Here is a 72,089-nt window from a genome sequence, read left to right on the forward strand (position 1 = left end):
AAACTCAATAGGGAGTCCATCAATCCCAGGAGCCTTCCCGCTCTCCATGCCCTTCAGAGCATTCAGGAGCTCTACTTCAGAAAGAGGCCTCTCCAGCTCTGCCTTTGAGTCTTCCAAAACATTTGGCAGACCTTCATAGAAGTCAGCAGATAGCTCCTCCTGCTTTCTATATTCACTACTGTACAATTTGTTATAGAATTGTACAGCTCGTTTTCTGATTTCAGATGTCTCTGTTAATTCTTGCCCATTTTCAGAATGCAAAGAATGGATATAACGACTCTGACCGTTCTTTTTTTCAAGACCAAAGATAAACTTAGATGGGGCATCCATCTGTGTTAAGTTTTGAAAACGAGATCGGACCAGCGCCCCCTGCGCTTTAATGCCAAGCAAATCTGCAAGACGGGATCTCTTAGCTTTAAGTGTCTCGATATGTCTTCCCTCCCCAGTAACCTCTGCTAACTCTTTTACCTCCATTATTTCGGATTCCAGTTTTTCCATTGATCTAGTGATGTCCCGAGAGACACTGAAAGTATACTGTTGACAAAGCATTTTCACTTCAACCTTTCCATAATCCCACCACTGGCGTAAATTCTCAAAACAAAAATGAAATTATTCCAGAAACTACCAAAAACATCTTTAAAATTCACATCACTCAACAAGGAAGTGTTAAAGTGCCAATATGCACTCCTTATCTTTATATTTGCTATACCTTTGTTACATGTGACTAGACAATGATCAGAAAAGCCAGTTGGAGTAATAAAACAACTTTTCACAATATTAAAATGATGTCTAAAACAATAAAACCTATCCAATCTGGCTAAGGAAATAACATTTTCTCTGTTATGTGCCCACGTATATTGTCTTATATTATTATTCATCTCCCTCCATATATCACATAAGCTAGATGTCTCAATGAGCTCATTTAGTGCACGACTTGAAGGTACATGAGGTTCCATATGATTTCTGTCTAGACTATAATTCTGTGTACAGTTAAAATCCCCACCCAAAAACAGAAAATCATCAGAACTACAATTCTGCAGAATTGTATTTACATTTTTGAGAAAGCACCCTCTTTCATTACCTTGTGTAGGAGCATACACACTAATAAATAAACACAGCCGTGAATTTTTTTTAATTGAGCTTTTATGAATATTAGTCTGCCAGAAATCACGTTTAACCTCACATGAAACAGGTAAAAAATTCTTAGCAAAGAGGACAGCCACCCCTCCTCTAGTGGAGCCCATATGCTCAAGCAACACTTCACCCTCCCATTCTTTTCTCCAATCAATTTCATTAATACAGTCACTGTGTGTTTCTTGAACAAGCATTACATCAATATTCTTTTGTTTGATAAGCTCAAACAGTAAAGCTCTTTTATGCATATCTCGGGCCCCATTCAAGTTAAGAGAGCTCACCCTCATCACACTCATTAGATTAAATGATATGAAAGGACACAAACACACCAATAACATGAAAAAGCATAAATTATGTGGTTTCAAAACCATCTTCAGTTTGTATTTCTAATTTCAGTTTGGAAACCAGTTTTTTCAGCCTATATATCTCCTGTAATGTAAACTGTTCCCCTCCTTCACCTCTCATTATCATTGTTACTGAATCAATAAACATTCTGCGGTTAGCAAAAAGTCCTCAAACTGAACATTTTTAACATTCTTAGTTCTTTGCAGAAAAGATTTTATTTTCTCAAAATTGTAATCACTGCGTCGACTTCTTCCTGTTTTACTGTCCACTACTTCACTGTCAGAATCATCAATCATATTGCCTTCAGCATCAAGTTTTTCAACTTCTATTTTTGTTAATCGGCTCATTTTGGACTTTTCTTGTCACGACCCGGCCCAGAACTCGGGTCTGTGGTGTAAGAGCTAGACAGTAATACCACTGAGCCACCAGAAAGCAGGGGTAGGATCCAATCGAAACACAGGATACGGTCTGCTTGGGGGGGGGGAGGAGAAGACAAAACAGGTTTTAACAAAGACACATGAAAGGTAGGGTTAATTCTAAGGGAACGAGGAAGGTACAAACGGTAAGACACAGGGTTTACTTTCCTGGCAATACGGAAAGGGCTGATGAACTTCTGGGCAAGTTTCTTAGACTCAACTCGAAGAGGTAAGTTCTTGGTAGCCAGCCAGACCCGTTGGCGGCCTGGAAGCTAGGAGCCCTTTGTCGATGACGGTTAGCCTGATGCTGGTACCTCCTGGAGGTCTGGAGAAGCGCACGTCTAGCCTTCTTCCAGGTCGACTCGCAGCATCGGATGAAGTGTTGAGCAGATGGGACACCGACCTGTGCCTCATCCTCAGGAAACAGTGGAGGGAGATTCGAAGGGGGACAGTCCCGTGGCAGATGATCGGAGGGTGTTGTGAGCATATTCTGCCCACACGATGAAGGTGGACCATGAGGTGGGGTTGTTGGCCACCATGCAGCGCAGGGTGGTCTCAAGGTCCTGGTTGACCCGTTCTGTCTGGCCATTAGACTCAGGATGGAACCCAGATGACAAGCTGGCAGACGACACGACCAATTTACAAAAGGCCCCCCAGAATCGAGATGAAAACTGGGGACCTCGATCGGAGACGACATCCTGAGGAATTCCAAAGATTCTGAAGACGTGATTCATCAGGAGCGCGGCAGTCTCCTTGGCCGAAGGCAGTTTGGGTAAGGGGATGAATCGGGCGGCCTTCGAGAACCGGTCCACAATAACCAGAATGACAGAGTTGCCCTGGGATGGAGGAAGGCCTGTGATGAAATCCAGAGATATGTGCGACCACGGTCTATGGGGAACAGGCAAAGGGTGCAAGAGTCCTAAAGACCGCTGGTGCCTCGACTTCCCTTGGCAGCACACTGGACAGGCCTCCACAAAGCTCCTTACATCATCCTTGATGGAAGGCCACCAGAACCGCCGCTGGAGGAATTCCAGGGTACGTGCAATACCGGGGTGGCAGGTCAGGGGAGAGTCATGACCCCACTGTAGAACCCGGGCTCGGACGGATCGAGGAACGTAAAGGCGACTAGGGGGACCACCTCCTGGGTTAGGTTCTTGGGCTTGGGCCTCACGTATCTCCCTTTCCAGTTCCCAGCGCAGCGGCACGACGATCCTAGCCTTAGGGACGACAAGTTCTAGAGGCCTCATGTGACTCAGGAGAATAAGCTCGGGACAAGGCATCTGGCTTGACGTTCTTGGTGCCGGGCTTGAAGGACAGAAGGAACTGAAAACGATTAAAAAATAAAGACCATCGAGCTTGGCGAGGATTGAATCGCTTGGCCTGCTGCAGGTACTCAAAGTTTTTGTGGTCTGTGAGAACCTGAAAAGGGTGTTGAGCCCCCTCAAGCCAGTGGCGCCACTCCTCCAAGGCGAGCTTCACTGCAAGAAGCTCCCGATCCCCGACGTGGTAATTGCGTTCCGCTACTGACAGGCGACGGGACATGAAGGCGCAAGGGTGCATCCTACCGTCCTCCCCTCTCTGAGAAAGGATGGCTCCAACTCCCGCGTCCGATGCATCCACCTCTACCACAAAAGGTCTTTCAGGATCGGGAACTGAGAGTATAGGTGCCGATGTGAAGCGACGCTTGAGGTCACGGAAGGCTCCCTCTGCCTCTGTGGACCAGCAGATCTTGGTGACACCTCCCTTAGTCAGTGCAGTTAAGGGTGCAGCCACTGAGCTGAAGTTCTTGATAAACCTCCTATAGAAGTTAGCAAAGCCGATGAAGCGCTGAACCTCCTTGACTGTCATAGGGGTAGGCCATTTCAGGACTGCCTCGACCTTCTTGGGATCCATCTCAACATGACCTGGGGTGATGATAAAACCGAGAAACTGAGCATGGGTGACGTGGAACTCACATTTCTCAGGTTTCACATAGAGATGGTTATTCAGGAGGCATTGGAGAACAGCACTGACATGCCCTTCATGCTCCTCGACAGATCTCGAAAAGATTAAAATGTTGTCTAAGTAGACAAAAACAAACTTGTTTAGCATGTCCTGGAGTACGTCATTTATTAGGGCCTGGAAGACCGCTGGAGCGTTGGTGAGCCCGAACGGCATCACCAGGTACTCATAGTGACCCGTGGGAGTGTTGAAGGCTGTCTTCCATTCATCCCCTTGCTGAATCCACACAAGATGGTAGGCGTTACGTAGATCCAGTTTGGAGAAAATGGAAGACCCTTGAAGCAGCTCAAAGGAGGAGGCCATCAGAGGAAGGGGATAGCGATTACGAACCGTGATTTTATTAAGTGCCCGGTAATCGATACATGGCCTGAGTCCTCCATCCTTCTTTCCCACAAAGAAGAAGCCCGCTCCTGCTGGGGAAGTGGAAGCACGGATGATGCCAGCCGCTAGGGACTCCTTGATGTACGTGTCCATAGCGATGCGCTCGGGAGGAGACAGGGAAAAGATCCGGCCTCTAGTGGGACAGGTGCCAGGGAGAAGGTCGTTGGTGCAATCATAGGAGCGGCGTGGTGGTAAGGAAGTGGCTCGGACTTACTAAAAACAGCCTGGAAGCAGTGGTAGACACTAGGGACTCGAGACAGGTTGATAGGTTCTTGAGACTCGGCACTCTGGGCTGGGGGACTCGAGAGGGGACAGGTAACCTGGCATGCAGTGCCCCAACTCAGGATGGTTCCAGCTAGCCAGTCGATGCAAGGGTGGTGTTGGTGCAGCCAGGGGTAACCCAAGATCACAGGGAACTCAGGGGAGTCAATTAAATAAAACTCCTCCATATTTTGATGTTGGAGAACAGTGAGACAAAGAGGGTAAGTGATGTCCGTAATGCAGCCTGGCTCCAAGGGTCTGCCATCAAGGGCAGTAATGGTTTGGAGTCGAGGAAGTAATTGGGTAGGTACTCCAAGCCTCCTGACCAGAGACCGGTCCAGGAAGTTGCCAGCAGCCCCGGAGTCGATCATGGCTCGGACCTGATGTTGATGGCCTTCCCAAGAAAGGGTAACAGGAACAGAAAGCACTGCATTGGGAGGAGGAGAACTAATCTTCCCCATCACAGCCCTCCTGTAACTGGGCGGGGACGATCGTTTCCCCGATCGGGACAGAGGAGACGGAAATGCCCAGAGGCGCCGCAGTATAGGCGGCGCTTCTCCCTCATGCGGCGCTCCCTCTCGGCAGGTGAGAGTCTGGAACGCCACAACTGCATGTCCTCCGCGGGCTCGAGTTTCTCAGAATTGGGTGAGAAGCGTGCAGGATAGGGTTGTCTGTTTCCAGAGTGACTTGGTCTTTCTGTCACGACCCGGCCCAGAACTCAGGTCTCTGGTGTAAGACCTAGACAGTAATACCACTGAGCCACCAGAAAGCAGGGGGTAGGATCCAATCGAAACACAGGATACGAGGTCACAGGTAAGATAGTTTAATAAACAAAAGATGATTACAAAAAACTTAAACAAGGAATTTGAGGTATGACAAAAACACAAAAAAAAAACTCCACGAGGGGAGAAAAGTAGGCAGAAGCAAGAGAACTTCATGAAATAACTTAAACAACAACCCTAACTTTTTACAGGGTCTCAAAAAATCCTAAGAACTCAAGTAACCAGGCAGACATCTCATACAAAGACCAAGTAACCAGGGAGAACAAAGACACAGCTTAAATACACAGGGGGAAACAAGGTGCAGGTGGAGATGATTACATGAACAAGAGGCCACAGGTAAGTGGAATGACATCTAGTGGCAGAACTAAGGAAACAGCAGTCCCAAATGCTGACATTTCTGTACTCTTCTTAGGTCTTTTTCTCTTAGTAATGGGTATTTTGAAAAATGTTTCATCGCTAACAATGTCCGTTACAATCTCCTCTTCCTCCACAATGGCCTCAGCCACATTAGTAACATCAGCAGACACTGCATCAGTTTGTTTTTCCTAATTTTCTGTGATCCCTTCCACCTCATTAATATCATCATCTCCGACATCAGATTCATTAGTAACCATTGCGCTACTACTATCACGCTCTGTTTCTCCGGTCGGCACTGGCTCAGAATCTGACTCATTTGCTCTCTCAGGACATGCACGCCCCTAATGTGTCCCCCTTGTCCACAGCCAAAACATTTCATGGTGTCAGAAGTTGCATATACAACATAATCAAAGCCATCAAATCTGAATTTAAAAGACACATTCAAATCATCCAAATCATTCTTTAAGATCATGTGTATTTGCCGTCTAAAACACACAACATGCTTAAGCAATGCTGATTTACACCCCAGTGGAATCCTTTTCATTTGTGAAACAATTTTACCGTGCCTAGACAATTCATTCATTAAAAGCTCATCTTTAATGAAAGGTGGTACATTTGACAATGTAATCCTTCTTGCCGGCTGAACCAGCGGCTTTACCGGAGTAAAAGTGTCCTGAATTATTACTCCACTTTGAACGACACTGTTTACCTTCTTGATGGTATCAAGGAAGATAACAACAGCACTGTTCATTCGTGAAGCTGATAATATACTATCATAACCAGCAGCTTTGCCCACAGCCAAGCTGCAATCCTCCACGGAGCAGTTCATCACAGGCACGAGTTTTATCCCATGTCTGCGTGAAAGCTGCTCAAACTTTGTATGGCTTGGACCCGCCATTGCCGACCAGCAAAAAGCTGGTTGACAGCGTACCCAAAACTCAAACCCCCCTCTCCTAAGACTTTCTTTGTTTTCAAACAAGCTTTAAACCAAAACCCTAAATCAGATACAACATACAAAAAGAAAAGAAAGAAAGAGTAAACTCACTCGTACCGCAGCACTCTCACTCACACACGCCGACTCCGCCCACTCACTCACAGAATCCGCTCAGAGAGAGAGAGAGAGAGAGAGAGAGAGAGAGAATTTAATTTTAAAAAGCCTTTTATTCCTATAAATCACTCTTAATTAAACACTTGTTCTAAACAAATTACAAAGTTACCTTTTATCAAATAAGTACGAACAGAAAATACAAACATATAAATAAAAGTAAAATTACACCAAAAAAGAAAAAAATAAGTCATCCTCAACAACAGAGCACAGCGCTCCATTACAACACCACTTCATTTCAAATGTTAGAAGATCCTTTGTAGACTTGTAAAAACAAAAATCTATCAATACTCGTGATCTGATTAGATTTGAAAACAGTATAACTACATCTTCACCCGACATCCTATCCACCATATTTTTCCTGCTCATGTAAATGGCCAGTTTTGCCTGCCCTAAAACAAAATTCAAGAGCTGACAAGTAAAACTTTTACTTCGAACATATTTAAAACCAAAAATTAAAATCCTCATGGAAAACAATTCGCTAAAAGAAATAAACACATTTTCCAATATTGAAAATAAAGGTTTCAGTCTGTCACATTCCATAAAAGCATGAAAGATAGTTTCTCTTTTTGAACAGAAAGGACAATCAGCAATAACATTAGGATTAAGAACTGAAATAAAAGCATTAACAGCAATGGCACAGTGAAGAAGCCTCCATTGTATATCCCCTGCCCTTTTAGATAACGGTGGCTTATACAGTGACCTCCACTCAGGCTTTACATTCTCTTCAACACCCAATACTCTGCACCACTGCGTGTCAACTTTATCACTTAATACCTTTTTATTAAAAACTTTAACAGATATTTGATAAAAAGCTTTGCCAGGTGCTGTACACAAGTCCAAACACAAAGGTCTTTCAGCATCTAAAAAAGGTCCACTACATCCATTCAATTTAGGCAACATGATAAAACCAGGAAAAGTGTCTTCTGTACTGGAGGTGTTTCACAATCTCATCAACTTGATAAGAGACTGGACTAAAACTCTTAGTAAATAAAATACCCACACCACCACTAAGTGTGGTATTGTGACTGAGAACAGAAATTCCCTCCCACTCCTGCATCCAATCAGTAGCATTTTTAACATCACTGTGTGTCTCTTGAATAAAAATAACATCTATTTTTTTCTGTTTAATAACAATTCAGCTCTTTTTTTGCTATTTCTTGCACCATTCACATTCAATGATGCAATACACACTTCAATCATGCTTAAAAATAAGAATAAAATCAAACTATGATTCATAATCATAGACTTAAACTTTTTGGCTGCCATCATTTAATTGCAAAGTGAGTTTTTGCAAAATATTCTTTAAACGGTACACCTCTTTGTTTGTAAAACAGCTTTCAGTCATAAAATTCTTTGTTTTATCTACAAACTGTGCTACATCTGGAAAATACTCACTGACTAACACCCCCCTCTTATTCTTCGTAGATTTAAGGAACAGTTTAATGTCATCTACATCATAATTGCGGCTGGAAAACTCACTTTGTGACAAAGTAACACTCGAGTCAGATAACTCACTGTCACTCTCTGAATCAGCCTGATCAGCAACATCTTCAAGATCTAATTTCTTTTGTTGTCTATGAGCTGTATCTGACTTCTTCCTTTTTAATGGCACTTTAAATACTGTTTGTTCTGAAACAAAATCATTAGGCCTACCGTTACCCTCACGAACATCCCGCATAACAAAGTCTGATTCTGTTTTATCGCTTGACTCACCTCTGTCTTCCTCGTTTACAACATCTTGTTCAATTTCGATTTCCTCCTCCACTGAAACCACATCATCCTTCGAAGTCCCAGCGCGTTGAGCTCCATCAGGATCACTCACCCGCGCTACCGCTGAATCCGCCTCGGCTGAGGCTTCACCGGCCTCTCCGGTCTCACCAGCCACCAGTGTCAGCTGAACGATTGTCGTCTTCTTGTTTGCTAGGACTAGTTCGAACCAAATGGCCGACTTTACCACAGCCGAAGCATTTGATTTTGTCAGTGGTGATGAAAACCACATAATCAAAATCATCCACTCGAAAATTCAACGCAAGCTCTAGATCAGCGTCGTTGTTTACAATCATGTAAACTGAGCGTCTGAAAGACACAACATGTTTCAGTAAAGGAGAAACGCGGCCAATTGGAATTTTTTTAATCGAGGAAACCAATTTTCCGTAGCGAGATAAAGCTTGTGTTAAAACAACATCACTAATAAACGGCGGGACATTCGAAAGGGTGACTCTTTTAGACGGTAAAGATAGTGGCAAGACGGGGGTGAGAACACCGTCGAGAATAATTCCCCTCTGAACTACTTCATTTGCCTTTTCTATTTTATTTGAAAAAATAACAATAGCGCTGTTCATTCTTGAGGCAGACATTATGTTTTCATGTCCCACAATTTCCCCCACAGCCAAACAACAACTTTCCACACTCACGGTAGACGCCACTTTTACCCCGTGAGTGAACCCAACCCCTGTGCACCTGGAACCGCCATTTTCCTCACACCCCCCTACAAAACTAAATCCCCCCGAAAGTGCCTACACCTACCCCCCAAAAAGGAAAAACAAAAAAGTTTAGAAAAAAAGATAGAAGAAAAGAGAAACAAGCACGAGTCACCACTCACGCTCACACTCACAATCGCTCCACTCCCAACATGCACTTCGACAGAAAGAGAGAGAGTGAGAGAGAGAGAGAGATTACTTTCCATACAAAAAACTGTGAGAATATCTAAATACTATGTCATATATTATCCAAAGAAGGTGGCACCTACCTGGGCTTTAAGTGAAGGCAGACTGTAGGCAGACAAAAGGCCTTCTTGTTCAGAGCGGGTATGGAACAAATTACCAGACCTGAAGATCTCGAAGATAGTCAAAGGCTCGTATGCCTAATGAGCTTCTGGATAAAAAATAAATAAATAAATAACAAGGTATGCATGATGGATGAAGCAACCTACTCTGGCTTTTGGTGTTCGTCAACACTAATGCTCTCTTTTCTCTCCCAAACTGTAAAAGTGAATGTGAATTATTCATTCATTCATGCTCTCTGTGAGCAATGGAAACTTGTGAATCTGTGCAAATTGTCTTATCAGTGTTAATTTCAGGCTTGCCACCAACGATTACTTTTTTTATGTCATCAGAGGTTAAGTGCCTCAACATGCCATCCGATGGGCTGCACTGTGAAGTCACATCCTTACATGAATGAAAAACAGTCTTTTGTTTCCTTCACTTAATGCACTGATCTTTTCGCCAGAGGGAAATGTAGATTGATATTGTGATGCAAAGGAAAATACATAATCTCTTTTACTGAGCACTATTCGTGTTGGCATTTGAAAAAAAAAAAAAAAAAGGTGGCACTGGCAAAAACTGCTTGAAACAACCTTGTTGGTCTTTTGGCATCATCGCAAGTTTCTGCTTGAGAGTCTGATGTAATATAACCTTTGAACATGGATCAAAATATTGAAAATAACTGGGCTAATTTTGTCCATCATCTGTGAAACTGTTAAACAGCTTCAGTAAGATATGCATACCTGTATCTGGGTGTTCAATTTGGGATTCAAAATCAGATTTGAACCTAGAAATAAACTGAAAGTTGTAGGATTTTGAGACATTAAAAACAAAAACATGTTACGATGTAAAATGAAACAAATATGGAGATATTTATATACTATAACAAATCAATTTGAAGCAAATTTGCAACATTGACAATGTGAACTACTTTACTCAAAAGCACATAAGATGCTCTCTGGCACATTCTCAAATCATACTGGATAACATGATCATCAGTTTTTGTTCATGCCAGCTTGAGTGCATGCTGTCATATAAGCAAATTAACCAAATACGATATAAGATATTCTGAAATCCATGATAAACTTTCAGTTTAACTTTTCACTCAAATTGTTTTGCTGGTTTATTAAATGCAAAGTAGAAACATTTTCACTAGATGTCTCAAGGCTTTTGGAGCCCACTGTATGCAGTGCTGGGTAGTATGGATTACATTTGTATTGTTCAAATGGCAGAGTGAACTATAGTGAGCATAGCTTTTTCCTGTTCCAGTTGCTGGCACATTGCACAAGTCTGTTTGTTTGTAGCTTGTTAGCCTTCTTAGCATTGCTTATTCCTCTATGTTCATCGTTTTATCCATTGCCATTTTACAGCATACTCCCCCCCCCCATTTCTACTGTTTCAACTGTGTGTATATTACAGCACGAACTGTTTACTTTAAATTTTTCCACTTGTCTACATCTCACATTTCGACTGCACGCATTTGTTTTCATCTCTGGGTTTTATACAGATTATTTGATCAGTCTCAAACATCTACTGATCAGGAACCAACACATCAACAGCAAACAACTGTGTTAGGGATTCACATCGATCTCAATCCCTCACTGCTCAAGAACAACCATAACAGCAACAACAAACATTTGCTGTAAGTCATGGCACCCCCTCATATTATTGCTTCCTGCATTGCATGATATGTTTACTAAAGCTTCTTCCATCAGCAGTGAGGGATTTACATGTGATAATTGTAAGGAATTAGTCAGGCTGACGGAGAAGTTTAAGGAGTTAGAGGCACGTATCCGAATATTAGTGGAGGTCAGTGAGAAAGAGAAACTGGTAGATAATGTTTAGGATGTGGGTAGAACAGCAAGCAACACACACACGTTGGTTCCGGCTGTAAAACCCCTGCAGCAGGGTGTTTGGGGGACGTCTCGGCAGCATACTCGCTCTGCAACACGACACCACTCTCCCGTTCCTGTTAGGGTTTCCAATCGATTCTCCCCACTCAGTGATGCACCCAGTGAGAATCATGTTGAAAACACCCTTATTACAGGAGATTCTATTGCAAAGAACATGGAAATAGAGACTCCAGCCACTATTGTTAAATGCATTTTGGGGGCTTGGGTGTCTGAATTTAGATAATATTGACAAGTGGTGTCTAATGCTAAGTGTATATTTAGATTCCTCCGTAGGAGGGAATCTATTGTAATTGATGGTTTTATTAGATTCCTCCGTAGGAGGGAATCTATTGTAATTGATGGTTTTATTATTATTATTAGATTCCTCCGTAGGAGGGAATCTATTGTAATTGATGGTTTTATTATTATTATTATTATTATTATTATTATTATTATTATTAGATTCCTCCGTAGGAGGGAATCTATTGTAATTGATGGTTTTATTATTATTATTATTATTATTATTATTATTATTATTATTATTATTAGATTCCTCCGTAGGAGGGAATCTATTGTAATTGATGGTTTTATTATTATTATTATTATTATTATTATTATTATTAGATTCCTCCGTAAGGAGGGAATCTATTGTATTTGATGGTTTTATTATTAGATTCCTCCGTAGGAGGGAATCTATTGTAATTGATGGTTTTATTATTATTATTATTATTATTATTATTATTATTATTATTATTATTATTATTCTTCTTCTCCTTGAGCCCCAATAGCTCAAAAAGTCACTGGTCAAAAATTTTCTAAATTGGCACATTGATACTCCATGCTAACGGGTACCCCCAAACCAAGAATGGCCCACATTCGCCCATAGGTGGCGCTACAGGCCACGCCCAAAAAACAAAATTCAAAGTGATACAATTTCCACGCCATTTGTCCAAATCTTCTGAAATTTGGTGTACATGCCTCATTCCTCATGGGGAACAAAAAGCCTCAAGAACCCATAACTTCCGCCATGATGGATTTTCCCGTACGTTGAAAATTTGCGAAAACCTACAAAACTCTTCTTCTCCTGAACCGTAGCTCCAATTGACTTGAAATTTGGTACACATGTGTAGAATGGACATCCTTGAAAACGTTACTTAGGAAAAATGAATCACGATACAAAATGGCTGAAAGGGCGTGTTTATGTAAATGTCCAAATTTTAACAATATATACGTGTCAATAAATCAAATTTAATTTTGACTGATGGTTTTTCAAACCTAACATGCTTAAAGATGACATCACTCTGAAGTACTGTGCAAAGAATGGCCATGCCAAAATTCCCATTTTCTGGTCAAAAATGTTCTAATTCGGTACAAGAATAGTACAGGCCAACAGGAATCCACAAACCAAGAATGACCGACATTCAGCCACTAGGGGCACTACAGGACAAGCCAAAATCCACATTTTCTGGTCAAAAATTTTCTAATTTGGTACTTTGATACTACAGGCCAACAGGAACCCACATACCAAGTGTGGCCCACATTCAGCCCTTAGGGGCGCTACAGGCTACTCCAAAATTTCGTTTTCTGGTCAAAAACGTTCTAATTTGGTACATTGATACTGCAGGTCAACAGGAACCCTCAAACCAAGAATGGCCAACATTCAGCCCTAGGGAGCACTACAGGCCATGCCGAAATTCCCATTTTCTGGTCAAAAATGTTCTAATTTGGTACATTAATAGTACAGGCCAAAAGGAATCCACAAACCAAGAATGACCGACATTCACCACTAGGTGGCTTAGAGGCCAAGCCGAAATTCCCATTTTCTGGTCAAAAAGTTATAATTTGGTACATTGATACTACAGGCCAACAGGAACCCACAAACCAAGTATGGCCCACATTCAGCCATTAGGGGGCTTACAGGCCACTCCCAAAATTTCGTTTTCTGGTCAAAAATTTTCTAATATGGTACATTGATACTACTGGCCAACAGGAACCCACAAACAAAGAATGGCCAACATTCAGCCCCTAGGGGGCACTAGAGGCCATGCCGAAATTCCCATTTTATGGTCAAAAATGTTCTAATTTGGTACATTGATACTACAGGTCAACAGGAACCCTCAAACCAAGAATGGCCAACATTCACCCCTAGGGGCTTACAGGTAATTCCCAAAAGTCCCATTTTCTGGTCAAATATTTTCTAATTATGTACATTGATACTACAGGCCAACAGGAACCCACAAACCAAGAATGACCCACATTTGCCCATAGGAGGCTTACAGGCCACGCCCCAAAAAATATTTTCAAAGTGATACCATTTCCACGCCATTTAACCAATTCTTTTGAATCTTGGTGTACATGCCTCATTTCTCATTGGGAACAAAAACGCCTCAAGGATCCATAAGGTCTGTATGATGGATTTTCCTGTAGACTGAAAATGTTTCGTTTAGGATTCAGACAGAAATACATGGTTTTTGGATTCATCCATTGAGAGGGTTTAACCCCAACCCTCTACTGATCAATTTGAAATGATTTGCCATTTTGAGGAGGAATCCGCATTGCTGCTTGCAGCTATATTTATTATTATTATTATTATTCTTCTCCTTGAGCCCAAATAGCTCAAAAAGTCACTGGTCAAAAGTTTTCTAAATTGGCACATTGATAGTCCATGCCAACGGGTACCCCCAAACCAAGAATGGTCAACATTCGCCCATAGGTGGCGCTACAGGCCACGCCCAAAAAAATATTTTCAAAGTGATACCATTTCCACGCCATTTGTCCAAATCTCCTGAAACTTGGTGTACATGCCTCATTTCTCATGGGGAACAAAAAGCCTCAAGAACCCATAACTTCCGCCATGATGGATTTTTCCGATGCGTTGAAAATTTGCGAAAACCTACAAAACTCTTCTTCTCCTGAACCGTAGCTCCAATTGACTTGAAATTTGGTACACATGTGTAGAATTGAAGTCTTTGAAAACGTTACTTAGGAAAAATGAATACGATACAAAATGGCTGAAAGGGGCGTGTTTATGTAAATGTCCAAATTTTAACAATATATACGTGTCAATAAATCAAATGTAATTTTGACTGATGGTTTTTCAAACCTAACATGCTTCAAGATGACATCACTCTGAAGTACTGCATAAAGAATGGCCAACATTCAGCCCCTAGGGAGCTTACAGGCCATGCCGAAATTCCCATTTTCTGGTCTAAAATGTTCTAATTTGGTACAATGGTACTACAGGCCAACAGGAACCCACAAACCAAGAATGGCCGACATTCAGCCACTAGGAGGCTAAAGGCCACACCAAAATTCCCGTTTTCTGGTCAAAAATGTTCTAATTTGGTACATTGATACTACAGGCCAACAGGAACCCACAAACCAAGAATGGCCAACATTCACCCCTAGGGAGCTACAGGCCATGCCGAAATTCCCATTTTCTGGTCTAAAATGTTCTAATTTGGTACAATGGTACTACAGGCCAACAGGAACCCACAAACCAAGAATGGCCAACATTAGCCATTAGGGAGCTACAGGTAATTCCCAAAAGTCCCATTTTCTGGTCAAACATTTTCTAATTTGGTACATTGATTCTACAGGCCAAAAGGAACCCACAAACCAAGAATGGCCCACATTCAGCCCCTAGGGAGCTTACAGGCCACTCAAAATTCCCATTTTCTGGTCAAATATTTTCTAATTTTGTACATTGATACTACAGGCCAACAGGAACCCACAAACCAAGAATGGCCCACATTCGACCATAGGTGGTGCTACAGGCCACGCCCCAAAAAATATTTTCAAAGTGATACCATTTCCATGCCATTTGTCCAATTCTTCTGAAACTTGGTGTACATGCCTCATTTCTCATTGGGAACAAAAAAGCCTCAAGGATCCATAAGGTCCGGTATGGATTTTCCTGTACATTGAAAATGTTTAGTTTAGGATTCAGACAAAGACATGTTTTTTTGAATTCCTTAATTGGGAGGGTTTATCCCCAACCATCTACTGATCAATTTTAAATGATTTGCTATTTTGAGGAGGAATCCGCATTGCTGCTTGCAGCTATATTTATTATTATTATTATTATTATTATTCTTCTCCTTGAGCCCCAATAGCTCAAAAAGTCACTGGTCAAAAATTTTCTAAATTGGCACATTGATACTCCATGCCAACGGGTACCCCCAAACCAAGAATGGCCCACATTCGCCCATAGGTGGCGCTACAGGCCACGCCCAAAAAACAAAATTCAAAGTGATACAATTTCCACGCCATTTGTCCAAATCTTCTGAAATTTGGTGTACATGCCTCATTCCTCATGGGGAACAAAAAGCCTCAAGAACCCATAACTTCCGCCATGATGGATTTTCCCGTACGTTGAAAATTTGCGAAAACCTACAAAACTCTTCTTCTCCTGAACCGTAGCTCCAATTGACTTGAAATTTGGTACACATGTGTAGAATGGACATCCTTGAAAACGTTACTTAGGAAAAATGAATACGATACAAAATGGCTGAAAGGGGCGTGTTTATGTAAATGTCCAAATTTTAACAATATATACGTGTCAATAAATCAAATGTAATTTTGACTGATGGTTTTTCAAACCTAACATGCTTAAAGATGACATCACTCTGAAGTACTGTGCAAAGAATGGCCATGCCAAAATTCCCATTTTCTGGTCAAAAATGTTCTAATTTGGTAAATTAATAGTACAGGCCAACAGGAATCCACAAACCAAGAATGACCGACATACGCCACTAGGGGCACTACAGGACAAGCCAAAATTCCCATTTTCTGGTCAAAAATGTTCTAATTCGGTACAAGAATAGTACAGGCCAACAGGAATCCACAAACCAAGAATGACCGACATTCAGCCACTAGGGGCACTACAGGACAAGCCAAAATTCCCATTTTCTGGTCAAAAATTTTCTAATTTGGTACTTTGATACTACAGGCCAACAGGAACCCACATACCAAGTGTGGCCCACATTCAGCCCTTAGAGGGCTACAGGCTACTCCAAAATTTCGTTTTCTGGTCAAAAACGTTCTAATTTGGTACATTGATACTGCAGGTCAACAGGAACCCTCAAATCAAGAATGGCCAACATTCAGCCCCTAGGGAGCACTACAGGCCATGCCGAAATTCCCATTTTCTGGTCAAAAATGTTCTAATTTGGTACATTAATAGTACAGGCCAAAAGGAATCCACAAACCAAGAATGACCGACATTCACCACTAGGTGGCGCTAGAGGCCAAGCCGAAATTCCCATTTTCTGGTCAAAAAGTTATAATTTGGTACATTGATACTACAGGCCAACAGGAACCCACAAACCAAGTATGGCCCACATTCAGCCATTAGAGGGCTTACAGGCCACTCCCAAAATTTCGTTTTCTGGTCAAAAATTTTCTAATATGGTACATTGATACTACTGGCCAACAGGAACCCACAAACAAAGAATGGCCAACATTACGCCCCTAGGGGCACTAGAGGCCACGCCGAAATTCCCATTTTATGGTCAAAAATGTTCTAATTTGGTACATTGATACTACAGGTCAACAGGAACCCTCAAACCAAGAATGGCCAACATTCACCCCTAGGGGGCGCTACAGGTAATTCCCAAAAGTCCCATTTTCTGGTCAAATATTTTCTAATTATGTACATTGATACTACAGGCCAACAGGAACCCACAAACCAAGAATGACCCACATTTGCCCATAGGAGGCGCTACAGGCCACGCCCCAAAAAATATTTTCAAAGTGATACCATTTCCACGCCATTTAACCAATTCTTTTGAATCTTGGTGTACATGCCTCATTTCTCATTGGGAACAAAAACGCCTCAAGGATCCATAAGGTCTGTATTGATGGATTTTTCTGTACACTGAAAATGTTTCGTTTAGGATTCAGACAGAAATACGTGGTTTTTGGATTCATCCATTGAGAGGGTTTAACCCCAACCCTCTACTGATCAATTTTAAATGATTTGCCATTTTGAGGAGGAATCCGCATTGCTGCTTGCAGCTATATTTATTATTATTATTATTATTATTCTCCTTGAGCCCAAATAGCTCAAAAAGTCACTGGTCAAAAGTTTTCTAAATTGGCACATTGATAGTCCATGCCAACGGTACCCCCAAACCAAGAATGGTCAACATTCGCCCATAGGTGGCGCTACAGGCCACGCCCAAAAAAATATTTTCAAAGTGATACCATTTCCACGCCATTTGTCCAAATCTCCTGAAACTTGGTGTACATGCCTCATTTCTCATGTGGAACAAAAAAGCCTCAAGAACCCATAACTTCTTGAAAAATCCATGATGGATTTTTCCGTACGTTGAAAATTTGCGAAAACCTACAAAACTCTTCTTCTCCTGAACCGTAGCTCCAATTGACTTGAAATTTGGTACACATGTGTAGAATGGACATCCTTGAAAACGTTACTTAGGAAAAATGAATACGATACAAAATGGCTGAAAGGGGCATGTTTATGTAAATGTCCAAATTTTAACAATATATACGTGTCAATAAATCAAATTTAATTTTGACTGATGGTTTTTCAAACCTAACATGCTTAAAGATGACATCACTCTGAAGTACTGTGCAAAGAATGGCCATGCCAAAATTCCCATTTTCTGGTCAAAAATGTTCTAATTTGGTAAATTAATAGTACAGGCCAACAGGAAGCCACAAACCAAGAATGACCGACATACGCCACTAGGGGGCACTACAGGACAAGCCAAAATTCCCATTTTCTGGTCAAAAATGTTCTAATTCGGTACAAGAATAGTACAGGCCAACAGGAATCCACAAACCAAGAATGACCGACATTCAGCCACTAAGGGGCACTACAGGACAAGCCAAAATTCCCATTTTCTGGTCAAAAATTTTCTAATTTGGTACTTTGATACTACAGGCCAACAGGAACCCACATACCAAGTGTGGTCCACATTCAGCCCTTAGGGGCGCTACAGGCTACTCCAAAATTTCGTTTTCTGGTCAAAAGCGTTCTAATTTGGTACATTGATACTGCAGGTCAACAGGAACCGTCAAACCAAGAATGGCCAACATTCAGCCCCTAGGGAGCACTACAGGCCATGCCGAAATTCCCATTTTCTGGTCAAAAATGTTCTAATTTGGTACATTAATAGTACAGGCCAAAAGGAATCCACAAACCAAGAATGACCGACATTCACCACTAGGTGGCGCTAGAGGCCAAGCCGAAATTCCCATTTTCTGGTCAAAAAGTTATAATTTGGTACATTGATACTACAGGCCAACAGGAACCCACAAACCAAGTATGGCCCACATTCAGCCATTAGGGAGCCTACAGGCCACTCCCAAAATTTCGTTTTCTGGTCAAAAATTTTCTAATATGGTACATTGATACTACTGGCCAACAGGAACCCACAAACAAAGAATGGCCAACATTCAGCCCCTAGGGGCACTAGAGGCCACTTGAAATTCCCATTTTATGGTCAAAAATGTTCTAATTTGGTACATTGATACTACAGGTCAACAGGAACCCTCAAACCAAGAATGGCCAACATAAACCCCTAGGGGGCACTACAGGTAATTCCCAAAAGTCCCATTTTCTGGTCAAATATTTTCTAATTATGTACATTGATACTACAGGCCAACAGGAACCCACAAACCAAGAATGACCCACATTTGCCCATAGGAGGCGCTACAGGCCACGCCCCAAAAAATATTTTCAAAGTGATACCATTTCCACGCCATTTAACCAATTCTTTTGAATCTTGGTGTACATGCCTCATTTCTCATTGGGAACAAAAACGCCTCAAGGATCCATAAGGTATGATGGATTTTCCTGTAGACTGAAAATGTTTCGTTTAGGATTCAGACAGAAATACATGTTTTTTGGATTCATCCATTGAGAGGGTTTAACCCCAACCCTCTACTGATCAATTTGAAATGATTTGCCATTTTGAGGAGGAATCCGCATTGCTGCTTGCAGCTATATATATTATTATTATTATTCTTCTCCTTGAGCCCCAATAGCTCAAAAAGTCACTGGTCAAAAGTTTTCTAAATTGGCACATTGATAGTCCATGCCAACGGGTACCCCCAAACCAAGAATGGTCAACATTCGCCCATAGGTGGCGCTACAGGCCACGCCCAAAAAAACAAAATTCAAAGTGATACCATTTCCACGCCATTTGTCCAAATCTTCTGAAACTTGGTGTACATGCCTCATTTCTCATGGGGAACAAAAACGCCTCAAGAACCCATAACTTCCGCCATGATGGATTTTTCCGTACGTTGAAAATTTGCGAAAACCTACAAAACTCTTCTTCTCCTGAACCGTAGCTCCAATTGACTTGAAATTTGGTACACATGTGTAGAATTGAAGTCTTTGAAAACGTTACTTAGGAAAAATGAATACGATACAAAATGGCTGAAAGGGGCGTGTTTATGTAAATGTCCAAATTTTAACAATATATACGTGTCAATAAATCAAATGTAATTTTGACTGATGGTTTTTCAAACCTAACATGCTTCAAGATGACATCACTCTGAAGTACTGCGCAAAGAATGGCCAACATTCAGCCCCTAGGGGGCTTACAGGCCATGCCGAAATTCCCATTTTCTGGTCTAAAATGTTCTAATTTGGTACAATGGTACTACAGGCCAACAGGAACCCACAAACCAAGAATGGCCGACATTCAGCCACTAGGGGCGCTAAAGGCCACGCCAAAATTCCCGTTTTCTGGTCAAAAATGTTCTAATTTGGTACATTGATACTACAGGCCAACAGGAACCCACAAACCAAGAATGGCCAACATTCACCCCTAGGGGCGCTACAGGCCATGCCGAAATTCCCATTTTCTGGTCTAAAATGTTCTAATTTGATACAATGGTACTACAGGCCAACAGGAACCCACAAACCAAGAATGGCCAACATTCGCCATTAGGGAGCGCTACAGGTAATTCCCAAAAGTCCCATTTTCTGGTCAAACATTTTCTAATTTGGTACATTGATTCTACAGGCCAAAAGGAACCCACAAACCAAGAATGGCCCACATTCGCCCCTAGGGGCGCTTACAGGCCACTCCAAAATTCCCATTTTCTGGTCAAATATTTTCTAATTTTGTACATTGATACTACAGGCCAACAGGAACCCACAAACCAAGAATGGCCCACATTCGACCATAGGTGGTGCTACAGGCCACGCCCCAAAAAAATATTTTCAAAGTGATACCATTTCCACGCCATTTGTCCAATTCTTCTGAAACTTGGTGTACATGCCTCATTTCTCATTGGGAACAAAAAAGCCTCAAGGATCCATAAGGTCCGGTATGGATTTTCCTGTACATTGAAAATGTTTCGTTTAGGATTCAGACAAAGACATGTTTTTTGAATTCCTTAATTGGGAGGGTTTATCCCCAACCATCTACTGATCAATTTTAAATGATTTGCCATTTTGAGGAGGAATCCGCATTGCTGCTTGCAGCTATATTTATTATTATTATTATTATTCTTCTTCTCCTTGAGCCCCAATAGCTCAAAAAGTCACTGGTCAAAAATTTTCTAAATTGGCACATTGATACTCCATGCCAACGGGTACCCCCAAACCAAGAATGGCCCACATTCGCCCATAGGTGGCGCTACAGGCCACGCCCAAAAAAACTAAATTCAAAGTGATACAATTTCCACGCCATTTGTCCAAATCTTCTGAAATTTGGTGTACATGCCTCATTCCTCATGGGGAACAAAAAGCCTCAAGAACCCATAACTTCCGCCATGATGGATTTTCCCATACGTTGAAAATTTGCGAAAACCTACAAAACTCTTCTTCTCCTGAACCGTAGCTCCAATTGACTTGAAATTTGGTACACATGTGTAGAATGGACATCCTTGAAAACGTTACTTAGGAAAAATGAATACGATACAAAATGGCTGAAAGGGGTGTGTTTATGTAAATGTCCAAATTTTAACAATATATACGTGTCAATAAATCAAATGTAATTTTGACTGATGGTTTTTCAAACCTAACATGCTTCAAGATGACATCACTCTGAAATACTGTGCAAAGAATGGCCAACATTCAGCCCTTAGGGAGCTTACAGGCCACGTAGAAATTCCCATTTTCTGGTCAAAAATGTTCTAATTTGGTACATTGATACTACAGGCCAACAGGAACCCACAAACCAAGTATGGCCCACATTCAGCCCTTAGGGAGCTTAAAGGCCACGCCAAAATTCCCATTTTCTGGTCAAACATTTTCTAATTTGGTACATTGATTCTATAGGCCGACAGGAACCCACAAACCAAGAATGGCCCACATTCAGCCCCTAGGGAGCACTACAGGCCACTCCAAAATTCCCATTTTCTGGTCAAATATTTTCTAATTTTGTACATTGATACTACAGGCCAACAGGAACCCACAAACCAAGAATGGCCCACATTTGCCCATAGGTGGCGCTACAGGCCACATCCCAAAAAAATATTTTCAAAGTGATACCATTTCCACGCCATTTAACGAATTCTTCTGAAACTTGGTGTACATGCCTCATTTCTCATTGGGAACAAAAAAGCCTCAAGGATCCATAAGGTCTGTATTGATGGATTTTTCTGTACACTGAAAATGTTTCGTTTAGGATTCAGACAGAAATACGTGGTTTTTGGATTCATCCATTGAGAGGGTTTAACCCCAACCCTCTACTGATCAATTTTAAATGATTTGCCATTTTGAGGAGGAATCCGCATTGCTGCTTGCAGCTATATTTTCTAAAATTGTTATTCATGTTGGCACTAAAGATGTCCGGCTTCACCAGTCGGAGATCACTAGAGATAATTGTAAATAGGTGTGTGACATTGTCAGACACTGCAATATACTCTGGCCCCCTCCCTGCTTGTCGTGGTTACAAGGTTTATAGTAGAGTAGTGTTATTGAATAGCTGGAATTCTGAGTGGTGTCTGGAGAATAGCATTGGATTTGTAGACAATTGGAAGAGTTTTTGGGGTAGATCTGACCTGCTAAAGAAAGAAAGAAATGATAGAGAAGGTGCTGCTCTCCTCTCTAATAATTTGGCTCATAGTCTTAACCCTCTGGGGTCTGAGGGTATTTGGGCCCTGGAGAAGTTTTGACATGCCTTGACATTTGTGCTTTTTTCAGTTGCTTAAAAACATATTAATGGCTAAAGTCTGTTAACACTGTTCAGCACAAACTGGCCTACAATAATATGTGAGCAATATGTATGTACAGGTTTGTATTTTTGAGAAAATAATGTTTATACATGTTTTTGAAAAAACTAAAATGTTAAGTCACTGAAATAAGGTCAAATAACACATACTAAAAATTTGTCCTCAAGACTTTTGAGAACTGGATATTGTAGCCAGAGATTTTGCTACAAAATGATGTGAAAACCATCCTGATCACTCATTCATACAAAACAATATAGTAATTGAACTTTTGTAAGACACTTTTAGTTTTGATAGGTAATATGCGAGGAGGCGTGAACTATCATGAATATGGATGTATTTCACACATGAGGATACAAAGACCCTCCCCTGGGCCTATCAATCAGGGATAGAGAATGAATGTGAGGAGACTTAATGATCAAAATCAAGTTTTAATTAAAAGAAGTAATCTGACTATATATTTTCTTTACACAAAGACCTTACTTAATTTTAGACCTACACTACCATTTAAAAGAAGTCTCTTCTGCTCACCAAGACTGGATTTATTTGATCCAAAATACAGAAACAACATTGATATTCTGAACTCTTTTTACAATTTAAAAGAACAGTTTTCTATTTAAATACATTGTAAAATGCTATTTTTCATCAAAGCTGAATTTTCAGTATCATTACTGCAGTCTTCAGTGTCACATGATCCTTCAGAAACCATAAGATGTTGATTTTCTAATATGGGCATACTTAAAGTGTATTACTCATTTAACCTGAACACATATTTGCAATCACAAGCTTTGTTGATGATAATGAGGCATTTTAAACACTAGATAAAATATAATCTAAACATTCATATTATTTTTATATCATATTACATATCATATTTATATCATACAGCATACAATTTACATGTACATGTATATATAAAATAGCATGTCAACTAATGAAAACTAATTGACTTACTCGCCTGAAATTGTATCCTCGGCTGGATCAAATCTCTCTTCAAAATACAAACGTTCATTGGAGTCCCGCTCTTCTTCTGAGGAAAATGTTAAATCTTCCATAATATTCTGGAGCTTTCTCGCCTGTGTATCGTTGCAAACATGCAGAAAAACGAATGAAATGTGTTTACAACCTCACAGTCGGGGGCGTGTACATTTGCATTGATCGTCTCAGCACATTAGCTTGTGAATGGCGTGCTCTGCTGTTGGGTGGGATCACATTACAGATAATTAGATAGACCAGTAAAAACTGTACATTGCTTTGTTTCAAACAGACTGCATTGAAAGAGCATATTTGTATTAAATTGGAATAGTTTTAGTTAAAAGTAGACATTTTAAGCTTTCTTTAGACATATGTTTCATGTTTGTGTGATTAAGTTGTTATGATGAGCAGGAAGGCAGAGGAGGGGCGAGGATCTAAGTGCAGGGTTAGTTTTAATGGAAGGTTGAAAACTAAACAAACAAAACCAAAACAAAGGAAACACCCGCAATGGGGAAACACAACAAAAACACGGAAAACATACAACAGTAAAACTGGCAGGATAAACATAAAGAAACACGAAAACAAGCATCCATATACATCGACAATCGACAGGGGAATGGAGAAACAGCAGGGTTTAAATACACAGGAGACATGATGATGACAAACGACGATCAGGTGAGCACAATGACACAGGGCTGGCAGTGATGAGGGCCGGGAATCATGGGAAGTGTAGTTCTTTTACAAAGGGAATAGGAATTTGAGACAAAGACTAGTGAAACACAGGGCAGACAACAGGGGAATCGTGACATAAGTATTCGCAGAGTTTCAGTTCATTTTTGTGACATGTTTCAAAATGGAGACAGAGACTGCTGAAAGCTCACCCTTTTTATTTTCTTTATTTTACAAAAGCACAAGATTTTGTTGTTATTGTGAGTGTACACAAATAAAAGTAGACCCTTTTGTGAACTGGTTGGGTTGGAGCAATGGAGGAATCAGGAGACAACGAAGCAGGTTCAAGGTCAGTCCTTTTATTCCTTTCGACATACAATCGACAGAATTCGTCAATAAAAACTCAATATAATATGGTTATGAAAGCACTCTAAATAATATACATAAATCGCTCTCTGCTCAGTGCTGTCATGCTTTCTGGACACTCTCTCTCCCTCTCTCGACACTTGGCGTTCCTTAAATGTCTCTCTCCGTATCACTACAACAAGAGACAGGTGTTAGAGATAAACCAGGTGACAAGCCTTACCACTCTCTCTCTCTCTCCCACAGACCGACACACGACCACACCGCCCATGCCACACCTTTATAGTCTCTAATGATGTTTTACACTTACCTGTATACCCAAAAATGACGGAGTATTTTAAGTTGTTTCTGCTGTAATGATGAAAATATCCAGCAGGACGTGCCGGTGCATCCGTCGACCCCAGAGGGTTAATAGTGATAACTGGGGCCCAGATCAGAAGCAAACAAACTGGCTAATCCCAATGTCTGCTAGCTGCCTTGAGATGTCACACAGGTCACATAAACTACAACACATAGAGATTGTATCACCTAGATATCACATAGAGACTGTATCCTTGAACTACCAAACACAAACCCCTCACTAAATAATTTATATAAAATTTGATTAGGGTAAAACTTGAAAAGATAAACATCATATAAATGATGCTAATTATAGACCGATTTCAAATCTCCTGTTTAAGTCAAAATACTAGAAAAGGTAATGTCCTCCCAACTATGTTAATTTCTGCAGAAAAATTGTATATATGAACATTTTCAGTCAAGATCACATCACATGACTGCACTTGACTTACTAATGTCTTGCTCTTATTATCTGATCATGGCTGCATTTCTCTTCTGTACTTTTAGATTTTAGTGCTGCCTTCGACACCATAGATCACAGCATTCTCTTGAATATGCTTGGGAATTATGTTGGCATTTGTGGACTTGCATTAGCATGGTTTAGGTCCTATTTAGCAGACCGCTACCACTTTGTCTGTATAGACGAGGACTTGTCAATCAAACAAAAGTACCACCGGGATCAGTTTAGGGCCTCTGCTTTTCAACTTATATATGCTTCCCCTGGAAGATATTATGAGGAATCGGGGAAAAAGTTTCCACTGTTATGCCAACAACACCCAACTTTATATTTCTTCTAAACCGATGAAATTTCCCAATTCTTCAAATTGTATCAATGAAATCAAAGATTGGATGGCCAGAAATTTCTTTCTACTCAATTCAGACAAAACAGGGGTAGGCTACTTATTACCAAAAACCTCTAAAAATAAGCTGCTAAAATATCTTTTGACTCTCGATGAATGTACTGTTACATCATCTTCAACAGCGAAGAACTTAGGTGTTATATTTGATACCAATCTGTCCTTTGGAAATCAAATTGCCAATGTTTGTAGAACAGCATTCTTCCACATCAGAAATATTGCTAAATTACGACACATGCTCTCTGTTGCTGATGCTGAAGAACGAATTAATGCGTTCATCACCTCAAAACTAGATTATTGTAATGCATTACTGGGAGAATGTCCAGCAAGTTCAATAAATAAACTTCAATCAGCTCTCATAAACAAGGTGTTCCCTTTACAAAAGGCTTCACTTTGATGTTGCGCTGCTAAGCGCTACGGGGGAACAGCTTTCGCTGTGAGCCGAGCTGAAATAATGTGTGGAACACGTCAATGAACACTGACCGGAATTTATAGCCTCGGTTGATGTAATCATTAGATGCAGCTGAGGCCAGGCTATAAATGGATACATCACCAGGTGTCGTCAGAAACTCTTTTTTCAGAGCGATTCTGTTTCTGTGTGTTTCACACACCCTGTCAAAACTTTCTTTCCTCTGTTAGGAGATAGAATCAGTTAGGCAGTGTGCAGTGAATGTTGTTCTATTTTTCTCTTCTGTTTAGAAAATATTATATATATATTTAAAAAAAGAGAGAATGACTGAAAGCAAGCGGTGCGTGTTCCTCTCTTCTCGCTCTATAGCTGAAGACGGCATACATCAGTTTTTGCTGTTTGTTTGGGGGTAAGAGCACGCTGCTCTCGTGTTGCAGCAGGGCGGTCGCGAGCACTGCGATTTGCTTTAACAGGCAGAGTGCGTCGTGCTCGCCTCGCTTGCTTCGGAGTCAGCACTCACGCAAAAGATCGTTCGTGGGGCTCGTGCATGGATTTGGCTGAGGAGCAAGAGACGGGTTGATCCCTTTCTCTCACTCTCTCCCCAAACCCAGCTGGTCCTTCACATGATCTCGGCGCGTTCCGGCGCTTCTTCGGATCATGAGGTGGATCGCAATTCTCTTCCGCCTCCGAGCTTTCCGTCCGCGATAAAAAAATATACGGAGGAATTGCTCGATGTTGTTACTCGTGCGGTTGCCAGATTGGACTGGCCACGCGAAAAAGAGACCCCAAATGCTCCAAATTAGGGGATAGATTTTATCTTCCAGTCTAAGAAAGGAACGCCTCATGGGTCCCTTCCCTTTCTTTGATAACCTCCATGAAGAGCTTTTTCTCTCATGGAGAACCCCTAAAAAAAATAAAAAAATATATATATATATATATTTTCTTCCCGTGTTCACATACCCTCGGCGTCATTATATTCAACTATCGAGGGTGCTGAGGCACGGGGTATTCAGTGATGCCGCCCGGTCGAAGAGATGCTTGAGGCGATCTCTCGCCGGGCTCGGCATCGTCACTTAGAAGCCCTCTCTCCCCTCAAAGCCTTGTAGGACAACCTCCACTTTAGTGGGAAGGGCTTATCAAGCAGCAGGTCAGGCTGGTGCTGCTCTGCACACTATGCTGTTTTTCAGGCGTACCAGGCTGACCTCCTGGACGACCTGAGTGTGGGTTCTGCGCTTGACAAGCAAGCCTCAGACCCACCTCGGTCCTGACTGAAGGGAGGCTCAAAAGCAAAGCGTGGCGAGTCGTGCTCCTCCTCCCAGGGATTGGGGACAGTCTCGCCGCCCTCGCCAGCCCCGAAGCAAGACCTCAGGACTATAAATTCTAGTAAGAGAAAACCCTGACGGTCTTGCGCCTAGATTAGGGGTAGCTCCCTCGGGACGGGCGCGTGCTTCACTTCACCCCTCCCGGTACCCCCTCGAAGCCCCTCCATTCCCGCCACCTCTTGGTGTTTCGGGTTGCAGAGGCTTCGTTAAAATCGGGTGTTTTCGCTGTTCCTACATTTTATTCAGGACCTGAAACACCCGACAACCCTCAACAGGAAGTGTTAAAATATAATACCCATCTCAGAGATCCTGGCAGCGTGGAAACTTCTGTCGGATATATTCTTTTCTGTGGGTCTTATAAGGGCGTCAGGATTTAATTCTCTCGCCACTTTTCCGTGTTTCAATGGCGTGTTCTCACTACCGTAAACCGGATTTCTTTTTTGTAAAAACAAAAAAAAAAAAACTCAATCTCCTGGTTAATGGGGCCATGGTATGTGTTCCCCTTCCAGAGAGAGAGTTAGGTTATTACACTAAATACTTCCCGTTTCCCATGGAGGGTGAGGGGTGGCATCTGGCTTAGATCTTAAAGCTTGAACTACCCGTGGGTGTTCAAGTCCAAGATGATGCCTGTCAAGACGGTCGTGTCTCAAGCCCTACAACTCGTTTGGCTGGTCACCATCGATCTTATGGCGACTTCTATACTTCATTTAGAAGTTCTGCCACAACATGGAAAGTTCCTGAGGTTCACTTCCGGGGGCGAAGTCTTCCAGGGTCAGGTTCTTTCACTCAGCCTAGCCCTTTTTACCCGCACATTCACAATGCATGATGTAGCGCTGGCTCCTTGCGACTCCGGGGCATCTGCATTCTGAATTACGTAGCCAACTGGCTGATCCTAGCGCAGTTCCAGGAACTGGCAGTTCAGCACAGGGACATCGTCTTAGCTCATTTGTTTCTCTGGGGTTGAGGCTCAACGCCAAGAAAAGCCTCCTCTCTCCCACTCAGAACACTGTCTATTGGGGCATCGTATGGAGTTCAATCTCAATGCGGGCACAACTGTCTCCCGCTAGGATTGAGTCCATTCAGATCGCCCTGAGCAAAGTCAGGCTAGGTCAAGGTTGCACTGTTATCAGTACCAACGATTTCCAGGTCTCAGGGCGAACGCGTCCAAGGTGATCCCTCTGGACCTTCTGCTCATGAGACCGTTTTTGTTGTGGCCAAAAGCCAGGGGATTTCTTCCAAGGGCCAAAACCCTGGGCTAAATAGGGTTCACGTGCCTCAGGCTTCGTTCCCTTCCTATGTGGTTCAGACCCGGTTTTCTGCCTTGGGTCCCACTCTAGGTGCGTCTTGTTGTCGCAGACTGCTAACAACAGACGCCTCCCTGATGGGCGGGTAGCGGCCTTAAGTGGTCAGTCCAGCTTAAGGGGATAGGAGGGTCATCAGCTCGGTTGTCACAGTCTCTGTCTCGGGTTGATGGCTGTATTTCTGGCCCTGAAATACCTCCTCCTGAGGCTGCCATGTCTTGGTGCTTGGTGGACAATACAGCGGTAGCCTCTTACATAAATCTTCAAGGAGACCCACGTTCTTGTCAGCTGTATTTCTGACACGTCGGATTCTCCTTAGGGCCCAGGGTAAGCTCCTGTCACTCAGGTCAGTTATATCCCTGGATGCCCGTTATCACGAGAGCAGATTTACAGTCCAGACAGGAAATGCCAGCGGGGAGTTAAGAACTCCACCCTAAGGTAGTAGTTGCCCAGAGTTAGCCAGCAAGGGTTTTTGCCTCTTACTGATAGCACAGCTGGCCAAACAGGGCTTGGTTCTCGGAGCTAATCTCTTCCCTCGACGGCTCGCCTTAGGCGATTCGAACAGGAAGGATCTTCTATCTCAGGCACAGGGCAATATTTCATCCCTGCCCCAAATTGTGGAATCTCATGTTTGGCCCCTAAGGGTACCAACTGAGGGACACAGGGCTCTCTCCTGAGGTTATCGAGACCTTTTTAAATGCCGGGCTTTTTCCACTTGGAACAAGTTTGGGTGAGATCTTAGGGCAGAAGAGGACCTCTTCAGCCTCTATGAATAGTGCAATGTCTCCTCTACTTCTCCCTGAAATCACCCAGCCCCTTGGGTCTGGGCGTTAAGACACATACATGACCCAGAATGCGTCTGTATGTGTTTCTCTCCCAGTTTCTCTGCTCCGGGAGTCTTGGCAATGTTCACCAGCAAGGGTCTTGCCTCCTAATAATGGCTGCGCTGGCCGAACAGGATATGTTTCTCGGAGTTAATTCCTCTCCTCGGCGGCTCGCCTTGGGCGATTCGAACAGGGAGGACCTTCTCATCCTTGAGGTCATCGAGAGCATTTCAATTGCTAGGGCTCCCTCCACTTGGAACTGATCTGGGTAGATTTTACAGGGCAGAAGAGGACCTCTTCACCTCTGTTGATAGCGCAATGTCTCCTCTACTTCTCCCGAGTCGCTCAGTCCCCCCTCCCCTCGGGAGGGCTGAGCAGTAAAGCGCAAATGCACCTGCATGCGTTTCCTTCTGCTAAAGTTCTTATTACAGAACCAGCTAACTGCCAGTTTGCTTCAGTTCTGGATTTTCTGTAGAAAGAACTGTCAGCGGGCACTTGCCTCGCCACTGCCAGGCTGTATTTGGCCACTGCGGTTTGCCCACGGCTTGGTGGGCGGGGTGCCCTCAAAGAGGCATCCTCATTATTGCCCGGGCCTACGAGTGCGCGGTCAAGCTTCGCCAGTAGGTTTCAGGGCGCACTCTACCAGAGGGCACTCCTCCTCTAAAACCTTGGCTAGAGGTCTCCCTCTGCAGCAAGTTTGTGATGCGGCAGGTTGTCCTCTCCGCACACATTCATTAGATTTTTATAGTTTGGATGTTTTGCCACTCCGGTCTCTTATGCCCTTGAGTCGACATCTCAAGCTCATGTCTGGACAAGTTTGTGATGCGGCAGGCTGGTCCTCTCCGCTCACATTCATCAGTCTTTATGACAAGTTTGTGTTGCGATAGGGTTCTCTTCACACACATTCATCGAACTTTGTGGGCTAGATGCTTTGCTACTCCGGGCTCTTATGCCCTTGAGTCGACATCTCAGCCCATGCCTAAACAAGTTTGTGATGCGGCAGGTTGTCCCCTCCGCACACATTCGTTGGACTTTTTTAGTTTGGATGTTTTGCCACTCCGGGCTCTTATGCCCTTGAGTCGACATCTCAGCTCATACCTGAACAAGATTGTGATGCGGCAGGCTGATCCTCTCCGCTCACATTCATCAGTTTTCATGACAAGTTTGTGTTGCGATAGGGTTCTCTTCGCACACATTCATCGAACTTTATGGGTTAGATGCTTTGCTACTCCAGGCTCTTATGCCCTTGAGCCGACATCTCAGCTCATGCCTGAGCAAGTTTTTGATGCGGTAGGCTGGTCCTCTCCGCTCACATTCATCAGTTTTATGGCAAGTTTGTGTTGCGATAGGGTTCTCTTCGCACACATTCATCAAACTTTATGGGCTAGATGCTTTGCTACTCCGGACTCTTATGTCCTTGAGTCGACATCTCAGCCCATGCCTAAACAAGTTTGTGATGCAGCAGGTTGTCCTCGCCGCACACATTCATTGGACTTTTTTAGTTTGGATGTTCTGCACTCCGGGCTCTCATGCCCTTGAGTCGACATCTCAGCTCATGCCTGAACAAGTTTGTGATGCGGCAGGCTGGTCCTCTCCACACACATTCATAAAAATTGAATGGTTTAGATGTTTATGCTACTCCGGGCTCTTATGCCCTTGAGTCGACATCTCAAGCTCATGTCTGAGATCTCTCGCGTTTTTGTGAGTACACTGCACAACCGTAGGGGTCCGGACAGCCCCAAGTGCGGCGGCGTGGGTATTGCGTTCCCCGTAGCGCTTAGCAGCGCAACATCAAAGTGAGCCTTTTGTAAAGGGAACGTCTCGGGTTACATGTGTAACCCTTGTTCCCTGAAAAAGGCGGAACGAGATGTTGCGCTGCTTTGCCGCACTGAGACGTCCCAGGACTGCTCTTCAAAAAGAAGTATCTGACGACACCTGGTGACGTATCCATTTATAGCCTGGTGTGTTTACATCAACCGAGGCTATAAATTCCGGTCAATGTTCATTGACGTGTTCCACACATTATTTGAGCTCGGCTCACAGCCGTAGCGCTTAGCAGCGCAACATCTCGTTCCGCCTTTTTCAGGGAACAAGGGTTACACATGTAACCCGAGACGTTTCCATCTGCAGAACTCAGTTTTTTTTGTGTGTGTGTGTGGGGGGGTTAGCACTATTATGAGTAAACTCTAGAGACTGTTGGGGTGAAAATCTCAGGAGATCAGCTGTTACAGAAATACTAAAACCAGTCGTCTAGCACCAAAAATCATGCCATGGTCGAAATCACTGAGATCACAATTTTCCCCATTCTGATGGTTGATGCTCATTAACTCAAGGTCCTGATCCTTATATGCATGAGTTTATGCATTGCACTGCTTCCACAAGATTGCTGATTACATAATCGCATGAATAAGTAGGTGTACAGGTGTACCTAATAAAGTGGTCGATTGGTGTATATAGAGTATATATATATAATTTTCTTTAAGCCATAATTTGTTCTTTATTTTCATTTTGGGGTGAGATATTACCAGTACATGTTCTTGAAATGTTTTGTGTGATTCACCCCCATATACTTTTTACATGAGAGGGACTTGAACAGAAGATACAACATGCTGTCAGGTTGTAAAAAAACACCATTGCAGTTTTCCCTCTACTATATTCTCCAATGTCTATCTGTCTCCTTGATTTGGTGCAGGCGAAGTGTGTATAGTTGTATTGCCACTGGAACGTCTCTGCAGTGTTCAGGCACCTGGACACTGTCACATTGCCAGTGTTCTGGCTGATTGAAAACGGCAAATAAACACTTCTTACATTCTAGTATAACCATAAGCATATCTCACTCATGTCTTATGCGATCCATGCCAGGATTTGATATCCAAGACCAGAGTTTCCAGTGCAATATTTACTATAGATGAAACATTCTGACAAATTATTCAAAGACATTCAAAAGCTACTTTGACTGTCTGTCTTATAAAGTGATGCAGCTATACTTGAATTATGAACATTCTCAAAACTCTGATGTCATGGAATGCTGTGTTGAATGACTTTAGCCGATCTGTGATTGAGAATGTGGTCTAGAACAGTGTTCAACTTAACACTGCAATAATCTTATAAAATGATATTTATAGCTATAAATAGAAGAGGAGGGAAATGATGGCATTTAATCATTACTATTTATTAAGAATTAACACATTAACATTGAAGGAACCAAAAATATAAATTAAGTCATCATTTACTCACATTTATATTCTTCCAATCCGGCATTACTTACTTTCTACCGTGGAACACTAAAGGAGAGGTTTTCAGGATCTGCTCTTTTACATATAATGCAACCATGTATCAACATTTAATCATGTGTTATGAATTAAGGATATCTATAATTGTCAATGTTTAAAATATTGGTTTCAGTGCTGATTTTTTAAATCAGTTATACAATTTGCACTAGTAAAATGTTTCTTAATAGAAAAAGATGATGCCATTATTATTAGACACATTTTTTTTATATATCAACAAGTAAAAACATAATTACTGATGTCTGTAACTGTATTTTCACTAGTAGAATTGTACAATGATCTGTCATTGACTCCTGTTCAAAACACAATTTTAGATATCTACTCTTATTAATCTAATCTAGTTAATTTAAAACTAGTTGAAATTCCAGTTTCACAAATCAGCTACGTACTACTTACTATTAAAAATGATATTTTTTAATATCAATAATCACATTGTTTCTGGTATTTAGTAAATTAAGTAAGTTTTCAATAATGGCACATTTCACATTTGATTACAAGTGAATGCCAAGTTTGAAAATGTGCATGTGCAGAGTAATTATTGCAATTATAGCAATGTAATTATTGCTATAAAAAATTATATTTTTACTTGTAAGTAGTACATTTGATGATATGAGTCAGTGGAATTTCAACTAGTAAGAAATGAGTTATAGATATTTGTCATTGTGTTTAAACAGGAGTGAATGACAGATCATTGTAAAATTGTACTAGTGCAAATGCAGTTACATATTTAAGTAATTATATTTTTACTAGTTAGAAGTCAATTTTGAAAAGATGAATGGGTATTTCCACAAGAAGTTATGTTTTTAATATTTCAAAATAATCTAGTTCCCCTTCTGTCGCTCTCTCCACGTTGTGTCAGAGAAGCGACACTAGGGGTCTCTCTTGAGCGCCGATATTCACCTCTGAACTATGAAAAAAGGCCAATGAGAGTTGGCAACCAGTATTTGCATGTCCCGCCCCCGGACATACGTGTATTTAAGCGGCGCAAATACGGGAGTTCATTCAGAAAATTTCTTCGGAGCCGATGGTCGTGTCGGCAACTGCTGCATACTACACACCGAGTTCCTGTCATCCATCTGCTGCATAACTGTTGGATTCCACGGCGCACAACAGCGGCTTTCTCCTGTTTGCACGGCTGTGCATTCGACCCTGGGCGCATCGACAGTGCAGATTTAAAAACTCTCACGAGTTTTTTCCCTAAAAGAGTGATTTTATTTAAAAGAGTAATTTCCTCTAAAAGAGCAAAACACAGCGGCGTGGAACGTCCTTTTAAGGACGCGTCTTTATAAAGATGCCCTTCCGCCCCTGTGTTGTTTCTGGATGCGGTAGAGTGCTCTCCGCTTCCGACGGCCACAGGCGCTGTCTCGTATGTCTGGGTAGCGATCACACCGAGGCTGCGTTTGTGGATGGTTCATGTTCTCACTGCGAGAACATGACCATGACAACGTTGCGGTCGCGGCTTACAACCGTGAGCAAGCCACTCCAGCCGCCCCCCGTATTGCTCCTTCTTCCCACGGGATTGAGGATGATGCGGCTGGCGATGGAGGCGATTTGGGGATGGCTGCGGGTGCAGCTCCGCCGGGTACGCACCCTCGGACCACCCGCGCCCCAGCACGCTCGTTGATTCCCGTCCGTGCTCGAGGCGGCGGCGACTCGCCTCACAGCCAGTCAGCCGACCCTCTTGCAATGGAAGCCGATGAGCTCGCCGTGACATCGGAGGGCGCGGCATCTGATGCAGAGGACTCCCCTGAGCTGCCGCCTTCGGACTTGCACGCCCAGGCTGAGGCTGATGCACAGATGTCCGACATGCTTTCCTGGGCAGCCAACAGCGTGGGCTTGGATTGGAACCCTCCATCCTCCCCACAGCCATCACGGCTGGATGACTGGTTCCTGGGGTCTGCGCGCCGCTCACAGCCTCGCCCCCCCCAGTTCCGTTTTTCCCGGAAGTGCATGACGAGCTGACGTCTTCGTGGAGAGCACCCCTCTCCACTCGTCACACCGCCACAGGCTCGTCCGCCCTCGCCACCCTCGACGGCGGAGCGCGCCACGGGTATGCGCCGATTCCCCAGGTGGATAGGGCGGTTGCGATCCATCTATGCCCCAGTACCCCTACCACCTGGCGAGGTCGCCCCGTACTCCCTTCCCGGACCTGTAGAGCAACCTCCTCGCTGACAGCGAAGGCCTACAGCACCACCGGATGCGCCGCTTCCGCCCTGCATGCCATGGCTCTCCTGCAGGTCCACCAAGCCAAGGCACTTCGCAACATGCACGGGGTGGCCCTGATCCCGACACGCTGCAGGAACTGCGCTCAGCGACCGACCTCGCCCTGAGAGCGACGAAGGTCACAGCGCAAGCGCTCGGGCAGGCGATGGCCACGCTAGTGGTCCAGGAACGTCAACTGTGGCTGAACATGGTTGAGATGCGTGAAGCCGACAAGACCCGCTTCCTCAACGCCCCTGTCTCCCAGTTCGGCCTCTTCGGCGACACCGTCGAGGACTTTGCCCAGCAGTTCTCCACGGTAAAGAAGCAGACGGAGGCCATCTCTCACATCATGCCTCGCCGCAAGCCTGCCGCCATGGCCCATGCCCCGTCTGCTCGCCAAGGGCGTCCTCCCGCGGCCAGAAGACAATCTCCTGCTCCGCCTCAACCCGGGCCCAGCTCTCAGCCCCAGCGTCGAGCAAACCGCGGGAAGCGCACGCCCCCTGTCTCACGGACCCCCTCGAGGACCCGGAAGGCTCCCAGGCGCTCCTGAGACAACGCACCCAGAGTCCAAGAAGTTAGCTCCGGAGGTGGTAAGACCGCTCCGTCCCCCGGTGGAGGGCCGGGAGGAGAATCCTTTGTTTTTTTCATTTGCCGCTCCCCTTAACGGGGGCTGCGGTACCCAAATTCTCAATAAAAGAGCTATTTCCTTTGTCTCTGGGGCATATGGCCCGCAAATGCCGTTCTCACGGCACTCTGCTTTCAGGCCTCAACAGTCCCGGCTCCATGGACGCGGTGTCCCCGCCTTCAGCCCCACGACTGTTCCCCGGCCGGCCGGTTCAGACGAGTCCAGAGGACGCCAGCATCAGACCTCCTCCTCAGTCACGAACCCGGACCATTCGACTCGGTTACGCAATTCAGTTTGCCAGGTCTCCGCCCCCTTCGTGGGCGTACATTTTTCCGCAGTACATGCCCAGAAATCGCCTCCCTTCTATTAAAGGACGCGATAGAGCCTGTCCCTCCAACCGAAACGAAGAAGGGTTTCTACAGCCCTTACTTTGTTGTACCCAAGAAAGGCGGCGGCTTATGACCGATCTTGGACCTGCGAGTTTTCAATCGGACCTTGTCCAAACTCCCGTTCAAAATGCTCACCCAGAAACAAATTCTATCTGGCGTCCGGCATCTAGATTGGTTCGCAGCGGTAGACCTGAAGGACGCGTACTTCCACGTCTCAATTCGCCCTCGACACCGCCCCTTCCTAAGGTTTGCGTTCGTCAGCCAGGCGTATCAGTTCAAAGTCCTCCCCTTCGGCCTGTCTCTGTCCCCTCGCGTCTTCACGAAAGTCGCAGAGGCAGCTCTTGCCCCGCTCCGAGAAGCCGGCATACGCATACTCAATTACCTCGACGACTGGCTCATACTGGCCCACTCCCGAGAGCTACTATGCGCACACAGAGACCAGGTGCTCAGCCACCTCAGCCGTTTGGGGTTTCAGGTCAACTGGGAAAAGAGCAAGCTCTCCCCGGTCCAGAGCATCTCTTTTCTCGGTCTGGAGTTAGACTCAGTCTCAATGACAGCACGTCTCTCCAACGAGCGTGCTCAGTCAGTGCTGAAATGCCTCGCTTCCTTCAAGCCAGGCGCCGTGGTCCCGCTGGGGTTGATGCATATGAGACCACTTCAGCACTGGCTCCGGACTCGAGTCCCGAGACGAGCATGGCGCCGTGGCACGCACAACGTAAAAGTTACTTCTGCCTGCCGCCAGACCTTCAAACCCTGGACAGACCTTTGCTTTCTAAGGGCTGGAGTACCCTTGCAGCAGATGTCCCGACGCGTTCTGGTCTCGACCGACGCCTCCAAATTGGGTTGGGGCGCCGTGTGCAACGGGCGCGCAGCTGCAGGCTGGTGGAACCGAGGCCCGCTGCGCTGGCACATCAACTGCCTAGAGCTGCTGGCTGTTTTTCTGGCCCTGCAGAAATTTCTTCCGTTAATTCGGCACAAACACGTCTTAGTCAGGACAGACAGCACCACGGTCGTAGCCTACATAAACCACCAAAGCGGAGTACGCTCCCTCCACATGTCACAGCTCGCCCGTCGTCTCCTCCTATGGAGTCGGCAGCGACTGGAGTCACTGCGCGCCACTCACATCCCCGGCAACCTCAATGTGATGGCGGACGCGCTGTCAAGACAAAGCTTGCCCGGCGGAGAGTGGAGACTCCACCCCCTGTCGGTCCAGCTGATTTGGGACCGGTTCGGCAAGGCCCAGGTAGACCTGTTTGCCTCCCAAGAAACCTCCCACTGCCCTCTCTGGTATGCCTGGACAGAGGCTCCCCTCGGGGCAGATGCGCTGGCACACAGCTGGCCCACGGGGCTGCGCAAGTACGCATTTCCCCCAGTGAGCCTTCTTGCACAGGTGCTATGCAAGGTCAGGGAGGACGAGGAGCAAGTCACTCTGGTAGCCCCCTACTGGCCTACCCGGACTTGGTTTTTGGACCTCACACTCCTCACGACAGCCCCTCCCTGGCGAATTCCCCTGAGGAAGGACCTTCTTTCTCAGGGATGGGGCACGCTCTGGCACCCGCGCCCAGACCTCTGGAACCTCCATGTCTGGCCCCTGGACGGGATGCCGAAGATCTAGCCGGTCTACCATCTGCCATCGTAGATGTAATCAATCAAGCCAGAGCTCCCTCTACCAGGCATCTTTACGCCCTAAAGTGGCGTCTGTTCGCGGACTGGTGTTCTTCTCGAGCCGAAGACCCGCAGAAGTGCGCAGTTAGGTCAGTGCTCGTGTTTCTTCAGGAGAGGCTGGAGAGGAGGCTGTCCCCCTCCACCCTCAAGGTGTATGCCGCCGCTATCGCGGCCCACCATGACACGGTAGACGGAAAGTCTCTTGGTAAGCACGACTTAATCGTCAGGTTCCTAAAAGGTGCCCGGAGGATAGCTCCCTCCCGGCCTAACCTGTTCCCCTCCTGGGATCTCTCGGTCGTCCTTACGCGACTCCAGAGACCCCCCTTCGAGCCGCTTGACTCAGTTGGACTCAGGGCCCTCTCTCTCAAGACCGCCCTGCTGCATGCGTTCTCTGTTAGCGACGCTTGCCTGGAGTTCGGTCCGGCAGACACTTTCGTGATCCTAAGACCACGACCGGGCTATGTGCCCAAGGTTCCTACCACACCCTTCAGGGATCAGGTAGTGAACCTGCAAGCGCTGCCCCGGGAGGAGGCAGATCCAGCCCTTTCACTGCTGTGTCCAGTACGTGCCTTACGTATCTACCTGGACCGCACACAGAGCACTAGACGCTCTGAGCAGCTCTTCGTCTGCTTTGGGGGACAGCAGAAAGGGAATGCTGTCTCCAAGCAGAGACTCGCCCACTGGGTTGTCGACGCCATTTCCCTGGTTTATCACACCCAGGCCGTGCCCCCCCCTTTGCGGGTCCGAGCCCACTCCACCAGGAGTGTTGCGTCCTCATGGGCACTGGCTAGGGGCACTGCCCTAGCAGACATCTGTAGAGCAGCGGGCTGGGCAACACCAAACACTTTCGCGAGATTCTACAATCTTCGAGTTGAGTCAGTATTGTCCCGTGTTCTCTCAGGTACCGAGCCCGTAGAACTCGGTGGCACGCCCACGATCTGACCGGGTGAATCGCTTGCATCTAGTGCCCTTCCCCCTAACCAGGGGAAACAGTGCGCCTTCATTCCCAGGAGATCTCAGATTTGGGACACTGGTCGATTCCTCCCTAGCCCTCGTGGGTCGCAGTTCAGTGGAGGAACTCGCCGACTCAAGCCACGGCGTGTACCGCAAGCTACCCTGCACTGGTATAGGTGCTCCACAGGTAAGGCCTCCTTCGGACTCCCCCTGTGTGTAACGCCACGGTTCTGTCCCCTCTGGCGAGCGGACTCCCGTGCTTCCCTTAGGCAGTCACGGCTGCCTCGGTTGCCGTGCTGTATGTTCCCCCCTCTATAGGCTGGATCCACCACCGCACCGACTTTTCCACATAGGCCCTAAGTCAGGCCTCTGATGGTTTTGCCACTAAAACTTGCCTCCCCTCTCGGGTAGGCGTGGCCTCCGCAGGGTCTTCTCCACCCTGAATAAGGGCCAAGACCCCCTTCCCTCGATGCGTGTAAGGGCCCCGGCCTAAGTTGCTCTATGCGAGAAACATAGAGAGAAAAGGGGCCCGGCCAGGCTTGGCCCATTCCCAGGTTGGCGGCCAGCACCTTGTTCCCCCCTCCAGGGTAACGATAAGGAATCCTGATGGCTTAAATGGGGCATTGGGGAAGGGTACGTGCAGCCTGATACAGTTGGTCGTCCTGCACGTAAGAATACCTGCTCGCTCCTGTATCAGCAGTTCACGTACACGGCTCAGCGCGTGGCGCTTTTATAAGTGGACCCCTAGTGTCGCTTCTCTGACACAACGTGGAGGGAGCGACAGAAGGGGAACGTCTAGGTTACATATGTAACCTCCATTCCCTGATACAGGGAACGAGACGTTGTGTCTCCCCTGCCACGTCGCTGAGCCATTTCCGGCTCCTCAGAAAAATCCTGAATGAACTCCCGTATTTGCGCCACTTAAATACCCGTATGTCCGGGGGCGGGACATGCAAATACTGGTTGCCAACTCTCATTGGCCTTTTTTCATAGTTCAGAGGTGAATATCAGCGCTCAAGAGAGACCCCTAGTGTCGCTTCTCTGACACAACGTCTCGTTCCCTCCATCAGGGAACGGAGGTTACATACGTAACCTAGACGTTACTAGTGCAAATGTAATTACTGATATAAAAAACTAGCATTAACACTAGTAGTAATTCCATTGCTGGCATCAAGAATTAGCATTTTAACTAGTTAACAACCTTAAATTGTCTTTGGTATCCGACTGAAACAGGAGACAAACTTGAGTGTGTCAAAAGAGTTCCAGACTTTAACCAGTATGTGACATTTGTTGAATTGTATTGACATATTAATGTTGGAAACAGGAGACCAAAAGTGAATGTGTCAAAAATGTTCTGGACTGTAACCAGCATTTTGAGTATGTTAAAGGGTATTGAGATATAGATGTTGGGGACAACATGTTAATTTGAGGGGGGGAGTATGCAACGGGTAGAACAAATAGATAAAGATGTTAGTGTTATTAATTCTCTTGTTACTGTTATTGCTATTGGGTTTTGTATGCACTGTTCTAATGCAGTATTGGAAGACTCCGGCATAGTGTAGTGTGAGGAGTTATCGACGGACACTTGGGTTTCCTGTCCTCACTCTTTTGCACTTCCCTCATGACTTGAGGGAAGTGCAACGTGTCCATTTCCATAAATTCTTGAAATATATATATGTTCCTCTTTGGGAGGTAAGCCCCTTCATAACTGTTTTCTGTGGTGGTTGAATTTTTATATAATATTTACCATACTGTTGTATTATTGTTATGTGCCCATATTCTAAAAAAGGGAATGAGTCTGAGTCACATGTTTTAAGTATGTGTTTAGCCACTGATGCTAAGTTAACATTAACGTGGTTAATGCACTGGTGACTTATAATATGTAAAGTGCAATGGTTGTTTGATAACTGTAATGATTATAATACAGTGTTATTTCAGTACAATTTAATACAGTAAAATTTATAATCAGCTTGCCATATGCAGTGACCAGAGACTGTCAAGCTGTCAAGTTAAAAAACAAACATAAAATGAGTCCATTCGACTTGTGCACTATATTCTTCTGAAGTCATATGATAAGCCAAAATGGTGGCTCAATATAAATTCGGCTTGTTAGCTGAAGATTCGAGCTGAAGGCACGTCACATTGGCTTACAAGTAAAAAATGAAAGGCAATTGGATTTGTTGATGTCAAACCTTGTGCAATTTGCCTTGCCAAGTTTGAAAATGTGCATGGGTAAAGAAGACATGAAATACAGTGTTTAATTTCCCTCTTTAGTCTTTAAGAGCACAAGTGTAATTACCCTGGAGCAAGGGAGGTCTTGTTTGAGTATGATAAAATCACTGGAAAAAAAAGGTCTCCATCACATCACTGCTTTTTTGTTTTAGCTTAAACACTACACCTATTTACTCTGACTTGCCTATTGACAGCAAGGACTCACGATATGGAAGTAATTAGAGTCTTTTGAAAAGCTTACTTTCAATGACCTTTTGAAGGGTCTTATCAGTCGGGTGAGATCCTGATCAGATATTGTATACTCTTTTCTTGACTCAAGTCATTTTGTTTTTCACTTTCACTTGTTAAAATGGACCGACAAATCCCTTGGATGAAAAAACAGATTCTCATACAGAAAACATAGTAAATAAATGTTGTAACCAGCGACAGATCTCATAAAAAAGAAAAAAAAACGTGACTGTGTGTAGGAAACTTGGATCTCATTGTAGTAATACAACACTTCTGCCATCAAGAATTCCTCTGTAGGAATAAACTTGGATCTCGTTGTAGTCTAGAATACAACACCTCTACCATCAAGAATTCCTCGGTCCCTTTCAGTGCATGCCCAGCTAAGTGCAGTCGGGAGTCCGCATATCTGAAGACTTCATGAAGGGAGAAGAAAGAACGACAACACACAGTTGCTTACTTTCAATCTACTCAAAGTTTATTACAGCAAGCATAATATTTATACCTTTCATAGAACAAAGAACAACCAACAGCCAATAGTATAATGATAGCAAGACTTGCGAGACAGCCAAGGACAATAAATGTTGACCGGAATAGTACGGGAACGGTAATCATTTGAGGTCAAGCAGTCCTAGATATTTGTTATGTCCGACTGAGTTATTTAGCTCTAGGAAAGGAGTATGTGCATTCCAAAAGAGGAGAAACTAACAACATCTATGAAGGTCATGGACTCTTCGTGCGTGTGGTGTGATTCTGTGATTCGCACTCATATATACAGAGTTAGATGTCAAACTAAAGACAGCATGTACAATTTATAATTCTCACACTGTGTCAATCTTTTTGCAAAATGATGAGATACATATTGTGAAACATACACTTTGTGGCGCTAAAAGTGAGTTCTCCCAAATATATGAGGTTTTTAAGTTTAATGTTCTATTGAGTTTTAAATCAACAAAACCTACCTCCCCTTAACATTACATATAGTATTATAAATATAAATGTGCGATGAAAAGAGCAATTGCTTTGGAAACGTCATTGGTGCTTCTACGACACTTTTGGCTCACATGTCCAATTGACTTCAGAACTCGTACTGTTCTTTACATCACAGGTGCAACCCTCTCTCAGCTGCGCTATCCCTAAATTTGATCGTGTTTGAACAAGCTTGTAAATGTAGTTTCTTATGTAATGCAAAACTTAAAATTTATCACCTTACAAGTCATGCACTATAGTAAAAGTGTTAAGATAGTGTAAAGGATTTAATGGAAAGGAGGAGGCAAGAATATAATATAATATGATAATATAAATCATATTTTAATTATAAACTGAACCAAAAAGGCACACACACACACAGACACACACACACACACACACAGGTGTCAGACAGCTGTCCGTAAATCTCTCTCGCTCTGTCCCACTGCCGTCTTCGGTTGGCCTTTATCCCTCTCGAGGGCTAATTAGCCTGATTAGGGGCCGGGTGTGTGGAATCACGACCCGGCCCGCCCTCCGGACTGCCACAGATATCATAAGATAGCATTGTGTGTGGAACATGTCACAACTTGCTGCAATAATATAGAAATCAATTGATGTGCAGTGACAGGTGTGCATATATAGACTATTTCATAATGGTTTTTAAGTGGTAAAATCAACTTTATTAAACCAGACACATGCTTTTTCCTCAACCTGATCTCATACAATGAAATTACTATAACAAAATTTTAGCAAAATGCTCCAGATGAGGTCAGGCAGTACCAGAGCAGGAAGACAACAGCTAAAGAGTGGCTGGGATGGTGGCGGCTGGGGAAGGGACTTGCTCAGCTATACCTGTAGCAGACTCGGATGCCTTCAAGGGAGCTGCAGTGGTGATGGCGGGCACCTCCTGTGGGCTGCAGTGGTGAGGGCAGGGGGCTGCAGCAGAGAGGGCGGGCGGATGCCTTCAGGGGAGCTGCATCGGAGAGGGTGGTTGCCTCCAGGGGAGTAACCTTCTGATGGGTCGACCACCAAAACAGGGCTCTCTGGGACCACCAAAGCTTAAGGAGCAGAGATCAGATCATCAGGAACCGAGATAACTGGGACAGGCCTTTCCGGGGCAGCAACAGTCACGGTGGGCATTGTCCGGGGAGTGGTGGGATTTCTCATCTTTCTTCGGTGGTGCCTCACCTACACTGGCACTGTGGGAGGGGCTAACAATGACTGGGATGTAGGATAGTCAGAGATAGGGTCCCATCCACCATGTAGGAGCTCCATCTCTTTGAGTTGAATGACGTGGTTTACCACCACTCAGAGTGTCCAGTCTATTTGATCACCCATCATATCCCAATCAAAGGGCTTATTAGGTCAGGAAAGAAAAAGCTGTATAAGGCTGGCCTCATCGAAAACCAGCCCCTGGATCGCATTGAAAAGTGACTGGGCATACTCCCCAAAGGAGTGATAGCCCTTTCGACAGTATTGCAGCCTCAAGGTTAGGGGCATGTCTTTAGGGCCTGACACCTGCCGGGCTGGTGCTGGGCAAAGTAAAAGTCCCTAAGATGCCACTGTTTGCTGGGCTCAGTATTTGCTGGTTCGTTCTGTCAGGTTTAGCAAATTGAATCCAATCACAGATAGTGTGCTCTCAAAACTCTTTATTAAAAGAAAGAAAAACTCTACAGTCAACACAAAACTGGGCCAAAAAGCAAAACTCAAACATCCCTGAACAGCTAGGGCTGGAAAAATAAACAAAACAGACCCTAGGTAGGGAAAACAAGCGAGAGAAAAAATCTCATAAACTACGATAAAGTCAAACAAACAACAGTGGGGAAAAACAGAAGGGCACTGAATAGCAAAAATAATATCCAAAGTCTGTGATTCCATCAGACAAGACAGGGGGGGGCTGTGGCTCAGGTGATAGAGCGGGTCGGCTGCCAATCGCAGGGTTGTTGGTTCAATTCCTGGCGCACATGACTTGGCAGGCTAGGGTGTGAATGCCATCAATTCACACTGATCAAGGAAATCAAGAGGGCAAATGAGGGGGGGCTGGCAAGAACATGAGACAGAGAGCGCAAGGTGAGAAAAACACACACTAGGCCAAAACAGAGTTGACAGGATTCTGACACCAGAAAAAACCCAAAGAGTGTTGGGATCCTAAAAAAGTGTAGTAAAACCATAGTAATCACAAAATTAACCATCATTTCTGCAGCCATTGTTACTACAATATTACTATAGTAAAACCAGGGTTACTCTTTGGATACTACAGTACAAAAAGACGTGGTTACAGTGATTAATTACAACATTAATACTATAGTTAAAACATGGTTTCCACCAAAACATGGTTACTATAGTACATTATTACTATAGTATAGTCCTCTTCCGGTATGGAGAGAACGCTGGCGCACGTTAGCTGCCGCTTCTCCACTCTGATTTTATTGTTTATTTGTTTGTTTTTACTGTTAGTTTTCAAATGTAAAATTTTCATTTTAAATTAAAAATGTCTACAGCTGGGTTACATTGTTATAATTTGATTTTATTGTTCGAACCTCACTTGGATCAGATGTGCTACTGTCTCTCTGACCAGTTCTGCTTCTGCTTTCTGAGTCGGGATTGAGCGTTCTCAGCGTTTTGTTTACTCAGATTTTGATCAGAGTGTGAGGGGTCCTAAATCCGCACTGGATGTCATCATGCGGCTTTTTCTGACTATTTGGAACATCGGCATCTTCCTTCTATCAGGGATTTGTGCAGAGCAATGGATTAAACAAGTGTATCTCACTATGATAAGGTACTTCTTCTCAAACTTCTCTCCCGGCTACATCATGCCCGTCTGTTGCAGCACAAATACATACTCACTTATCTCAAAATCATTTGAACAATTTCAATCAGGTTTTAGAACTGGGCATAGCACTGAGACAGCATTGGTGAGGGTCATGAATGACCTCCTTATTGCAGCTGACACAGGTGCATGCAGTATTTTGGTCTTGTTAGACCTCAGTGCTGCATTTGACAATATATCCCACACTATCTTCCTGGATAGGCTGCACAGCTGGTTTGGTCTCTCTGGGACAGTGCTGGACTAGAGTAGATCTTATCTTACAGATCACTTTCTCTTTGTCATCTTGGGTAATAATAAGTCTGAGACTGTACCAGTGTATCAGGGTGTTCCATCAGTGTTGGGCCCCACTCTATTCAGCATTTATATGCTTCCCCTCGGGCAGATTATTGGGAAGTATGGCCTTCGTTATCACTGCTATGCTGATGATACACACATCTACATCAGTACTGGCCCTGATACTAACCGCACTTTAAATGTGTGTCTGCATGAAATTAGTACCTGGATGTAGCATCATTTTCTAAAGCTGAACTGTTCCAAAACTGAGCTCATGATCATTGGTTCATTGGCTGCTACATGTAAAGTTTATTTAAATCTTAAATTGATGGTTGACAACAGCCTTGCGCCTCTGTCCTCATCAGTGCGGAAACTGGGTGTCATCTTTGATGCTCAGTTGACATTTGGTGCACACATTAAAAATATTTCCAAAACAGCCTTTTATCACCTTAGAAATATTGCCCGACTTAGGCCCTTCCTCTCTCTGGCTGATGCAGAAAGGCTTATCCATGCCTTTATCACCTCTAGGCTGGATTACTCTAATGCCCTCTTTTCTGGCCTACCAGCAAAATTTCTAGGTTACGGAAGTAACCTCCATTCCCTGATGGAGGGATTGAGACGTTGTGTTGAAGAAGTGACACTAGGGGTCTCTCTTGAGAGCCTTTCATATCTCTGATCTATGAGAAAAGGCCAATAAGAAATTGGCAGACAGAATTTGCATGTCCCGCCCCCAGACATACGGGTATAAAGGGAGGGAAATGCATCTGTTTCATTCAGGATTTTTCTGAGGATCCGACAATGAGGTTCGGCCGCAACAGTGCCTCGTTTCAGCGACGTGGCCGGGAGGACACAACGTCTCGTTCCCTCCATCAGGGAATGGAGGTTACATCCGTAACCTAGACGTTTCCCATCTGTCGCTCACTTCGATGTTGTGTCGAAGAAGCGACACTAGGGTTCCAATTTAAATCACGCCATGCACTGAGCCGTGTACGTGTACTGCTGACACAGGAGTGGGCAGGTATTTTACGTGCCAAAGAGACCGGCTGTGTCAGACTACCCTTCCCCAACGCCCCATAAAGTCGTCTGGTTCTTTACCCCCGACAGGGGGGAACAAGGCGACATGCCAAGCATGGGAGCATGCTGCAGCCATCTTAAAGCTATCATATGCATCGAGGAAGGCGATCTTTCCCAGTTTTCTTATTTTTCAGGGGGGAAAGACCCTGCGGAGACCACACCTGCCCAGACTGGGGGAGGTAAAGAGTGGTGAAATACATCACATGGGCTTTTAGGTCACATGTGGAGAATGGCGCGGTGGTAGATCCTACCCCATTCGGAGGGAGGAATTGCTACAATCGTAAGTCCGTGAGGACTGCCCAAGGGAGACGTGGTCCACTCGAAAGTGAACCATACCGCGGACAATACACACGGGGGAAAAGTCCACGTGGGAGCCCGTTCTGTGGAGCACCTATTCCAGTACAGGGTAAATTGAGTACCCACATTGGTCTTCCTCCGCTGAATTCTGGGTGAACCAGAGGGCTAGGGAGGAGTCATCCAGGGAGCCGCGTTTATGGGATCTCCTGGGGTAAAAGCCACGGTATTACCTCAGCAGATGGAAAGGGTGCTAGGTGCAAGCGGTCCACCCAGTCAGTGTGTACCGTGTTCTACTGGCTCGGACCTGAGAAAACACGGGACGAAACTGACTAAACCCTGAGATTGTAAAATCTTGCAAAGGTATTGGGTGTTGTCCAACCCGCTGCTCTGCATATGTCTGCTAGGTAGGTGCCCCAGGCCAGTGCCCATGAGGATGCAACACTTCTTGTTAGAAGGGGGGGGCTTGGGTGTGATAGGCCAAAGTAATGGCGTCCACTACCCAGTGGGAACGCCTCTGTTTGGAGACAGCTTTCCCTTTCCGCTGTCCACCAAAGCAGACAAGGAGCTGCTCAGAATGTCTAAAGCTCTGCATGCGGTCCAAGTAGATATGCAAAGCATGTACCGGACACAGCAACGAAGGGGCTGGGCCTGCGTCCTCCCAGGGCAGCGCTTGCTGGTTCACTACCTGGTCCCTGAAGGGAGTGGTAGGAACCTTGGGCACGTAGCCCAGTCACGGTCTTAGGATCACATGAGTGTCTGCCAGACCAAACTCCAGGCAGGTGTCGCTGACAGAGAACGCTTGCAGGCCTTTTGATGGAGGCGAGCGCGATCAGGAGGGCCGTCTTCAAGGAGAGGGCCCTGTGTCCAACTGATTATAGCGGCTTGAAGGGGGGTCTCTGAAGGCCCGAGAGGACCACTGAGAGATCTCAGGAGGGTAACAAGCTCGGCCAGGAGGGATTTAACCTCCGGGCGCCTCTTAGGAACCTGATAATTAAGTTGGGCTTACCCAAAGACTTGCCGTCTACTGTGTCATGTTGGGCCGCAATAGCAGCTACATACACCTTCAAGGTGGAGGGGGACAGCCTCCCCTCTAACCTCTCCTGCAGAAATGAAAGCACTGACCTAACTGCGCACCTCTGTGGGTCTTCAGCCCGGGAAGAATACCAATTTGCGAACAAGCACCACTTCAGGGAGTAAATTTGCCTGGTAGAGGGAGCTCTGGTTTGGTTGATCGTGTCTATGACAGCAGGTGGAAGATCAGCTAGATCTTCTGCATCCCATCCAGGGGCCAGACGTGGAGGTTCCAGAGGTCTGGGTGCGGATGCCAGAGCGTGCCCCGTCCCTGTGAAAGAAGGTCCTTCCTCAGAGGGATTTTCCAGTGGGGGCTGTCGTGAGGATTACAAGATCTGAGAACCAAGTCTGAGTGGACCAACAGGGAGCCACTAGAATTACTTGTTCCCCGTCCTCCCTGACATAGCACAGCACCTGTGCAAGCAGGCTCACTGGGGGAAATGCGTACTTGCACAATCCCGTGGGCCAGCTGTGTGCCATTGTGTCTGCCCCGGGGGGAGCCTCTGTTCGGGCGTACCAGAGCGGGCAGTGGTAGGTCTCTCGGGAGGCAAATAGGTCTACCTGGGCCTTGCCGAACCGTTCCCAAATCAGCTGGACCGACTGGGGGTCGGTCCAGCAGGAAGCCTCCACTCTCCACTGGGCAAGCGTTGTCGTGATAATGTGTCCGCTACCACGTTGAGGTTGCCCGGGATGTGAGTGGCACGCAGCGGCTTGAGTTGCTGCTGGCTCCAAAGGAGGAGACGACGGGCGAGATGTGACGGGAGTGTACGCCGCCTTGGCGATTTATATACGCTACCGTGGTGGTGCTGTCTGATCGGATCAAGATGTGTTTGCCCTGAATTAGCAGGAGAAACCTCTGCAGGGCAAAAAGTACAGCCAACAACAGTAGGCAGTTGATGTGCCAGCGCAGCGGGGCCCCTTACCAATGGCCCGTGGCTGCGTGCCCGTTGCACACGGCGCCCCAACCCAATTTGGAGGCATCTGTGGTGACCAGGACGCATCGGGACACCTGCTGCAAGGGGACTCCTGTCCGTAGAAAGCAGAGGTCTGTCCAGGGTTTGAAAGTTTAGCGACAGGCGGGGGTGATGAACACACGGGACTCGAGTCTGGAGCCAGTGCTGAAGCGGTCTCATATGCATCAACCCCAGCGGCGTGACCGCCGCGGAGGACGCCATATGCCCCAGGAGCCTCTAGAAATTTTTACGGGGACCGCCGTGCCCGGCTTGAATGCGGTGAGGCATTTCAGCACTGACTGTGAACGCTCGTTGCTGAGGCACGCTAACATTGAGACTGAGTCTAACTCCATGCCGAGAAAAGAGATGCTCTGAACCGGGGTGAACTTGCTCTTTTCCCAGTTAAACGGCTGAGGTGCCTGAGCACCTGGTCCCTGTGGGCGCATAGTAACTCTCAGGAGTGGGCCAGGATGAGCCAGTCGTCGAGGTAGTTGAGAATACAGACGCCTGCTTCCCGAAGCGGGGCAAGGGCTGCCTCTGCGACCTTCATGAAGACGCGAGGGGACAGGTACGTGCCGAAGGTGAGGACCTTGTACTGAAAAAAAGGGTCGATGTCGAGGCAATATTGAGACGTGGAAGTACGTGTCCCTCAATAGAGACCCCTAGGGTCGCTTCTTCGACACAACGTCGAAGTGAGCAACAGACAGGGAACCATAAATAAGCTTCAGTATATTCAGAACTCTTATATAGTATATTGTTTTTACACATACCTCACCATGTTTACACATTAACCCTGTGCTCTCGCAGTTGCACTGGCTTCCCATTCCTGCTCGTATTGATTTTAAAACTCTCATTTTACTGTATAAAGCAGTTCATGGCATTGCACCAGAGTATCTTTGCAGTCATGTTGTGCCCTACACTCCCTCCCGTTCTCTTCGTTCTGCCAATTCATTTGCACTTCAGCAGCCCTCCTGCAAACTTAAATCTATTGGGGAAAGAGCTTTCTCTTTCAGAGGCCCTAAGCTATGGAATATCAGAAACGCTCCAACCTTGGATTGTTTTAAGAAGTTACTTAAGACTCATTAATTTAAGGGAGTCTTTTAATATTTATTAATATTACTTTTATGTGTGGTTGCTGCTGTATGTTAGTAATTTTGTGTTTAGTCTTTTTAAATTTGTTGGTATGGTGGTTATTGTTGTATGTTATGTGTTTATTCAATCGTGTAGCGCTTTTAGTGCAAGAAAAGTGCATTATAAATAAAAGGTATTAATATTATTATTATTATTATTATTATTATTATTATTATAGTAGTAATATGATTAATTTTCCTTAGGAAGAGTCACTATCATTATTGTTTAAGGAGCATATGTGATGGGTTGAACATCTCTAATTGAAAGCAGTATTTTCTAGTTTCAAAAACATCAAGTGTTGTTCTGAAAGCAAAAAGCAACAAATATAATAAAAGAATGTAGGCTTTCATCCGTTCAACCATGCAGCATGATTGACAAAAAGGTGATGTGTGTTAACTGGCTGAATTTATTTGTGGCTTTTGATGTGCGAATGGTTTGCACACACTGCACATGTCTGATCACTAGCGCAGTTTTGTCACACTTTAATGTTTAGCTTCCTATTCAGCTCCTAACTACAGAATAAACTCTGCATGATTATGAGGAAGGATTGCATCAAGAGGTAGATTGGCATGCAGGTGCGAGGGACTACATATATATAAAATACATAATCCACTTTGCCTGTTACGTGCATACCAGTGATTGTGCCTTGCTACTGAACTTTGGAAAGCTCAGGGGCCGCAATGATGGATCCGTGTAGCCGTGTAGTAATTCTTATATATATATATAAAATAGTGAAAATATTTGATAGTTTTATAGTTTATAAATTTTTTGATAATAAATTATATATTCTATCATACCTATATAAAAACCTATAAATTAGGGATATAACAGTTCAATTTTCTCAAGCTTTGGGTTTAATTTGGCAAAGGGCCACTTTCTATCACATTCATTGCAATAAAGAAAACAGATTTGGGGGTCTGGATAGCTCAGTGAGTATCGACACTGATTACCACCCCTGGATCGCGAGTTCGAATCCAGGGCCTGCTGAGTGACTCCAGCTAGGTCTCCCAAGCAACCAAATTGGCCCGGTTGCTAGGGAGGGTAGAGTCACAGGGGTAACCTCCTCGTGGTCGCTATAATTTGGTTCTCATTCTCAGTGAGGCACGTGGTGAGTTGTGCGTGGATGCCAGGGAGAATAGCCTCCACACAAACTATGTCTCCACGGTAACGCTTAACAAGCCATGTGATAAAATGCACAGATTGACAATCTCAGGCAACTGACACCCGGACTGAGCTGAATCACTACGCCACTACGAGGACTTAGAGCACATTGGGAATTAGGCATTCCAAATTGGGGAGAAAAGGGGGGATAAGATCAGTTCTGTTGTCACTGTCAAAGATATCTCAACTTTTCAACATCACACTCACCTGAGATGTTCAAAAATAAGAGAGATATATTCATTATTAACTCCAAAACTGCTCCAGTGATAAGTCATAAAGATTTGTTCACCCTCTTCAGTGTTTTGCGAAGTAATGTAGTTCACTAAGAAGCATTTACGTGAAGGCATCTCAATGCCATTATTGCAGGATAAACAGTTTTTCTCCTGTTATTAATGTTATCATGACGAGCATATATTGTATCTCCATTAAGCTATTCAAATTGAGATTGTGCATTCTTGATTGATAGACGAGCGTGTGCCCACATACTGTTTATGAATGCCTGTGCAGACTGACCAGTGCTCTCATGAAATGTCAGCCAAGCTCAGAAATAATTTTTTGTTTATTTTATTGTTGCAGTTTATTTCCCTCTCTCACTGTGCTGTGCTTCAGCAAGACAGAGAGCTACCGTAAATACTCTGGAAAAGTTGACACCTCATAATTCATGCACATTTGTTATGCTATATATAAATATATTTTTGATTGATGAAATTTATAACACAGGCTGCAAAAGATGACTCCAGGGCCACATGTGGCACGCGAGCTGTGTGTTGAGCAGCACTGCTTTAACATTTGCTTTTTAAGACACTATCGGTTATGTTTAGGTTGAAGGTTTTTTATAGGGTAAAATTTGTTCTTGTAAAATACCATAGAGCATTACACATTTACACAGTTCCTATAGATAGGTGACCCATATATATATATATATATATATATATATATATATATATATATATATATATATATATATATATATATATATATATATATATGAATAATGTAAAGTGTTACCAAATAGATTATAATAGTGAGATTAAAAGAGGGATATAGAAAAGAGCATATATTATACAAAATAGCCTGATGTCTATTAAAACATACCAAGCTTTATGTAAATAGGTTTCCGAAAATTGGCACTTTCTTAATAAATGCATTCACTGTAATAACCTATAATATCCTGTGTCACGTTCCAAACCCCAATGATTTCTTTCTTCTGTAGTACATAATCATGATAAAGATTAGGGTTTGGGTAGGGGGTTACACTTTAAGGTTAGGTTTAGGTTGTGACATTACATGTAAAGCAACCAACAAATTGTTGATTACTGCTTTTTATTGGCTAGCAAATCTGATATAGGTGTTACCATAATAATAGAACAGCTTGGGGAAAAAAATATATTTGAAAATCCTATTTGTTGACTACCGTATGATTTAATGTGATAAATGTTTAATTTTTTATTTTTAATGATAATTGATGGTTGTACTGGATTATTCATCATCTGGCACCCAAACATATTTTGAAAAATAACAAATGTGTCAATTTGGATTTTTTTTTGGATGTAATAATCATGATGTGAAAGAACTTTTAATTTGAGAGTTTGTAAATTTCATGTGTTTACTTCATGGCTCTATACATAGTGTTGATAGCAGGCAATATAATGAGGCTCATTTATTGATCTTTTTCTTTGTGGTAAAGAGCTACTGGCTGTCATGGAGACAAGATGGCATTACATTTTAAATTGAATTCGATATCAGTTCAGTTTTTCCATTTTCAATACCATTCAATCAATTCCTAATGAAAAAAATAAAGTCTTGTCCTACATTTCTTTCTCATTATCCTGTTAAACCAGAAATATGTCACATTGCAGAAATAAAATGGGTTGCACATGCTGTGAGAAACCTGATTGCAGATGGATTCATCAAGCTGCTGGTAAAGTGGTTGGTAGTCTGTTTCAGAAATGTTATTTGGCTTGATAATAATTAATGAGGATAGACCACAAAGTAAAGGTCCTTTAATCATCCAATACAAAACATGGCCAATGCTTCTGTCAACTGAACTGACAGTTAGTGTGACATTACACAGATTAAGCTGTAGGAAATCTACAATTTCCAGGAAAGAGATTCAGCACAGGAAAAAAAATAAAAAATCAAAACATATTCCAGGAAAAAAAGAGTAGATTGATTGCTTCATACAAGACTCTTAAACAGATTATAAGAGAGTATGAAACCTAAATTATTTTAAATTGAGCAATGAAATTTCTGTTTTCCCACTGTGGTGAGCAAATATGTTTTAATACAACAGCAAGGTCAAGTAAAGTACACCTGGGTTACAGCTCAAACTTCCAAAGGAAGTGACACGTTTCCAAAACAAACGGTAAGAAACCGCTTTACAAAGATTACTGTATTTTCTCATAGATTCTTTTTTGAGATCTCTCTCTAAGAATGACACAAATCCTCTTTTTTTTTCTTCTTTAGTCTGGCCAGTATTCAACATATGATTGTGCCACTGCGGAATAATTCAGCTCTTCCTGATTTTAGTCCCAAACTTCAGCTATGACGAGCATAATAACTTTGACAAACCACACACACTCTAATTTCTAGTAGTTTCCGTATTGAATCACCATTTACCAGCTCACTACATAAATATTTTGTTAGCGACACACTGGACGTAACCTCTTCAGGATATTTAAAACAATCATACTTAAGATGATTCGCGAGGTGTGTCCGCAGTTAGCAATAGAAGGAATTTTTATTGCAAAAAAAAAATATATATATATGTGGGAAAATTCTTTGTGGGAAAAGACACTTTCCACGAACATGGTACAGTTTAGTTTCACATTACTTTTTAAAGAATTTGAGGCATAAATCCCATGTAGTTGTTTTTTGTTGTTGTTTTTTTTTTTTTTTTTTTGGTAGTGAGAATATAGGAATTGTTAGACAAACCCCCAACATTTTGATTTTGAGTTCAACCTGAGGTCTTGACCTTCTCGACAGTATTCAACACTTTAGGTAATTCAACAATGTCATCATTTTGACATAACATGTTGAAATTATATTCAATTCATTGTAGTAAAACCTATTTTCAAAGTTTTAGCTACATTTTGCTTGTAACCAGGTAACCACATGATTTACTGTAACTTTAAGTTTAGCAATAACTACAGACAAACATTTGCAAGTAGCCCTAATTAACTAACTAACTAACTAACTAACTAACTAACTAACTAACTAACTAACTAACTAACTAACTAACTAACCCGGACTGAGTGATAGCTTCATTAAGGTTCATTTTTGCAACTCTGTTTCTCATTCTGGCATACTTAAAAAAATATATAAATTGAATCCACATTCCATTAGGTGTCTTTAACTACTATGTACTTAACCATCTGATACAATGTACTTATTATGTGTATACTTGTTGTTGCATTGTACTTTCATTTAAAGAACATGCATTTAATTACATTTTTAGATACACCTAACCTACCCCTAACATTACTCCTAAACCTACCTGCACATCAAACTCAGTAGCAGGAAATGTTTAATGTTTAGCATAATATTGTGAGAATTTTGCAGAACAACATATAGTTACACTGTAAATATATTGTACTGTATGTTTTGAATGTTAGTACATAGTAGTTAAAAAGTAGTAAAATTAAAGAGAAAATAATGTATGACCATTTTTTTCAATATATTTTTAATTCTGTAAATTGTGTGTATTTACTTTTATTTGTATTTAATGTTACCGTAAGAAATTGTAGCTGTGTTTATATCCCAAAGTTTGGTTACAGTCTTGTAAACATGGCTAAAATTAAAAGACCTAAACAAAATTAATGTTAATCATTTTTATCATGAAACTGCCCATTCAGCCTCCTGAGGTTTACTTAAGGTCCTTTCAACAACTTTTTACTAAAAAAAATTTTAAGAAACAATTATACAGAGACTATTTTCTACCCTGTCTCTGTGGCTGGTGTCTCTTTAGGTGAGGAAGGATTTAATTGAAAAAGGATATCAAGAATGTCTTGATTTGGATTTTAGGAAGCTGGTGAAATTATTAAAAGCTGCATCTGATTAAGGTTTTAGGCTGTTGTAATAGGTTACTTTCTTTAGATTTAAATTTGATTCATTAGGACTTAAACTGCAATTTTCACTAATGCTGCTTCATTGTATTTCTTTTTTTTACCTAAATGGAAGAAAATCCTCAGGTTCTTTAAACAATCATGAGTTAAAGGGTAACGTAAGTGGAAAGAGCAACATTATATCTTGAAGAGCCTTATATACTTAAGTTTACACTGCATCAGAGAACACAGCAAATGTATTGTTTTCAATGAAGATTACGCATCGCTATGAAACTGCAAGGGCTTACAGTGTGAATACTGTCAACTGTTAATAAAGGGACTAGAGGAAGTGGATGATTTTAATATCAGTAATTAGTTTTGCACTAGTTTAAATGTAAATTTTTTATCAAACAATTATGTAGAAATTACTCCGCAATATTAGAAAAAATATGCATTCTTGATATCAAGATGGATTTTTAACTAGTAAAAAAAATAAAAAAAAAAAAATATATATATATATATATATATATATATATATATATATATATATATATCTGTAACTGCATTTTCATTTGTAGAATTTCAGAATGATCTGCCATTCCCTCAAAACGCAATATCTATTACTAGTTGTGATTCCAAATAAACGTATCAGCTATGTACTACTTACCAGTAAAAAAAATTTTTTAAATTTCCAATAATAAAATTTTACAAGTGTAAATGCCAATTCCAGTAGCAATATTTGAACTACAACTTTTTTATATCTGTAATTTGATTTTCACTAGTTGCAATGTTAACCTCCCGAGACCCCGCCTCCACATGTGTGGACATTACGTTTTGGCTTCGCTATAGGCTATCCATAATTTCATTTGATTTAAACCGACTGATCTTTGCTCAAGATGTCAGTAAAGGGTTAAACTTTCGACACACTGACTCACGTGACAAAACAACTTGGTGCTGATCACAGCGGAGTTTGACTTTGGGAGAAATGGCAACAAAACTACATCTGGTAAGAAACCTAATTATATTTTCTCTAGTCTCTAGTTTCTTCCAATATGCCTTTTTAAAAATGTAATCAATTGATTGTGAAACGGCACACTGTTAAGCACAATGACCACGTATGTGGACTATAGCTCATTTTCATTTTAAAGATCCAATATATTTTAGGCTGCAGATGATGTTTGGATCACTCAACATGTTTGGTAGAAATGGGACAATAATAATGAGAACATAGATTCCGAATTTATAATGTATCATTTTATTTAAACATGGTTGACAGTGATTGGATGATGCTGCCCATTACTTTTAATCAGAATTATTTATGCAAATTTCTGATGTAATGTCTGTAATGTCTCAAAAACCTGAATAGCCAACACTCCTGGAAACATAATAAACAATTTGATTAAAAAAATCGGACTTTCTTGGTATTATTTAAAATTTCACAACTTTGTTCCGTTGTCCATATATGAGGACATAACTTTTTAAGGAAAACGTTTTGGACTAAAAAAGTTTTTTTTATGTTTCATAAGGGCTACTAGTTACAAATCAAAAAGGGGAATGGAAAATACACACATAAGTACCACTCGGGTCTCAGGAGGGTAATTTCAGATTCTGTATTGTGACTGTAACTACTAAGAAAGCCTTTTTAGTCATTTTAATTACTCCTCAAATTGTTGATATCTGAAATCCCAAATCTAACATGATGGAATACATTTACAAGTATCAAAATATTGTATTTTTACTAGTTGTAATTCATTTGTTGATTTCAGGAATGGACATTTGCAGTAGTAACAATGTAATTATTGATATCAGAAATAGTAAGAATTACAGTACATGGGCTGAAATGTGAAATTGGAATTTCAACTAATAGATATCTGTAATTGTGTTTTGATCAGGAGTAACTGATAGATCATTGTGAAATTTTACTCATGAAAAATTATATTAATGATATTAGTTATCATGTTTTTTACTAGTTGAAATTAATTTTTTTATATCAAGAATGGGTATTTCTAATTATGTCATTGGATATTATAAAAAAAATTTTTTACTAGTGCTAATATAATTACTGAAATCAAGAATTAGCATGTTCACTAGTAGTACTGCCATTGTTGATCTCAAGAAGTAGTATTTTCACGAGTTAAAACTGAATTATAGACATCTATAATTCATTCTGCTACCTGCGCATTATCAAATGTCAAAAGGGCTTTCGATACACCTCTCCTAAGCTACACAATTAGTGGATTAATTCATGTCCATGGCACAACTGGTCACAAATGAAAGAGTTACGCACCATAGGGGAAGGTGTTTCTTTAAATCACAAACCTTATGAATGCGCAATAGTAATAGTGATGCTTGCCTTAGAAATCCATCAATAATAATCCAAATGAAGTAAAATGAAGGACATTTCTGGGGGTGTTCTAGTACTGAGGGCACGGCATACAGCCTGTGTGTGATGACGGCTTTAAAAGTGCCCTCCGTATCACACTGCTTCCTGCATTGTAATAAATTGGCAAACATTCAGGCAGCTCTATGTTATCTCACAGGCAAAGCCCTTTATGAATAGCTGGCCAGGATTACCCAGCAAGCTGTTCAGGAAAGATTATTGGGGAGGCGGACATTGAGTGGCCAGGGAAGTGCCTTGTTCGCTTGCGTGTATGGGTGGCACACAGAGGATGCCCAGGAAAACCCTATTCTTCTGTGACTGTGATTCAAAGTCATCATAAACCTAATTAATCATCACAACCAGGTACAACAAGTTGAGCTCAGTCAAATGTACATTTTGTCACCCTCAGAAGTACTTGCTTTAATTAATTGCTCATTAATCACTAATTCTTTTTCTTCACAGTTGAACTCTGTATTCTCCAGACCATTGTACCTTAAAACAAATTGTGGGGTTTTGTTATTGTGAAGGAATACTTATCATGAAAATGTTTTCGTCAGTTATGAGGGGGACATGTCATTCAAAACCTGTATGGCTATCTTTCTTCCATGGGACAGAAAATTAGATATTTAGCAGAAAATTTGAGGTGTTCTTTTTCATACAATGAAAATGAAGGGGGTCGGAAGATGTCAAGCTCCTAAATGACAAAAAAGCACAATAAAGGTATCATAAAAGTAGTTCTTGTAATCTTATGAATCCATTCAATAGCTTTGTGTGAAGAACAGACCTAAATGTAAGTCGATATTAACTGAAAATCTTCCCCTCTGTTGCATCTCCCAAATTTCTTTACAATTTGGTGCGACACAATCGGATACGAGACACTCTGTCTAGTATGTTGTTAGTATTGATAAAACGACAATAACAAGAAAATTTAAAAACCACGGACTGCTCTTGACTGGATAAACTGATTAGCTTTAAAAAGTATTAATGTACAGTATTATAATCATGCAGTGAAGATTGGAATTCTAAGTTAAAATCATATATTTCATTACTTTTTCCATTGCTAAATGTTTACTTGCATACTCGATAGTGCTGTTAAAAAACTTCAAGCACTGTTTTCTTTGTATCTTTGTTCTGTTGCATTTAATTTTTTTCTTTGTTCTTATTTAATTAATGAAAGTTTACTTAGTGTCTTGAAAAATTACTTGATAAATTAAAAAATGTTTATTCAAATGAGTCTTTTGGGTGAAAATCTACATCAATGTTCCCTTTCTTAAGGATTCATTAATGACCACTAACTTGTTAACAAATGCATTATAAATGATTAATATATGGTTATAACTACATGAATAAAAAGGGAAACAGTCACCCAGATTTTACCTTCCATTTTACCTCATGTGTTATGTATGCGTAATGACACTTATTTATCTTTAGCAACCTATGAAAATGTACATTAATGTGAAAATTATGCATTTATCAAGGAGTTGATGAAAATATAAATATAAACCTGTGTACAAAATGTTTAGAATGGTTTAATGGTCATCAGGCTTTATTATATCATATATGCTGTGAAGGAGGATGAAGACCTGAAAAGTGTTTTGCAACATGCTTTAGGTAACTAGGACATGGTATAACCATTATTTTGACATTTAGGTGACAAGGAATGTGACAACAAAAGTGATTCAAAACATTACAGTAATGAATAAACACAATGCGGACTGAAGCAAAATGACATAATCCCTCATTGTAATCTCACTATAATAATCTCTTTTTGCTGCATTAAAACCCCTTAAACTCTGTTGGACCAAGGGGGTGCTATATTGTGAAAAACGTTTATGCTTAAAACATTAAAGTTTCCCTATACATAAGTACATAAATACATAAGAGGTATCATTTGGAATCTTATAATCTGAATTTCTCAGAGATACCAATCACTTCTGCATTTATGTTACTTGAAATAACAAAATAAGGCCTGAAAACATTTGCGTTGAAAATTAGCACCCCCTAGAGGTAATGGGGTAGAAATGTTTATAGGAAAATAAAAATCCTTCGCATAGCAGCTAAATGTCATATATCAAATGAAAGCTCTCACTCTCAGGAATATGACGGTATAGTTTATTTTGTTGCCCTAATACTACAGTTCGAAAGATTTTAAAAAGAATTAGAAAGTGAAATATGATTTCTTTAGTCTTCAAACACAAAAGTGTCTTATATTCCGATCGCTGCTGCTGGGTGGGGGGGTTTGGTAGGGGGTGACTCTACTCACTTTACTTTTCTGAGCTTGCTTTTCCACTGCTGTTTAGTGCCGCCTCAACGTGGGTGGGATTATAGGCTGATCGTTATAGTTGCACCGCCTCATCTTAAACACGACACAAAACGATAAACAATAACATGACCGCTAGCTGTTAGCTACTTGCTCATTGTGCTGCATAAAGCAGTTGTTGCACAGTGATTTTACACAAGTGTAACTGTAAGTGTTAAATTGGCCTGGTTGTTTTAGAAGCAAGCTTCCAGTAGCTGGTCAACTAAATAAAGTGACGCTTTCAAGAATAATATAGAGTTAACGTAACCAAACGTACCATCCTCCATCGTGGAATCCAACCGTGGCTGTGTTCAGGTCACTGAGTCCAATTGCTTGCTGGTTTAGATAGCATCCATTTGGTCAAAACACTTCCACTCTCCCTTGATGGTTCTGTGGTCAAATTTATTTTATTTTGAAATTTTCCCTACACTGTTGGTAGGTCCGGTGGTAGCCATGTGCGGCCAACATCTGAGTCACTTCCTGAAAGACTTTATCATTTTGTTCATCGCTATCGAGACGAAAGTCTGCACCTCGTTTATTGACCACGGCGTGGTTTTGAAAAGACATTCAGACATCCAGAAAGACATTTTTACAAAGTTAGGACAACAACAACAACAAAAACTTTTTATCATAAGATTATAAACATACAATATTATTTATTAATAATTTGAGACTTTTTTTATTTGGGGGAATTTCTAAAAATCTAGAAATAATGTATTGCAATTAGTACACAGTATGTGTGAAAGGTGAACTTTTATATTTGAGTGTGAAAAATTGCAGACGGCAGCCCAATAATGCTCCAGAGTTTATCGTGAATTTGGGAATTGTTTTGATTATGATTTTGATTAAGTGTGAATAAGTATATTTATTTTTTTACATTTACAGTATACAAGTTAAAATGCTCACTATTTTTAAAGTATTGCATTAAAAATAATTTTTAATTATATAGCGCCTTTCATGGACCCAAGGATGCTGCACATGACATCACAAAATAGAGCAAAGACAATGAAAAACAATCACATAAAAAAACAAACAACTAAAATAAAATATAAACAACATCCAAAACATAATGACAGAATAATTATAGAGTCAGACAGTTGAAAAACATTGTACAAATAGGAGAGTTTGCAATTGGGTTTTAAAGATCTGGAGCGATGTCATTTCACGAAGATCTTGAGGAAGAGCATTCCAGAGTTTGGGTGCAGTAACGCAGAAGTCCCCATGACAGCAGTAGACAGTCTAAACTTAGGTTCAGCAGGTACGTTTGCAGTAAGGACCTGAAGATGCTTTCACACTAGCACTTTTGGTGCGCAGCCAGGTTCGAATGACGTAAAAGTTTGGTTCGTTTGAATGCTTTGGATGCTTTAAAGTTTAAAGAGAAGCATAATTTGAACTACTGTTGTTATAACTGCATTTAATTTTTTAATAATGTATTTGAAAATGACTTAAAAGTCTTTATTAAACCCTTTTGAAATCCCATAACAACTTGAACTTTGACGTAAAGTGTTTTGTTGTGGTATCGAAATTGGTATGGAAAATCATGAAATTGCAGTCATATCCAAGCAAATGGATGTTATGAACTAAAATAAACCCAAATTATTTGGAATCTAATCAAATCAAAATCAGAATTGAATTGCAAAATCTGTATCGATACCCAGCCCTTTAGGGTATACTAACCCTTCAGCAATATCTACAAAATAAATGAAAAGGACCTCTTACTTGGCCTTTGCTTGTAAGATGTCTTTTTTATAAAATAAATTAAAATACGTTTACCAGATTGTTTTTATAGTTTTGACCTGAGGGTAAATGTCTCCAAGTCCCCAAATTATTTGTGGAGAAATAGCTGTTTTAGAATTAGAAAATTAAAGACTATATAACGGTGGTCTTGATTTGTACATTTCCACAGGAGCTGATTTTGCTGCCATCTCAATTTGACCCACGTTATCAAACAAAACTACACAGAGTGATTCATAGTTTACTGGAAAAATGGACGATGCTGTACTGTAATGATTGCACTCCACCCAGCCTCAACATTTCTATCCAAAATCCATCTAGGATGTAGCCTTAAAGTTGGTCTGTATGATAAAATGATATGACAAGCGCTGACATTTGGAAACAATTACTCTGTACCAAAACCTAGTGAGTTGCCTGAATGTTTACTGTCTACATAGACAGCTACCTTCTGAGGCAGCATCCTAGCCATCATGGAATGCTCTTCATTGGCACTAACTTAATGTATCAAACATCCACACAAAATATTAGATGTAATGCTTTTCAGTACCGAAGGCAATATTTATAGTATATTTATAATCAGCATTTCTCTTAAATGTCTGCCATCTTGAATTTTTTGCGCTCAAGTTTAAGTTTAATTTTATTGCAATTTCAGCTATATACAGCTATACAGCAGAAACAAATTATGATTTACCAGGTCTGCAGTGCACAATTTCAGACATGGAAGGCACACTTGACACACAAAACTCGTACATATGTAAACTCTGTAGTGCAGACGTACACACTATAAACAAAACAAATATACTGCCACAATTAGTTTTCATTTATCAATTAATGTCATACAAAGTCCAGAAAACACACACACACACACACACACACACACACACACACACACACACACACAGGTAAATCAATATTTGGTGTGATCACCTTTCATTTAAAAACAGTACCAATTCTCTGAAGTATACAGATTTATTTGCTTGTTGGCAGATAGGATGCTTCAAGTTTCTTGGAGAATTCATCACAGTTCATCTATCTATTTAGGCTGTCTCAATTGCTTCTGTCTCTTTATGTAATCCACACTGACTCTATGTTCAGTGGGGGTCTCTGTGGGGGCCATGCCATCTGTTGCAAAGCTCCCTGTACTTCTGTTCTATTCTATTTGCAAAAGGAATGCTTTTGAGTCTAAAATGTGTATTTCCTATTGACACAATTAAGACAAATGTTTTTGTGAAACATCTTATGTGCCTACAACTTTTGCACAGTAATATAGTATATATATATATGATTTGGAGTCCAGGCAGACTCATCGGGAATTCGTCAATAGTGAAATGTTTTGTAATTTCTTCATCCCTGTCGCTGAATCCTCGTGTAATTTGAAAACGCTAAAACTTCCATGACAAGACAGACCGTTGTGTAATATGAACGGTACCACAATCCGACTTCTTTGAAAGTCGTGTAGTGTCCCGAAGGCATAAGAATGGTGCCAAAAACAAAAACATCTAGTGAGCAGCAGTTTTCCAGATGGAAACGCCATGGCAGGAGAATGGCCAGACTGGTTCGATCCGAAAGAAGGGCTCCGGTAGCTCATATAACCTCTCTGTACAATTGTAGTGAGCAGAATAGCATTTCAGAATGTACAACACATCGAGCCTTGATGGGAATGGGCTATAACAGCAGAAGACCATGTCGGGCACCATATTGTTCTTAATAAAGTGTTCAGTGAGTGTGTGTATATATATATATATATATATATATATATATATATATATATATATATATATATTAGGGCTGTCATTCGATTAACATTTTTAATTGAATTAATTACATGGTGTCCCGATTAATTAATTGCGATTAATTGCATATACAAATATTTGCTGAGAAAGCCCCTCATATAACAATAATTAAATATATATTGATGAAATAATTATACATAGTTATCTTTAAATATGTAAAATTATTTATATATATATATTCAGATAATTAAAGTGCATTACATTCTTGGGGCAGAATTATTTTTTGACAATACAAAAAGTGTCTTTAGAATACAATGCATTGTTTACTACCATATTATTGATCATAAGTCAATCATTGGCATACACAGCAATCCAGTTCACAAGTGAATTTATCAATCAGTTGGAGATTTATTATGAGGGCTTGTTTAAGAACCCGTCAATTTACACTTGCGTCAGTCATGCTTGTGTAGCGTCTCTGGTGCGTCGCATCATAAACATAAAATGTTTAGGTCACTGTGTGAAGTTAAATATAGTTTAATACTTAGAACACATCTTGAGATCCCTTATTCGGATTTGCGCTCCAAGTGTTTTGAATGCAAGAACGTAAAGCATGTTTGTGTTGTTCTGATGTTCAAGGGTGTTTTTCTTCACTGTATAAACTGCGCATTGCTCATACAGCTGAAGTTTCACTTACTGCCCTCTGGAGTACACAGGTGGTACTACAAGCTTGTATTTCTCAGGAATCTTCCATATTACGTTCCGGGGTCATTGCGATTAATGGCATTAATTTTTTGAATGCGTTATTTTTATTCAAATTAATCGCACTGAATTAACGTGTTAAACTGACAGCCCTAATATATATATATATATATATATATATAAGAAATTGGCAAGTCATTATTTATTTTAATTATTTAACCACCTGAGACCCCTGCACGACTGCTGTGTGCATTTTTATCTAATTGTTTGTTATGTTTCCAGGAGTGCGATTGTTCATGTTTTTGAGACATTACAGATATTACATCAGAAATTAGCATAAATTATTCTGATTCAAAATATTGGACAGCATCGTCCAATCACTGCCAACCATGTTTAAGTAAAATGATACATTATAAATTGTGAATCTATGTACTGATTACCATTGTCGCATGTCTGTCAAACATGTTGAGTGATCCAAACATCATCTGCAGCCTGAAAATTAACTTTAAATAGGAAGTTTGGATTGAATGCACTTAGCTGCATAGAGAGCTATAGGATGCTCCATTGTTCCCCATTTAGTGAATGACTTAGCCTCCAGTGTGCTGTCTGCCTGCATTGGTCTCAGATCAGTTTGAAATGCACCTTATTTTCATCCTAACTCCATATAAAGCCCCTGAAAGCAAGATTTTCCAGTTTTTTAATGCATCCATTGATTGTCAATGTGATAATGCACAGTGAATATAGGATATTTTAACTGAAACTGAGCATACAGTCCATGAATGTGGTCATTGTGTTTAACAGTGTGCTGTTTCACAATAAATCGCTCAAATTAAAAATAAATAAAGCCTATCGGATGAAACTAAAGACTCTTATATTTTGACTCAAACAGGTTTTAATGTAAAAACATAATTAGGTTTCTTACCAGATTTAGTTTTGTTGTCGTTTAAACCAAACACAAACTCCTCTTTGATCGCCGGCATGTTGTTTGGTCACATGACTCAGTGCGTCAAATGTTCAAATTAAATTATACGTTGCGTATAGCGAAGACAAAATATCCATAAAAGTGAGCGTTTTGGGGCAATGTGAAGAGATATGGCAGCTTGCCTGTGTCTCTCCCAAACCTGGCTCACCGATTGCTGGTGAAGTCTCAATTCTCTGTCCAGTAAGTCTGCACCCATATTTATTATGTACAGGAAATGCATGTGTATAAAAAAAATAAACTTGCACTGCTCCACATAATCAGTTTTTGTGCTATGATGTGCAGTCATATTGTGTGTGTACCTCCTGCAAACTTATATATGCCCAATTTAGACACAGGAAGTGGGGAAACACATTAGTGAAGATTCAGGAAGTTCAGAAAGAAAACGGATACTGCATTTTTTTATGTGTTAAACAGTCAACTGCTAATTGTAGGAATAAACGGTTAAGTTTTCCGTAATGTGGCAGAACTACCCACCCCTCCCTTTCATCATCGGGGCAGAGAGGAGGGGCACAATTTATTAACCCTAGTATATTTAATTAAATACTGTAATCTTCAAACCTACTGTTCATCCATGAATCCTCTGCTGGTCCTTGAAGCTGCCAGTTTAGGACCTGATTTTCAAACTAGAGACTCTAGTGGTCTTGTCCATTTGTTGTTGTGCATCTGGGCCGTCCCCTCACTCTCATTCCTGCTTAGATGCAGTTTGATTTTTTCTTTCAAAAAAAAAAATCAAGAAAAAGGTTTGCATGGACAAACCTTTGTCTCTAAAAAAAAATTATTTATTATGAATTTCAGGATAAATTTGTTTCTTTTTGGCCATAAAAAAATTGACAAAGAAATGTAAGAAAGGCCAGTGTATACCTCAGCAACCTTCAACTGCTCTCTCTCTCTCTCTCTCTCTCTCTCTCTCTCTCTCTCTCTCTCTCTCTCTCGTAGCATTTGTCCCATGTAGGTGCAGGGTCTGCTTCGTGATAGTCCACATATATATATTTGATTTGGCACAAGTTTACGCCGGATGCCCTTCCTGACGCAAACCCCAATGGCTGGGGGACTCTCACTCACACACATACGGGCAATTTAGAGTCTCCAATTCTTTTAACCTGCATGCTTTTGGACTTGTAGGGGAAACCGGAGCATCCGGAGGAAACCCATGCAAACACCCAAAGGAGAACATGCAAACTCCACACAGAAAGGCCCTAGTTGAGCCGGGACTCGAACCTGGGACCTTCTTGCTGTGAGGTGACAGTGCTAACCACTGAGGATCAGTGAGGACCACTTCAGGATTTTTCTTTTCTTAGGTGTCAGAATATATTTAGCAGTAATGGAGTAATGACCACTGAAATTGGGGCAGTGTCATCCGTAAAAATGAAATAAAAAAAATAGATACAAAAATAAAACACTTATTTCAAACAGTTTGCTAATATTTTTGCCATTATTGTTGATTAATTTAATGCATCCTTGGTGAATTAGCGTATCGGTTTATTTCAGAAACACAAATGTCTTTGTGTTAAAACATTTGAATGGTAGTGTATAGGCTATAACATAATTTTCCTAAAAGTAATTTGTAAAGTAATTACTTGAGATATTTTTCAGCAAACTATTTTTACTTGAGTCAAATTATATGTACTCAAGTAAATTATTTCTTCAGTAGCAATACTTTTACTCAAGTTAAGATTTTTAATACTCTTTCCACCTCTGCTGCTGGGGGAGTTTCCATAGCGGACGATACTGATGCAGCAACGAAGTGACCGAATTGAAACTCTTGTTACTTGTGGTCTTAGCACTCTGGACTGATGTAGACTATAAGGAAGTGCACTGAACAATCTAAATTTAAATAAAAGTATAATGAAGCCTTGCAGATAAGAACTAGCCTTGATTCGACTTGAAAATAGGACAATACAATGCACGACACTATTTAATTTTGCTGATGGTTTTGAACGCACCTTCAAGTCAAGTCAAGTCAAGTCAATTTTATTTGTATAGCGCCTTTCACAACACACATCGTTTCAAAGCAGCTTTACAGAATATCAGCATTAACAGACGATAAAACTGTAATGTCTATAGTCGATTAATCATCATTGATTCATGTTGAGAACACACAGCGAATTAGCACTGATTTTAATTAGCAATTAACTACAGTGCAGAATTAAAATAAAGCCTTTCATTCATAGACACAGAGTGTGTCTAATGCTAGATGTCATTTTGTGTAATTTATGGTGTTTAAATATAATGTGTGAAAATAAATAAAGTGTATGATTCATAAAGAAAACTATTTATATTGCCTATAAATGATAACAATGTTGACAGATGATAAGAACCATGTGCCATGTGTCCTTGACGTACACAGATTGGCAAATAAATTATTGAATATTTATTAATAGGGATTAACAATATATTTACAATTTCGGCTTTGTATTATTGTGGACTATAACCAAGTGCAGATTAAATCAAATTTTATGTAAAGAGGAATCTGTATAATTCTTTGGAATGGATTTACAATGTGTTAATTGGGCCTGAGAATGATTTCCAAAATGATTTGATTATGAGGAGTGAGTAATTGAGAAATATTACAATCTCAATGTTCTGTCTCTGAAATATCTGTGAATAGTGCCTTTAACCGTACGTCTTTTATAACACTGGAATGTCTTATCACAGTTTACACATTGTTATTTTACTGACGTTATAATATAAGTCCAATCAAAGAGCAAGTTCATCTGTCAAATCCTGGGAAGTGCTTGCCCTTATATTAACTGTGCAGTGCCATACAAACACAGGTAAGACAGTGGAAGGCACTGTCATTTTTCTTTCCCTTCTTCCTCCAACCATATCAGAACAGACCTGCAACCCACCAGTTAAGAAACACTGACCTAGTCTGCTGCTGTATGAATGAAGCTGAAGTCTACACATTCCCACTTGTTCCACATGTTGAGAAGGATTGAAAATGCTGCACTGAGACTTTGTTGAGTATTTCTGACGAGCTTCTTTACTTTTACATTTAGTACCAGGCCTTCACCAATGTGCTCATATCTGGAGTAAAGTATGCTGCTTTAGTTCACAGCGTGCTGCCTGTCAACTACAGCTGAAACAGGTACATGGAAAAAGAAGTGACAAAAAACAGAGATCCAACCCCCAAACAATCTAAGGGTTGCTACAACTTTGCTCTTTGTTAAATGGGGACCACAGTGAAGAGAACATGGAAAAAACAGTATTTGTGCCAAAATATAATTAAAAAATTCCATTAAAAAATCATAACCATTTGCTTCATTCACGCTATGCAGAGCCTGATCCATTTAATACACATTTTATTTTGATGGGAAACTAAATCAAGAAAGTTTGTCTTTTCTAAATAAAATAATTATTCAAATCAAATTAAACAAAACAGAATGATGTTAAATAACCCTTTAAAGGTTATCAGGCCTGCTGAGAAAAATATAATTACACAAATTTGAAAGTCTGCAGGCTTGACCAACATAAAATAGGTATCATTTTAAAGCTAAGAAGATGTCCTTTACAATGCATGTAGAAGTGCTTTGAAACTCTAAACCAATCGTATTAGGACTCAGATCGCTACAACCAGAGGTGGTTGTCATCCAAATATGGGCAGAGAGGAGATGGCACCAAGTATATGACACAGACTCAATGGATCAAATGACACAGAATGGAACCGAATGAGATCTCATTACTCATGCCTGCATGCTTTGGAGAGAGACCATACCTTTAGTCTTTGTTCTAACTGTCTGATGCTTATAGCACACAAAACTGTAAAGTCCTTCTCAAACAATCAGCGCAAATCTGATTGGCTGGTTCAAATCTGTATAATGGTTCGATGGAACTTCCGCGAGGAGATGCAGACAGGACGTTTTTTCAGTCCGCCTGGAAATCAAGTTGTGTTCACAAGGTGTTGATACAATGAGCGCTTTTGAGCACAAAATAATCACAGAATTTGCCAACGTTTAACATGTTAGACACATCAACAGAGTTTCATTTGAGACATGAAGCAGAAAGTAAAGCAGATATCCATGAGCAGTGCTGCATTTTCTGCTTTGTTTACTAAGTAATGTCTGTGAAATTTTCTTGGATGTACTTAGACTCTCTATACATTTTCCACTATTTTACTGTGTGTTTACTGTGCAGTTGCTCCCGGAGACTCATGCACCATTATATCAATTATTTATTTCCCTATTTCGTTCTTTTATTATGGTACGATACATCTCCAATAACCCCGCCCCTAAACACCCTGTCATGGCAAAACTGACTGTGATTGGTCGCTTATGTAAGTTAGACCATTTTTCCAGTTCTTGGCCAATTGAAGTGGCTATAGACCCCAGACCTATGCCTCAGCCAGGCAGGACACATTGAAGCAGAATGAAGAAATTTGTGCTGGTACTACACCTTGCCGTCCAACGGTACGCTCAGATTCCCAGCATTATTTTCAAATCATTCCCGTTATGGTACATCGGTGGATACCGGCCCACTTTGAACACTACCCTTGTATTTTCAGCTTTTATTCACTTTGCTTATTTGGTTGAGTTGTGTTCCCTTGGGCCACCATAATGTTCTCAGACGAGAAAGATCAACTGATGATTAATTAATCGAATACGATATACACTGATCAGCCGAGACATTTTGACCACTCACAGGTGAAGGGAATAACATTGATCATCTCCTAACAAGGCCACGTTTCAGGGTCTTTGTATATAAGATAATTAGATGGTAAGCAAAGATTTTGATGGCTACGGGAGGAATTTGTCACAACCCACAGTGTATCGCACCCTGCTACGTATGGGGCTGCGTAGCCAAAGAACGGTCAGAGTGCAAAAGATGGTCCCTGTCCTCTGTTGAAAGCGCCAACAATGGGCACGCATATGTCAGAACTGGACCATGGAGTAGTTGAAGAAGGTCCCCTGGTCCGATGAGTCCTGTTTTCTTTCACATTAAGTGTACGGCCGTGTATGTGTGCAATATTTACCTGGGGAAGTGATGGCACCAGGATTCACTGTGGGAAGACGTCTAGTCGGTGGAGGGAATATGATGCTCTGAGCAATGTTCTGCTGTGAAACCCTGGGTCCAGCCATTCATGTGGACATCATTTTGACACAAGCCACTTACATTATCATCGTTACAGACCAGGTACACCCCTTCATGGCAATGGTATTCATTGGCAATACAAAATATTTTTATAGATTTATTATAAGAACTTTTCTAAGGACATGTCTATGCACACTTGCTTCAGACAAATGCTTTTGGAACATCTCACTTTGGTTGTGACACATCATAAACTGTGTTTTTGGCACACTGTGTCAAGATAAACATAGTTTGAAACCACGTTTAACTTGGAAAAACACATCTCGAGACCCCTGTATTTGAGGTTACACTCTGTCCAGCTGTCTTTGAATGCAAGAAAGTGCATTTAGGCCCTGTTTTCCAAACAGCTTCATTATGACCATGCTGTAAGGTCATTCCAAACAGAAATTCCACAAAAAAAAGAAAAATACTTTTGTGATCCAACTGACCTATATTTTTGAGTCCCAGTATTTTCAGCACCACAAAGCTCTCACAGTGGATAGTAAAGTCTTAAAAAGTGAAGAGGGCTTAGTGATGATCATTTCTGAATAAAACACACTCCTCATCTCGTGCATTTGGGCTTACTGTCCCCTGTTGACTGAGTGTCATAAAAATGGTGGTAAGCTACTTCAAACTTGAATTTTTTCGATGGTAGGTTTCAATTATGTTCTGGAGGCATGATTAATTGCATAAATTGTTTTAACATGTTATTTTTTAATATAATTAATCAATCTGAATTAACGTATTAAATAGAAAGTTCTAATATAAATACAAGTTATGGTGTTGTACAATGATGCAGCAATTTCCATATCAGCCCTCTTGGTTTGAAAGGAAAAATAAAATGAAATAATAGTTTCATACTTTTCACAATACAATCAAATCTCAGAGGATAAAGTCCTGTCCTACATTAGTAGGGGGGGGGTATACATGTATGTATTAGTATACATGGCTACCACCATTAGCATCCCCATTAATCTCTATGGCAGTGCTCAGCTAGCACAGGGTTCCCCTGAAGTATGCGATTTAGAGGCTGCCATCATTGCTCATGGGTGCTTAGTTCTGGGATCTTGTGTCACGTCAATAGGAAAAGATTAGGGAAAAATAAGTCAGTTACGCACTTTTAAAGAGCCCATTAGAAACAGTATATCATGGGGAAAATATGTACTATAATGTAATGAAATAATTTTGATTAAAACATTTCTTTAGAAAAAAAATATTTAGTCACAAAACATGGCAACTTTGAATGGCAGTCTATGGAGAATTATGCTTTTTGGCATTATACGGTGTTTTGACAGCATCTTCCAGCAGGGGCTAACAATGACTTTCTGACCCTCTGGATACAACACATGGATGGCACTTTTAAGCAGTGTTCACATAATAAATGTGGGAAAGAAAAAAGGGACATGGAATATTTAAATAAAATTGCTAATATGAATAATTTTTGTTTCGTTATTTTATAATCTTTCATCTTTCATACAGAAGGACAGGCAGTAATTCAATCATTCAAATCGTTAACTCAAACCAGCTAATAAGATCGCTAAAGTTAGCTTAATAACTAAACAGAGTAAGCAAATCAGCAGCACTTTTGTTCTGTTCATTCTACCTGTTGATTGGGTGGAATTGTTTTACAGCAACACATCCAAGATGTATCCATGTGTAAATTGCAGTACCCAGCCATGTAGGGTGACTCCTGAATGCCGGTCCCAAGCCCAGATCAATGGGGAGGGTTGGGAAAAGTCCTGGCGACCTACCCTGGAAAATATTCGCCATGAAAATTCATGGAAATTCTCTCACCAGTAGGTACCCAAAAAGCACCTGAGGAAGAGCAAGGATCCCTTGTGAGTAATCCAGGAACTTATGTCACAAATGGAGGAAATCCTTCGAGAAGCCCAGCTGCTGATGCTGCCTGCGATGAAAGAAAGGATCTGCGCTGCACGAAAATGCACAAAATTGCAATGTAGAACATCCATATTCCCTGGTGCTGACTGCTTTTCTGAACATGAGCTGCTTGCAACCACCATCAAGGTGAAATTCTGCAACATCAAAAAGAATGCTCCTCCAAAGCAATTTGATGTCTCCAAGGTTCCTGTTTCATACACAGTCAAAGTGAAGAATAGATTCGAACTGTTTGGCACTGCAGAAAAATAGCCGTACAA

Source organism: Xyrauchen texanus, chromosome 50, assembly GCF_025860055.1.
Source record: "Xyrauchen texanus isolate HMW12.3.18 chromosome 50, RBS_HiC_50CHRs, whole genome shotgun sequence".
Classification (NCBI taxonomy): Eukaryota; Metazoa; Chordata; class Actinopteri; order Cypriniformes; family Catostomidae; genus Xyrauchen; species Xyrauchen texanus.